We start from the raw sequence: 72,089 nt of genomic DNA, 5'->3' as shown, positions 1-72,089 counted from the left end.
TGTCTTAAAATTACTTACCTGTTCTCCTTGTTTCTCCTCAGAAGTGTGTTCTCCTGTTTTGTTTCCCCATCTCCGTGGCTCTGTGTGTGGGCGTGCGCACATCTCCCTCGCAGTTGTCTCAGTGTGCCCTCCGAACCGACCGTGCCATCCCCGAATCTCCACGTCAACCAGAAAAAAAAGGAGCGATCTTCCAGGCTTCCATGTAAAGTGACTACCGATAATTCCCAGTATTTATCATAGTGCTCAACCTTGAACCTACCGTGTCTGCTGAATAAATAAACATAGCTCTCTTGAAAGACTTACCCTCCTGTGTCAGTCCGATTCTGTTACAATACTACTGTATTTTTCACTGCTTATATATTTTTGCCATAGTTTCATTTGGTTTCACACAATTTCATGTGTTATTTGTGTGTGTGTGTGTGTGTGTGTGTGTGTGCAAGTGCAAGAGAGAGAGAGAGAAAGAGAGTGCGCGTGCGCTTGGGCTTATACTGTGATTTGTTCACAGTTAAAGCCTGGCTTACTACTACTAATAAAATCAGCCAACCCTGTAAACAGATGACACAACAAATTATATACTCTGAAACGTTCATTTAAACATTTAAAAATATACTCAGCAAAAAAAGAAACGTCCCTTTTTCAGGACTGTGTATTTCAACAATAATGTTAAAAAAAATCTAAATAACTTTACAGATCTTAATTGTAAAGGGTTTAAACAATGTTTTTCATGCATGTTTAATTAACCATAATCAATTAATTAACAGGCACCCGTGGAACGGTCATTAAGACCATTGAGGGCAGTGGTGGCTCAGTCAGTTAAGGCTGTGGGTTACTGGGTTACTGATCGGATGGTCGGGGATTCGAGCCCCAGCATTGCCAAGCTGCCACTGTTGAGCCCTTAGGCAAGGCCCTTAACCCTATCTGCTCCAGGGGCGCTGCAAGCTGCTCTGACCCCAGTTTCCTAGTTGGGATATACGAAAATGGGGCGGTGGCGGCTCAGTCGGTTAAGGCTGTGGGTTACTGAGTTACTGATCAGAAGATTGGCGGTTCGATCTCCAGCTCCACTAGGTTGCCACTTTTGGGCCCTTGAGCAAGGTCCTTAACCCTAACTGCTCCAGGAGTGCCGTATCATGGCTGACCCTGCGCTCCGACCCCAATTACACTGGGATATGCGAAGAAGCAATTTCCCTCAGGGATTAATAAAGTTCTAATTAAATTATCATTAAGACCTTAACAGCTTACAGAAAGTTGGCATTTAAGGTCACAGTTCTAAAAACGCAGGACAATAAAGAGACTTGTCTACCGACTGTGAAAAACACTCAAAGAAATATGCCCAGGGTTCCTGCTCATCTGCGTGAACGTGCATCAGGCATGCGGCAGGGAGGCATGAGGACTGCTGATGTGGCTAGGGCAATAAACAACACCTGCACAGGATCGATACATCCGAATATCACACCTGCGTGATAGGTACAGGATGGCCACAACAACTGTCTGCAAGAGGCAGTCCATGAGGAGGAGATGCACTCCAATACTTCAAGCAGCTGGTGGCCACACCAGATACTGACTGGTACTTTTGATTTTGAGCCTCCCTTCATTTAGGGACACTTTGTGAAACATTTTTAGTTTATGTCTTATGGTGTTGACTCTAAGTGTTCATACAAATATTTACACATTAAGTTTACTGAAAGTAAAAACAGTTGAAAGTCAAAGGACGTTTCTTTTTTTCTGGGTATATATACAAAAACATGAATATAAAAAAAATGGACTATTATTGTTAGTCAGTCCGTGGCTGTTCAGGATCAAGTTTACGGGGCTTCGTTGAACGTTGAAGCATAAACGGCTAAAGTGCCACCGGTGTGTGTGTGTTTGTGTGTGCCCCTGCATTTATCAGGTTTGTCTGAGCTGGCTTTAACACAAACACATTTGCGCGGCGGCAGGACAAAATAACCCATCTTAGCACCATCTAACAGTCAGTATAAGGAGAAGTACATTCTCCATTGAGATTCCACTGCTCCTAAGTTTGTCTTTTAATGAAGTTCTAAGAAAACTAAGAAAAAATATTTTGGGTCACTTAAGCACAAAATAGCATGGGCGCAAATTATCAAAACTTTAATTGTCATTTTCGCAAACATGATTTTCTAACTTGGCATATATAAATATTCAGACATACTGAATTTAAGAATGCACCCCTAGTAACCTAAAACACACACACTTAAGATGTGCACATTCACACCTCAGACCGTCTTTTGTCTTGTAAATGAGGTTATCCTAATTCACCTTCCAATCCCCCCCAGCGCACATACTCTTTGTCTGTACTGTACACTGTTGCTATGTTTTTTAGGGCACTTGGTTATACAGAGTACTTTAATGTATAAAACACTTACTTCCTGGTTTGTTTTATTTTAAATGTAGCTTATTACCTTATTTAACAAAATAAACAATGTTATCACTATGTTAATTATTAACCGATTGGTGTCTTTTAATTAAGGACAAAAACAGACCCTGTGCTTGTGTTTAGGACTGCTGAAAAGCTGTGTTCATAGGTTTAATCAACGATTTACAAGACAACAGTTAAAGCATTTGTGGATGGAGAGATACTTGTGTGCGCTTCTGCATTTTTTTATTGGCTTTAATACAAACATTTGCGCAGACAGGTCTAAAGAATACACACAGAGCAATTAGCACCATGTCATAGTTGTCACATCTGTGCCACCACAGTCCGGGGGAGTGAGATCCGGTTCCCCGGATTATTAAGCCGAAGCTTTGTCTCCCCCTAGTGTGTCTACGCTGGTATGTCTTTACTTAATCACAAATCATGTACACCTGTGTCTCTCCCCTGTGTGTCCTTATTTAAACCAGCCGAACCCGTAGTGTCTTGTCCGTTCACTGTTGTTCACATGTTTGTTTTCTACGTGCTGCTCACACCTCACCGCCATCTCCTATTTCCTCCTCAGGAATAAGCCGAGTCTGCAGGATCGGGGTAAGGCCGGTAGTGAACCGGCAGCAAGGCCAAGGTCACGGTTAAGTCGCCAGCCAAGCGCAGCGCAGGACCCGTGTGACGTCCCATTATTTTGACTAGAGATCATGACAATAGTCAGTATTCTCCACTGAGGTTTCTCACCTTCCACTCCTTCTAAGTTTGTCTTTGCTCTTTTGATGGAGTTCCTAAAAACCCCCCAAAAAATTATTTATACTGAGAAAAAATTATGGGACACATAATCACAATATGATCAAGTGTTTAACTGTTGTTTTCATTTGTTTCTATGACCAGTAATAATAATAATTATTATTATTAGCCCAACTCTTTGACTATTTAAAACAAAGTTGTCTCCCATTTTTTGCCATTTAAGTAGTTGTTTTTTAAGTAAATGTTTTTTTTTTTTAATACCCAAACAATCCCCCAAAAATTAAAACACGGACACATGACTTTAGAAATAAAATGCATTCTTCCAAAACTAGTTAAAGTTAAAACAGTAATTTTTATGAAACGTGAATACTTTTATTTTTGCTTAAAGGTCATTAAAATACCAGAATAATACCAGCTGCTTATCAGTCTCTATCTGGTTCTTTTATATTAAAACAATTAATCTTAAAATCAATTTTAAAAACTATTAAGGATGGAACAGTTTAAGTCTTTGTTTCCCCCAAAGTATCAGACGTTTTGCAATTCTATGTTTAGAATATAGACCTGACTAAACATCATTCTACAGCTGTTGCACTGTGATGTCATTCCTACTACAGCTCCTTCAAAAGCTTGTTCAGGCTCCAAAAGGCCAGCCGTCACCCGTCTGGGCCCCATCCTCCACAACGGAACTCTGCTTAAAAAAAACAGGATAATTTAGTGAAGACAAAGATAAATAAACTTTACAGAATATCCAGTTGTAATAAAAATAAAATATATTAAACCTACACCACAGAGTGTGAAAAAATATTGTTTTGGGGAATTCTGGAAGGTAAATAAACTGTGCTAATGTTAACCATTGAACTTTGTTAGCGTTAACCACTGTCTGTCTGTATTATCGTCTGCATTAAATTACCCGAAAATTTACTTAATGCTCTTTTCATTAAGTAAGTAATTAAGTTTTTATCCAACTCGTTAACTAATAGTCCTATCTTACCTATGCGGTTTGACTCATGGTGAGATGCGGAGTTAGGCACCGTGAGACGCCGCAATTGCCCGCTGACGTTCTGCTGGCATTCTGCAAAGTTCTGTAAGGACCGCAAGCTTCCGCGAGGACTGGCAAAAAAAATAAACGTTGAATTTTTCACGCGTAAAGATGGAAACATACTCACAGCACCAAAAACTTGCAGTGAATCATGATAAACCGTACTTATGCGTAGGTGAGATAGGGGTATAAGCGCTCGCGCTACCGTGGAAAGGCAAAATGGGTAAAATATAAACCTGGTTATGAGCGTTTAGCTCGCTAGCTCTTGTACATCTATCCTTAGCTTGTGTTCCTCATGAACTGTGTCACAGAAATAACCTGCAGATTACGTTTTACCTAAAGAATAAATAAATCCCTGCAACAAAAATCCCTTCTCTGGCCAGGCGGGGAATTGCAAGGGATTTTTGTTGCAGTGCTCCCTCACTTTTGCTATGCAACCTTCAAGCTACCCAACTGACCAGGCAAAAATAGCATACATTATCTCCCTTCTTTCTGAACAGGCTTTGCAGTGGGCGAAGTCTATCTGGTCACACAAAAGATCCCTGACTACTTCCTATGACCGTTTTTTTAGACCATTTCCGTGAAGTTTTTGAGTGCACAGACAGCGTAGGGTCGGCCGATGAGCAACTTTACCACCTAAAACAAGGGGATCAAACAGTACAAGATTATGCACTGCATTTTCAAACGTTAGCTGCCTCAAGTGGGTGGAATGAACAGGCCCTTATCACCACTTATCAGCAAGGGTTGGAACCCAACTTATGGCTCATGCTAGCACCCCACGATGATTCTCTGGGACTAGAACAATTCATACAGCTCTCCATTAATTATGCGCCACGTCTCACCTCTTGTCACCCTCGTAGAGCTTCTCTCCAACCACGCACAACCAGCTAGACTCCCCGATTCTGGAGTGAAACCCATGCAGCTGGACAGAGGGCTTATCTTCACAACAGAATGACAGAGACGGCTGAACCAGAATCTATGTTTGTACTGCGGCAACTCGGGGCACCTTAGACGTGAGTGCCAATCAGACCTCCTCGTCCTTTGGTGAGTGCCTTTTCTTCTGCTATCAAAAAATTACAACCCCTCACCACCACTGTGAACCTTACTGCCTCCCATATTACTTTTTCAGTGGCCATTCTCCTCATTCAGCTGGCAACTTTATCTCCGGAAACCTGTGTAGATACCTCCAGCTCAAGACTACCCAGACAGAAAGACTCTATTAGGTACAAGCCATAACAGGAAGACCCTTGTCCAAAAAATCTGCATGCCTGTCTGCCAGACCCGTCACTCTCCAAGTCGGCTTACTACATCAAGAAGAAATCACGTTTCTTGTTTTAGAGGAGTCCACCACCAATGTGGTTTTAGGATGACCCTAATTAGTTAAACATAACCTTATCATTTCTTGGCCCACAGGAAAAATATTTAAGTGGGGATGAGCGTGCTCTGCCCCAAATAAGCCACCCATTTACCACCAGATCGTCGATGGGACTGCGCAATCGACCTACTCTCTGGAGAACCACTACCTCAGGGATGCATCTACCCATTCTCTATCCCGGAAAGTAAGGCCATGAAAGAGTATTTTACGAAGGCGCTACAACAGGGTTACATTCATCCATCCACTTCTTTGGCTGCATCCAGTTTCTTTTTTGTGGCCAAAAAGGATGATGGGCTTCGGCCGTGTATCGATTTCCACATCCTCTACAAAGCCACCGTCAAATTTCGTTACCCATTACCCCTGGTTCCAGCTGCCTTAGGAAGTCTCAGGGAGGCCACTATTTTCACCAAGTTAGATCTCCGCAGCGCATACAATTTGATTACGATCCGAAAGGGGGGACAAATAGAAGACGGCATTCATAACACCCACGGGAAATTACAAATATTTGGTGATGCCCCCCAGCCGTCTTCCAAAATTTTATGCACGAGACCCTCTGAGACTTTTTACATGTCTTTGGCATTGTTTACATTGATGACATTTTGATATTTTCCAGATCCGAGGTAGAACACCGACAACACGTCGTGAGTGTAACTCCAGCGACTACGTAAATCCCAACTCTTCCTCAAAGCAGAGAAATGCTCATTTCACCAGACCTCAGTAAAATTCCTTGGATACGTCATGGGGCCGAATGATGGATGAGGAGAAAGGGTCCACCATTTCCACCTTGCCTACACCAACTACCATCAAGGAGTTGCAGCATTTTCTGGGTTTTGCTAGCTTCTACAGAAGATTTATCACAAATTATAGCAATATTGCTTGCCCACTAACTTCCCTAACTCTGTGGTAAACTCAGATCCTTGAAATGGACCTCAGAAGCCACATCGGCTTTGCAACAACTCAAACAAGCCTTCTGCTTCACCCCAATCCTTGTACATCCAGATCCAGAACTCCCATTTGTGGTAGAAGTAGACGCCTCAACCTCAAGTGTGGGAGCTATCCTCTCCCAATAACAAGGGAATCCAGCAAGACTTAATCCATGTGCCTTTTTCTCACAAAAATGCAGATGATCTAGATGAAGTGACGAGCAGCATGGGTACTATTTTTACCAGTACATTAGACACTGTTGCTGCCATCAGATTAAAAAAAGTCAGAGATAAAACACTTGCTCCTTGGTACAATAGTCATACTCGCGCCCTAAAGAGAGCAACCCGTAACCTCGAGCGAAAATGGAGAAAAACTAAATTAGAAGTTTTTCGAATTGCGTTTAAAGACAGTATGTGCAGGTATAGACAGGCTTTAAAAACTGCTAGGACCAAACATCTTAGCCAACTGACAGCAAGAAACCAAAACAATCCCAAGTTCTTATTTAATACAGTGGCTCGCCTAACAAAACCTAAGATGCCTGCAGAGAGTACTCCACAACATTTTAGTAGTGAAGATTTTTGTGGACTTCTTTAATGAAAAAATCGATAGCATAAGGAAGAAGATAACGGAGGTTTAACCTCTAATAGCATCTCATGATCTAGTTCAGCCTAAAGTTTTACATTTAGTTTTTCAGTGCTTTACAGGTGTAGGACAGGAAGAGCATTATAAACTTATCACCTCAGCTAATTCAACAATGTGCCTGTTAGACCCAATCCCAACCAGATTTTTGAAAGAAGTGATGCATACGGTTGGAGAGCCACTTTTAAACATAATTAATTCTTCATTATATCTAGGTCACGTCCCTAAACCTTTCAAGTTGGCAGTTATTAAGCCGTTTCTTAAAAAATCTAATTTGGACGCAAATGAAATAACAAATTATAGACCGATTTCAAACCTCCCCTTTATATCAAAAATATTAGAAAAAGAAGTATCAGCTCAAATATGCACATACTTGCAGGAAAACAACATCCTTAAAGAATTTTTGTCAGGTTTCAGGCTCCTTCATAGTACAAAAACTGCACTAGTTAAGATTGCAAATGACTTGTTTTTAGCTTCGGACCAAGGCTGCATCTCAATACTAGTCTTGCTTGATCCTAGTGCTGCATTCAACACTATAGATCATAATATTCTCATAGATCGCCTACAAAATCACATAGGTATTCAAGGACAGGCATTAAAATGGTTTAGATCATACCTGTCTGATCGATACCAATTTGTAGATCCAAATGGAGAAGTGTCTAGTGTAATGGCAGTGAAATATGGGGTCCCACAAGGGTCAGTTTTAGGACCTCTGCTGTTCTCAATATACATGCTTCCCTTGGGTAACATCAGTAAAAGACATGGGATTAGTTTCCATTGTTATGCTGATGATACCCAATTATATATATCTTAACAAAACCAGACGAAATACCTAAGTTGTCTAGATTAACCGAGTGTGTCCAGGACATAAAAGATTGGATGACCAATAACTTTCTTTTACTAAACTCAGACAAGACAGAGATATTACTCATCGGACCAAAAACCAGCACACAACAGCTTTTACAATTCAGCCTGCGTTTAGAAGGATGGATTGTTACTACTAGCTCAACAGTAAAAGACCTGGGCGTAATATTAGACAGTAACTTGTCCTTTGAAAATCATATTTCCAATATCACAAAAACAGCCTTTTTCCATCTTAGAAATATCGCCAAACTTAGGAGCATCTTATCCGTATCTGATGCAGAAAAGCTAGTTCATGCATTCATGACCTCAAGACTGGACTATTGTAATGCATTACTAGGTGGTTGTCCTGCATCCTCAATAAACAAGCTTCAGTTAGTCCAAAATGCAGCCGCCAGGGTTTTCACCAGATCCAGAAAATATGATCATATAACCCCAATATTATCATTCCTGCACTGGCTACCTGTTCAGTTTAGAATTAATTACAAAATAGTATTACTTACATACAAGGCTTTAAATAGTTTAGCTCCCACATACCTAATCAGTCTTCTGATACGCTATAATCCACCACGCTCCTTAAGATCACAAAACTCTGGACTTCTTGTAATTCCCAGAATTTCAAAAGGGGGTAGGACTTTTTCATATTTAGCTCCAAAACTTTGAAATAGCCTTCCAGACAGTGTTCGGGGCTCAGACACAGTTTCCCAGTTTAAAAGTAGACTCAAGACGCATCTCTTTAATCTGGCATACGCGTAACTCATTCCATAACTTCATACTTCAGTACATCTATCCTGAATGGCAACTACGCTAATTTTCTTTATCTGTTCTGTACTTTTCTACCCATCCCGAGGCATCTGGAGATTGTACCAGCTTCAGTAGACAAAGGCCAACCCTGCGAGGATCCTGAGGCATCCAGAGAAGGACCAGCTCCAGCTGGATTCTGCCTTATTATGGTTGGAGCTACACATCCTGCTCCTGTGCTCCCAGTGATCCAGATCCCATCTGCCCTCTGCACCTACTGACTCATCCCTACAGTGGTTACTCAATCGGAATGTAGGTTCTACCGTCGCGGCGCTCGGCGGTACCGTTTGGCTTTGTGCGTTTGCTGGCTTTTACCGCTGAGTGGTGCTATACAACTACAGACTGACGCCTCATGCCTTAGTTCATTCTCTGCTGGATTAATGAGAAACGGAGTTTTAGAACTGCACGTAGTAGCAGATAAAATCAAGTAAAACATTGTAGTTAAACAAATTTATAATCACAGAACTAAAATTACAGTACAAATGTAGAATTCAAATTAAATTAAATCTTATTAGGATCAAATATAAACAAAATAAATGTTAATACAGTGAGCCTTTGGATTTTATCACGTGTAATTAGAAAAGACGCGTGTAGGGTTTTGTGTCGTCTTATATCTTGTGTTCTTTAAATTTGTAGTAGAATTATTAACTGAAATAAATGACCATAAAATTATAACATTGTCAGGATGTTCTACTGCGTCAGCTGATGTTGGTCATTCTGCCCTGCTTGTGTTTTTGCGTTATTATAAGAATGAAATGCAGTAGGCTGTTATGATCTGTAACGGATTCAACCCACGTTGCACGGGCGGCACCATAAAGCACGGACACGAGGCGAGGTCTTAAGGGAAAAGGGTAATTTATTTAGGTAAAATGGGGAAGGAAAGTGTTGAAGGAGGAAGAATGGAAAGAATGGGATAAAGGTTGTGCATGTGCAGTTCCAGGGGCTGTGCCACACTGGCATGCGGGCACACAGCTGACGCTAAGTGTTGGTGCGCGGAGTGGCAGAACTGAGCACACGGAGGGAGCGCTTCTCCCGCTGTCGATGGCCGGCGCGAGTCCTCGCTGACGTAAAAACTTATCACAAATGTCCTCGCAGCCTTTTCCTCTTCGGTAGCGGGGCTGCGAGGGCGGGCACGGTGCGGGAGTGAAGATGCCGCGGGAGCTCGTGCAGCTCTTTCTCGCGCTGTCCTCAGCGCGGAGATCAAAGGGCGGAATTCTAGTGTCCTTGTTTAAAGTCCCTGGGGCGCGTCACATCGCCCCACTGACATGCTTCTTTCATATTCTCCATCACATCACATCACGTACTTCCCAGACCTCAGACAAAACTCCGCGCCTTGCTTTTATAATGCGGAGCAAGCCCGAGACCATATTAACGTTAATTATCGCTAGCCGGCACGAATAGGCGGCTCCGTCCCTTTGCTGCCTATTCAGGGAGCCTACGGAGTGAGCGAGTAGCGATAGTAGATTTGGGCGCACGCCTATCACAGACGCAAGCCGTGGCAGATCATCATAATTGTCTTCAACTTGTACTTCATAAGGTTTTCCGAGCGGTGGTACAGCGCAACGGGGGTCATTATTTACTATTAAACATTAAACGAATTTACAAAACTTCATGCGTGCGATTAAGCGCTGATTCTACGTAGGAAAGTAAAGAAGAGGGTCCTGATGCTCAACATTCCGAAGACCAAACCCCATTTAAATTAAATTAACAAATATTGCAAGTAAATAACAATAGCCCACATTTAAAAAAGCATTTTTATTTAGATTATAAAAAATAATCCTGCATCTATTTTAGGTGTTCCAGCTGCCACTGTTCTAGAATTCAAATTAAATCAAATCTTATTAGGATCAAATTTTAGCACAATAAATGTTAACACAGTGAGCCTTTAGATTTTATCACTTGTAATTAGAAAAGAAGCGTGTATGGATTTGTGTCATCTTATTTTTTGTTTTCTTTAAATTTATAGTAGATTTATTAATTGAAATAAATGACCATAAAATTAAAACAGTGTAAGGACGTTCTACTGCGTCAGCAGATGTCGGTCTTTCAGCCCCGCTTGTGTTTTTGCGTTATTATAAGAATGAAATGCAGTAGACTGTTATGATTTGTAACTGGTTCGACCCATGTTACCCAAACGACTCAGTTCAGATGTAAGTAAATGGATAGAAAGTAAATGACTTTGCTGTGTGAGGGAGGTGCTAATGATTTGGTCGGCTCTCTGTGTGTGTGTGTGTGTGTGTGAGAGAGAGAGAGGGGTGTCGCAGTGGTTGATTATTCAGTAAAACAAAGGCTCAGCTGAAAAATGTTAGGCACATCAGTCACTTAACCCCCAATAAAAGGTATTTAGTTGTAATATAACAGATGCGCACTGAATACCAAACCTAAACCAGGCACAAGGATTAATAAAACAAGATAGCCCCCATACCCGTTTTTTTTTTAAATAAAAATACCAAAGAAGATTATTGTGTCTAGACGGATTAAAAACAATGCAATTTACGCTATTATAAGGAAAATAACAAGTTCTTCCATTCCAAGGATTAAAAAGGCAACAATGTTAATTTTAGAATCTAGAATCCAGAAGATTAAAATTACACAAATTTAAATCACTGAAAGTCAGCCTCAGATTCAAAAGGTTTTTAAAGTGGGGAGAAGTGCATTTCAGTTCCTCTGAATGTATAGGTGAGAACAGCCGATTCACACCTGGGGAGGGTGGATAATTTGTATTTGAATGTTGTCTGGCATTGTAAAGCACTATAGTGACACTAAAAGAACAACCCAGGATTAATAGGAATTATTATACTGCATAATTATTATTTAGCACAAAAAAATTCCTCGCGCTCGGAAAAACTATGCGTGCGGTTGAGCTCTGATTAGACTATAGGAAATTAAAGCGGAGGGTTTTTATTTAGACTATAAAAAAATAACCTGCGTCTATTTTTAGGCGTGTCAGCTGCCACTTTTTAGTTAGAAGTTTTCAATACAAATCTTATAATGCCCACATGACATGACAGAATAAAGGCATGGCTTATTATGTTCCCGGGCTTGCACCCCGCGCTATAAAATACTTAGGGTTTGTTGGGTTACAGTGGATTTTACTACGCGGTGTAACTTTTAGCGCTGACTCTGCCTTCCGCGGATGGCCAGAACGGCCCCTCCCACCTCTCGCTCCTTTGAAGTCCCCGGGGTGCGTTTCATTTGCCCCACTTGCATGCCGCACTTCCGCGTTGTTGCACGCGTGTTGCATACACAGAGCGTAGTAAAATCCACTTTAACCCAACAAACCCAGAGTATTTTATAGCGCGGGGTGCAAGCCCGGGACCATTAGCAACGATAGCTCACCAGTCGTGTGTAATTCTGCGGTCCCGCTGCTTCGCATGTCTGAAGGGAAGGACGCCTAACTAGTGAGCAAGGAGCGATATTGATTTGGGCGCACGCCGTGACAGGCTGAAAAAACTGTTGTCAGATTAATGTGCAAAAACTATATAATAAAACTATATAAGACTACATGGCCTTTATAAGACTCAACTTTTATTTAAGCGCACTCACAATAACGAAAAAACTTAATGATTTTGTAAATGTTTGAAAGCAAATAAGGTGCACTGTTCTGTATTGTTTTTGGTGAACTTAAGCGCGTCAGAAAATAAACGCAAACGTTCTTTTAAATGGTCAGTCAGTCCGCTTGCCGTTTTCCCGACGCATCCATAATCAAACTTCATGGAAAACTTCATGAGTGCTGATTTAGACTATGGAGTAAATTAAAGAGGAGAATCACGATGCCGAATCGAAGTCCTGAGCCCAAACCTCATTTAAATTCTATTAAATAAAATTAACAAATATTATAAGTAAAAAAACAATAGCCCATGTTTAGAAACCGTTTATAAATTCTTTTTCGACATGAGTTGGCCCGGTGTTATGCGCAGAGCGCCGGGAGATTTCCTGAAGTTTCGAAATCGCTGGGCATTTTTTCTAAATAGATGCTATCTTTAATAACTGATGGAGGTTTTGAGCTGTATACACACGCATTCCTGCCTAAACAACTCTTAAAACTACACCTGTGACACAATAACAGTTATATTTCGAACATTCTGCAGGCTGATATTTGGAGAAACGAAAGAATAATGAATAAACCAGTTGTTGGGTCAAAATAACCCAACCAGGTGTTCATTTGTAAACTACATCTCATATGAGCCAACATGAGCAACCCAACAATGTGTTTAAAGTACCTAATAATCCAGAACTTAAATAACAATAAACAGATAGAGATACGCTGTATAACAGTCACTATTGTATTTACTGCAACGAGCGAAAATGTCACTTTGCGCCACCTGGCGACCATTTTACGAATGACTTTAAAATGCAACTGATTTATTTTGGCAGCTGACGTTTTTACACGGCGGTGAGCGCGACGGTAATAACCATTCCAATTGATCAACTACTGTATGTTGAACTGGACTTCATGGTAATTAAAAAAAAATTCTGTTATATTGTACTTTCAGCTGAATAACACACATGGTGTTATATCATCTCTATCTGTTATCACCCAAATGAGGATGGGTTCCCTGTTGAGTCTGGTTCCTCTCAAGGTTTCTTCATATTGCCATCTCAGGGAGTTTTTCCTTGCCACTGTCGCCGTCACCCTTGGCTTGCTCATCAGAGAAATTTCATTCATTCATCTTATTATTATCTAGACACATTTTTCTCACACATACACAATTTATTATATATATATATATATATATATATATATATATATATATATAACCCCCCTCCCTACACACACTAGTCTCTTCAGGGTTTTTTTTTTTTTCTAATAAATAATAATCATCATGGTTTTTATGTTGTTTTTGTCCAGCAGTGAATAATTATTTGACCGCGATTGGCTGGAATGTGGTTATAAATTCATGTTTGAAATAAAGCTGCTCACATGGCACACACTTTCACTTTATAAAAGACAATGTGAACAGCTTGATTTCAGTCATAAACTACATCATAAAGAGAACTTTTAATCTACAAAAATAAAATAGTGAGTAACGTTACTGCAACAATGTTTTGGATTTGTGTTATCAAAGCTTTTCCAAGTTTTCAAGATTTTTCTAATTAAGGAAATAATTATTTTTTTCGATCATTTCTGACACCTCATGAATGCAGTATTTAAATTTTACTAGCGATCATGTGTGTTGATGAATCTGATGCTTATTACAACTGCGTCATTCAATCTGCAGTTTAGGCATTTAAGTGGCACCGAAATGAGGCACCGACATTTGCGTTATTTCGATCTGGTACATACTGGTTATATAGGTATAGGTTTTCGGTACCCAACCCTAATAAAGAGTGGCAACATTTGGCACACATAAAATCAATAATATAACAAACCTCCCAAGCTGTGTTAGAGAGGCAGCCTGTTTGGCGTCTTCATTTTCACTAAACTGAAATATATGCTCACTGTATAAACATTGCCTTTTGCACAGTGAAAGTGCATTTGATGTGAGCAGCTTAATTTCAGTCATAATATATTCAGAACACATAGCATACTAAACACATTCAAAACACATACAAAACACATAGCATATTATAATGAGGTTATTATCATATTGTTAACACCCCCTTAATAGTTATCGTCAGTAGCAATATTTAAATTTCCTTAAGGCTCAGTGGAACATTGTTAAATTCCTTAACGGCTGGTTATTAAAATGTTGATATGTCCAAAATATGTTCTCAATTCTCTTATTGCTTATGTTAAAATGTGCTGTTAAGTCATTTTCTTGTCCTTACGAATTTGTTTCCGTAGTTAACTATGCTTGAAAAATTAAATGAAAGAGCCTGCAAGGACTTCATAATTTTAAATCAGGAGATGCCAGGAGAGGTCGGTAGATAATTCAGCTCAGTGGAACGGGAGCCAAAACAAACTAAAATTACCGATTTTGGTGGCTAAATCACCCTTTTTTTATTTGATCATTGTGAGCATCATGAATCTGTAGAATACCCATCACACTCTCCTACCTGTTACGAGCCCTACAGTCTAGGGTTAGAAAGGACCAGCAGCATTTTTAGAGACATGCCGCAGAAGTAAGAGATCCCAACCAATCATCCACAAAAGGCTTGTCAGATACTTAAAGTTAATAGATTAATGTTTAATTTGCTAAAATGTGATTTTACATACAATTAGGAATCATGGCATAATACAAAGACAATCTGGTGCTGGTTTAGCTGGTGAACCAGCATAACTTTGCTAATAAGTTCACTAACAATGTACACTCTAAAAAATGATTCTGTGGCCTCGTAAATTTCACAGTCATAAAAAAGTTATGTCACATTCATGATTGTTTGAGTTAGACAAATAAAAATAAATGCCTAAAAAAACAACTATTAGTTTTGTCTTAAATTTACACTATAATTTAAGTTTACTTCACTAGTAAAAATCAGCATTTGACTAACTGACTTATATTTTTAACATGCACTTAATATTTTTTTATACATTTCAATCAAAATATCTGTTAATGGAGTAATTGTACTGATTAGTTTCAAGAACTACAATTATAAATTATTCCAACTCAATATTCTTTATGTTTAACAACAAAAACTTAAATAATTTAGTAAATTGCCCTGTGCAAGTGCTCATGGGAAATCTGGTGTAACATCAGAGACAAGAAGTCTGTGAGGATGTGAGAATGGACATGAAGCTCCTGGAACATTCTGGAACACTCCTTACAAATCCTGGTGAGTAAACAGCTAACACAAGTTACTGTAATAATGACTCTGTCTGCCTGCACACACAACTTTATAGGGTGTGAGTTACTGTTCTGAATCCTTTCACAGCCGAGCTCCAGAGCTAACGATAGCTACCAACATGCCAGTACTGGTGTTCATTGTAATTTTGCTTGTTTGTTCCAACCACCAAACTGCTCAGCTAAAGCGCGTTTAATACAGACACTTAAAATCTGGTGTAAAAGGAGAGATTTAACACCGAGCAGCGGCGCGTGCATGTCCGGGTTTCCTTCGGGTTTCTCGGTGTAACCGGCTGCGGTTGTGCCGCAATATTTGAATTTCTCCCACCAAATGCGGTGATTTTGCGCAGCCAACCGCCACTGTGGCGAGGATAAAAAAAACTAGCGTGTTCAAATAATTAACGCATTTGTAACGGTCCATCTCACACACTGAATCACGAGTCTGCTCGGTCATTCCGACACTTTAAGGAAGAAACTCAGAACAAATCCGGTTTAAACAGCAGAAATGAGGTGCAGTGTCCGGGTTCTGGTACTGTTTTCTACGTTACTGTATATGAGTATTTTTAACATGTTTAAACACTGAGCACGCAGCGGCAGATGTTATAAATAAATGTGCTAAGTACTGTACTAGTAATTAAAGCTATAAAATATAAAGATTTAGTGAAAATACAACATTTCTCTCATAATTAGAATTGGGAGAAAGTAATATAAAATTAAAATATTGAAGTGAAACATTATGTATGTTCTGATATGTAAGTAAAAGGAACTAAAACTGTTTGATTTAGTGTGTGTGTTTGTGTAAAACATGTTACATATTTTCTATATCTCTTTCACAGCACCAAGAACACTAATGAGGAGAAGTTGAATAGAGATAAAACAGGAGGTAAATGTCAACTTTTTTAATGTTACAGAAGTATTAAATGTGTAACCATTGAATCAAAGATAGAAATTACAACAAGACTATTAGTCCAAAAAGTATGTATTTGAACGGAAGTACTATTTTATCAGTCTGGTAGACTTTATATTAACAGTCACACTTGTACTTACTTGTATACTATTGTTCCTTTTTCAGGTGCCAGCATTATGGGATGGCGGTGTAAGCTCTGCACATTTGCCGCATCATTAAAAGGAATTTCGATCATTATGGAGTGAAGCATGGTACTGTTGGTCATGGATATTTAGTGTCCTGTCTTCATTTAGACTGCCATTGCTTCTTTAAGACCTGAGAAGGTCTGCACACACATTTGTATGGATCCTACAGTTTGCAGGAAACTGAAGTGTGAAGGTATGCAATCTTTCAGATGTAAAATGTGACTCATTAGATTCTAATACAAAAGTCTACTTTCCACATGTTAACTGTATAATACTTGTGGCAGAAGTATTGTTTCTGAAACTGTTTACTAATAACATAAATTCAGCTCTTTGTTTATGATCTTGTTACATGCCATTTATTAAGTAAACCAGGTTGAGTTTAGACTTCATGTCTTGTCAAATTTGGCAAATAAATGTTTAATTAAAATGAAAATGTGTGTATTGTTTCGTTCATTCAGTTAAAATATTTAGTAAATGTAGCACATTTGTTTGTTTAAATAATAGTATAATTTTCATTATCTTCTACCTTCCATTTCAATTATATCTACTCAATTATTTTACTCATTTTCACTTTGCATTAACTTCTGATTTTCATTACATTTACTTAATTTTGTACATCATTGTACCAAATATAGTTATTCAGGTCTACTTATTTTTTTTACTGACTTGTACTCAACTCATGCAGTATATTTTACATGATTTTTCATATTTTTTTATATTTGCTCAATATTTTTAAGTGTAAAAATGTTTCACCAAAAAAATTGAGTACAGCACAGTTTTATTTTTTAAAGTGTATAACTATTTTTACTGGGCCACCAAAAAGGTTTTTCTATTTAAAATTGGTTAAAATTTTCACTCGTTATCTTGTATTTTAATAGCTAGTACTGAAAATTATGTGTGATGTTAATACATGGACCATGTAGTGATATCTTTAAATGCATTTACATACAAGAGACAGTAATGATCTATTTACTAAAAACATGTAAATACAGTATTTTCTATTTATTGAATATCTTATGGGTTGTCTAAAAACACAACATTTTTTTATATATAAATGCACTGGCAATAAATGCATATTTAAAAAAATTAATCAATTAAAAACACTCAAAACAGAAAAATAAAAAAACAGGATAAGCTTGACCAACAATCATACGTTTTGTTTTGGTGCTGGTATGCATGGGACCAGCATCAATAAGGTAATATCACATCATATGTAATAAATATTTTTTTGTGCTGTATCAATCTGTGCTGTTGAAATTTTTCTGCTAAAACCATAGTTGAGCCTGTAAATATCCTTTGTAAATGCTTTACAAAACATAAATAGTCCTCACTTTAGATTAACTGACAACAATAGTTAATTAGCAAATACCAAATGATTTTTAGATACTGTACCTGAATAAATCATGATTTGAAGCAGTGATATGTGTTTATAAAGTACTTGTTAACAGATGTCTAAACAATGAGGTGTATATTTAAATACTTTATTAATCTTTTATTTATACTTTCTAAACAATCTCACCACTCACAACCACTCACAACCTCTCAATAACAGGTTTATATGAAATTTAATGCTAATATCAATTAATCATTAATAAAGCATCTTAAATGCAATTATCAAAGACATTATAGATATGCTTTGTGATCAGTACTAAAGTAGTTATAACAGCATTTAGAAAGTGGTTGCTAATGCCAACTAATGTAGAAGCACTGATTTCTACATGATGAACTAAATATTTACTCATGCTTAACTAATGTTTCGTAGTGTGCAGCTATTATACAATGTTATAAAGTGTTAATAAATAAATGTGGATAAAGTTTACTGGTATTACTCTACTGTGAGATTGTGTAATTCAAAATAAAGTGTGTAGTGTTTTGTGTAAAATCCCTGCACATTTCTCAGTCATCTGTCTCACTAGCACAAAATCCAGCTGCAAAAACACAGATCAATTTAACACAAGTAATAGATAAGAACATATTAAAATTAAATATTAAACATGATCTCTGTAACTGTAGTATTACAAAGTTCTCTCTGTGAGAAATATAAAATAGTTTCCACTGTATATTTCTGCTACTTAATCTGTGAGAAATAATTTCAGTGCTTTGAGTATGATTTTGTAATAAAAATACATTTGTATGATTGACTTTCCTCAAAACTTTATGTCTTTTCCCCATGTCTTTAAGTTTTCTCTAACACTGCTGGGTCGAAATGTATGTTTTATTTAAAAAAAGTTAATTAAATAAATCTATTAATTACTAAGACTAAAATCTCTCCAGATCATGACAATGTAAACTTAAAGAGTTCACAATTACTGAATGCTTTGTGTGTGTTTTATAAGAACAAACAGGCAATAGGGGTTATCAAGTGAACAAGAGATTCAAAATGGGGTTAAAGGCGCCCTCTGGTGGAACAGTGTGAGCTGTTACAGTGTCCATAGACCTATTAATATAATTTTTATTCGTTAACAAGCAGCTTTAAAATATATTCAATTTGATCACTGGAATTACAAAACAGAGGAATAATAGTTAATAATGCTTAATTCATTCATTAGTGTGTCACCAAAAATGAAGCAATTATCATATTGTTAACACCTCCGTAATAGTTCCTTATAGTCAGTAGCATAATTTTAATTCATCTTTATAATGGTACTGTTGTTATTGGTTTCATTATCATTTATTTAGGTCTCAGTAAAAGATTGTTAAATGGCTAGTTATTGAAATGTTATGTCCATAACACGTCCTTATTTCTTATATTGCTCATCAAAATGCGCTATAGAATCATTTTCATGTCCTTACGAATTTGTTTCCATTGGTAATGGCTCGATGGTGGGGTCACTAAACTTGAAAAATCACCCGAACCGATAGAGACAGCAAGGACTTCAAGACTTCAGGAGAGGTTGGTATCTAATTCAGCTCAGTGGAATGAAGGCGTTATTGTCTAAAAACGTAGAGATTCTGGATAAATAATCCTTTTTTCATCAATCTCTGAATTTGTGGAAGACCCATCACACTCTCCTACCTGTTACAAGTCCTACAGCCTGGGGTTAGGAAGGACCAGCAGCATTTTTAGAGCCATGCTGTGGAGGTCAGAGATCCCAACAAATCATCTCCAAAAGGCTTTTCAGATACTTAAAGTTAATTTAGTGATGTTTAATTTATTAAAATGTGATTTTACATACAATTAGGAATCGTGGTATAATACAAAACAGATCAGAAAAATCTGACAGAAAGGCTGGACAAGGATGGTGCTGAAGGAAACAACAAATGAAAACTAAAGTTCGGCTTAACCTACTCTCACAGTTAACATGTAATTTTAAAAGCAAATAAAACATTACAACCCATCTACACTATGCGTGCCAAGTCAATAACCAACGATGCAAAGCATACCACTTCGCACTTTCCCTAGGGTGTCCAGACAAAGGACATATGTGGTACATACATTTTGTACCACGACCTGTAGCTCACGGCTTTACGATTAGAAAATATAATAAACACTAATGTTAAAATACACACAACCACAAAAATAAGAGGGAGGGAGAGAAAGATTTGAGATTTTAACAGACTTTATTAAAGAAAACTTTTTTTTAAGTAAAAAGAATACCCACTAAGCCCCCCACCCCCCTTCCCAACCAATAATTGAGGTTTTTTTTTTAAAGTTTTTTTTTTAAAGTTTTTTTGTCCATCGATTTACCGTTCTGTTCAAAGTTTAGAGTTTTGTTTAGCTGCTGTCCATTTTCTCTTCTTCCTATGTGGCATTTGTTGTTTTATTTGTTACTTATTGCATTATTTTATTTTTTTCCAGTTTCTTTTGTTCAGTCATTAGTGTTTTCATCATGCCTCTTTTTTGCTGTGTGTTTTCTATTTTGTAATGGATTCTGTAGTTAGCGTCTTCTCTCTTTTCCTTCTTGGTTTAGCTATAGTTTTTCTCACGGTGTCGGTGGTGATGGGCAGATCTGAGATTGTTGTACTTCTTCAGTGGATATGTTCGGGGCAGGGTTGGCATTAGGGGCTGTAAGGGCATTGTGTTTTATGCTCACACTGTTTACAGTAGTGCTAGTGTTCAAATCAGGGCCAGGTGTGATGTGTGTCCCTGTGGTGTCAGTGTGCTTAGGACTTAGCTTAATAAACTGTGACTTAGGTGTGTCGCAAGTCTGGGAGTTGCTGAGGCCTGCTGCGGTTTCCTGGCTGAGTCACCCACTGAGCCCTCCTCAGATTTAAAGTTTTTTATTTAGTGTTTCTTCCTTGTCATTTAGAATCATTAAATCTGCTTGCGAAAAGACGGGACATGTTGCGTTTTGGAGCTCTTGAACCCGAGCGAGATAGTTCTCATGAGGCCGACAAACTTCCAGATGGGGGCGAGATCCTTCATAATTTCCTCGTCCTTTAAAGAACGGGGGCACATTAGATATTACTACTCTTGTAGCCGGAACAGACAGAGGGGTAACGTGGACCTCAGTTCCTCTCACACTTATTCCAGCTTTTATGAGTGCACTTACAAAGTTTGTCTTGGTCAAAAAGTTCACCACTGCTTTGTTCATCTGGGAGGCCGAGTAGATGTTCTCGACCCTGACCTGGTCTCCCACCACTAACAGCAACAGCACCTCCTCTAACTGAACATTGTCCACTGGAACACACTTCAAGCCATGCTCAATTACAGAAAAAGAGAGAAAACAACTCTCCTTAAAATTTAAAATCAGACAGAAATAAGACAAGATGCATGTGAAGCAGCAATAAGTCAAAGCACCAACCCAGCAAAACCCAAATAAGGCAAAGCAGCAGTAGGCAAAACAGCAACCTTCATGCAAAGCAGCAGTGAGCAGTGTTTATGCATGAGTCTACAGCACTCACTCTGACCTATAGTTTCTATGGTCAAAATAAAGCTAATTAAAATGTGCATACCAGGACAATAATGTACTAAATAGAATTTACAAGGAATTGCAAGGAGCATACTTACCTGAGGAGAGGGCGGAAGTCAGGTGCACAGCCAAAAGGGGCCATGCACACTACATTAGAGGGAAAACGCTTCCCCTACCTTTATAACATCCCACATGTCAGTGGATTGGCTAGCGTCTGGAATTATGTCCCAGACCCTATCAAGCTAACAGGAAGTCCAAATTGTAGTAAATAAGGCACCCTGCTTCACCCAACTAATAAAGATGACAAACCTGATGAGGCCCCGGCTCATCCTGCTACAAACTAAAAAATATTTAGCCGAGCATTTTTGTGAATAGATATGCCTTAGGTAAAGGAGCAGATCCGGGGGGACTCATGGATGTAGAGTATTATGATGAACTGGTATGTTTAGATGCTGTAATTGGTTGCTTTACATCTCAGGGAGCCCTCATGTCTGTGTTTTCTTTTGGCTCTCCCTTTTAGTTATGCTGTGATAGTTAGTCTTCTCGAAGTCCTACTTGCACTCTGGACTAAATATACATTTACCTTATATGTTGTGTGACTGTCACCAGATCTAACTGTTATCTCTCCTTCTCTTCCCTTCTAACTTCTTGCCCCTCTCTATCTCTCTCTTCCTTCCTCTTCCTGTTTCTCTGTTGAGCTGCTCATGTCGTTCCTGAGATGTTAGTAATCCAGCCCCCCTCTGCCCTGTCTGACTCGTCCTGGTGCCATCTAGTTGGAGATTGCATGGATGCCCCATGTGATTACTGGGGATGGTTCCACTTTACCATAAAGACGGTCCTGGCCTCGGCTGATGCAGATATTTGTTCTTTGAGGACTTGTGACTGCAGTCGCTCAATAGTTTAGGACTGGGATTTCATACAGTCTACCTAAGCCTCTAATAATGAACTTGACTCCATGTTAACTACACTATTCACTCAAAGTTCCTCTTAAGGTTTCTTCCTATTGCCATCTCAGGGAGTTTCTCCTTGCCACCATTGCCCTCAGCTCACTCTTCAGGGACAATCATTTTAATTCATTTATATTTTTCACATTTCATGCAAATTTCCATGATTTTCTTTTGATTGTGTAAAGCTGCTTTATGCCCCAAGTCTGCTGGAATTGCTCCAGGACCCTGTAGACAGGATAAGCAGTATAGAAGAACTAATAAATCAATTAATGAATGGATGGATTTATTGATTAATGAATTTTTTAGCCCTTTCTGCTAGTTATACAGCACATTTTTCAACTTATTTTTAAATGTACAATGGAACCTTGGATTACGAGCATAATTTGTTTCAGAACCAGGCTCGTATCTCAAAACACTCAAATTATTCATTCCACTGTCACAATTGGGTGGTACTGGCTGTTGGTGCTGTGGGCACAAAGGGAAGGCATAGGCGCAGAGGGTTGTTTTAAACAAAAGAGTCTTATAATAATACAATAACATAAAACATGAATAAAAAAAATAAAAAAAACAACAAAAAAACTAAACACATTATGTCCTAAACATGGAGGAAGCTAAACATACAAGGAGCTACACCAACACTAAAGACACACCAAACAATACTTACAAACACTTGAAACAAACAACACTTCACAAGACCCAATAAGCTCCACACACACTGAAACAAAACACACAAAAAAAAAATAGGACACAGCATGCTGTTTCGTCTGCCAAAATGACTGCTCTTTTTTAACACTAGCTTTACTTCCTGCTAGACAGACACACACACACATACTGTAAGCCATCATTTTATTAAGCAGATTTACAAGAAAACAAGAAAACAATTGGACAAGAATGAAAAAACAAGTTTGGGTTCATCCTTGGTTGACCAGATATGTGCAGTAAGGATGTTATGACACCCTCATAAATAAGTTATAAGGAGAATCACAAGGCGATACACCAGAGCAGATGCCCAGTGGCCCAGCTGAGAAACTCCCAGAGGGGATTTGTGTGAAGGGAGATGGTATAGTTAACAGTGGAGTATCCATAACCTTTCTATAGTTGTGCTTCTCTCTCTCTCTCTCTCTCTCTCTCTCTCTTTCACATGCTCACTTGCTCACACACACACACACACACACACACACACACACACACACACACACATAAACACACACATAAACACACCCACAAACACACCCACAAAGAGGACCAGGAACTAACTCCTGATTGTAGAGAAAACAAAACTGATCTCTCTCTCTCTCTCTCTCTCTCTCTCTCTCTCTCTCTCTCTCGCTCTCTCTCAGTGTGTACAGTAAGTTCAGTAAAATGGCTAAAGCCAGTATTTCAGTGGATCAGGATCAATTCATCTGTCCAGTGTGTCTGGATCTCCTGAAGGACCCTTTGACTCTCCCCTGTGGTCACAGTTTCTGTAAGATGTGTATCAATTGCTGCTGGGATCAAGATGATCAGAAGGGCGTCTACAGCTGTCCTCAGTGCAGAGACACTTTCACATCAAGGCCTATTCTGCGAAGAAACAACACGCTGGCTGAAGTGGTGGAGAAACTGAAGAAGGCGACTGAAGTTCAAGATGCTTCTCCTGCTCAATGTTACACTGAACCTGGAGATGTGGAGTGTGATTTCTGCACCGGGAGAAAACACAAAGCTGTCAAGTCCTGTCTAAAGTGTGTGGCTTCTTACTGTGAAACGCATCTAAAATCTCATTTGGAAGTTCCTGCTTTGAAAAAACACACATTAATTGAAGCTTCAGCAAAACTTCAAGAGAAGATCTGCTCTGAACATAACAAGCTGATCGAAATCTACTGCCGTACTGATCAAACCTGCATCTGTTATTTGTGTACAATGAATGATCATAAAGATCACGACATCGTCACAGCCACAACTGAAAGAGCTGAGAAACAGGTCAGATTAAATAATTTTTGAAATTAAAATATGATTATTATAAGTTTTTTTTTTTGTAACAGGTGCTTTAGTCTGTTGCATGATATTATTTTTCATTCTTAAGTTTAAAATTGTAAGCATATGCTACTTTGCACCCAGATGTCCATAGGAAACAACACTATTTACATCTGCGTTTACAGAATAACTGTAACCCTAAGACTCCGTCCACACGAAGCCGGTGCGTTCCCTATCCGATCATTTTTTTTCGTGAACACGGCGTCGTCTCAAGAAATATCTGCGTACACACGAAACCACTGAAAACGGTGGAGTATATATGCCAGACCAGTATGGGGCGCTGTAATTCTGCCATAGAAATACACTATATATGGAGAAGAAGACTTTGAGCATGCGCATAACCTTGCTCGCTGTATACGAACCAAGATGGTGTTGTCCATTATCGCTTGTTGCTCATAACAGTTGCATAGAAGCAATAGATTTTGCTGTAATAAAGCTAGTAGGCTTTGTAGCAACACGAACACAATCATGTAGTCCGCCATTATTGTTGTTGCTGTTACGCGTGATGTGATGACATCATCGTTTCACAAAATATATGGATTGGCTGTACACACGAAGACGCAAGGGTGTCGTTTTCAGATTTATCCACTTTGGTTTCAGTCTCCTAAAACGCCGGATCCGTGTGGACAAAACGCCAATACGATAAAAAATTTATACGTATACAGCGAAACGCGTCTCCGTGTGGACAGGCCCTAAGAATAACCCTAATCAATTTGGACCAGTTTAAATTCCACAAACAGCAAGAAGGCATTGGTTCAAATGAAGATTATGTGTTTTGGTTATTATAATGTTTACTTTACTGTAACTGATTGTCATAATGTGGTTTGACCAGTTAGTGAACATTTTGAGCCAACATCAAGTTATGCCAAGATGAGGTACAGCTGACATGCAGTACACGCAAGCGCAAACACACACTGTCACACACATACACACACATACACACACAAACACACACACAGTTACTCTCTATATAGATACTCTATACAAGACATGATCATGACCATGCATTTGTGATCACACTTGGTGTGACCACCTCAGAGGTTCTCTTTAATGTCTGCTAAGCTATAGGGCTGAGCTATTATGATCAAAAGTGGAGATGGTGCAGTATCTGCCTGAGACAGGGCTGGGTGTGGCTCAGTTGGTGCAGGGCATCAGGCTCAGGCAAATCTGGGCTGACAGGGAGTATTTCAGGTCCTAAGAACTAACTATATTTCCATGCTAACAGGGCTGTCAGAAGCAGGAGAGAAAGCATAAAAAGGCTTTCAGGAAACATAACAAGGCTCTCTGGAAGTGCCAACATGGATCTTGGGAAGCATAACTAGACTCTCAAGAAGCACAACAGGGTTTTCAGTAAGGCTATCAGCACTTTCATGGCTTTCAGGACAGGGCTAAAAAGTGAGGCTAGGAAGCATACCAGCGCTTTTTAGGCTGCTATTAAAATTCTTTGACTTGGTTCAAGATTGCTGACTGGAGGTCTCTTGAGATGATCCAGCTGGGTAGTGAGCATTGCACCTTTTTCTTGGCGCTCATGCATCCACTCCACTGCATGATCTCACATTATTTTTCAACCCAAAGCTCTGCACATATAGCAAAGGTCGTTACCATAGACCCCCCCCCCCCCCCCCCCACCAAAAAAAAAAAAAAAAAAAAAAAAAAAAAACACTAAGTGAGACCCATTCAATATGCAGTGATGTATTTCCATTCTGCAATAAACTAGTGGTTGGGGGCATGGCATAAACACAGCTATTAAGACATTTAATAAAAGGAAAACATACAAAAACAAACAACCATAAACTGGGAAAAAAATAACAAAACCAGGATAAAACCAGAAACAACCATGATAAAACGCACCCTCTCCCCATCTTCTATACCACTCTATCCTGTATTCAGGGTCATGAGAAGCCTAGAGCCTATTCCAGGAGGCTTAGAGAATGAGGCGGGGTACACCCCGAACAGGGTGCCAATCCATTGCAGGGTGTGAGTGAGTGTTTCACTCACTACAGGCAATTTGGGCCAATTAGCCTAATCAGCATGTCTCTGGGCTGTAAGAGGAAATCAGAGTAGCCAGATAAAACTCACTAAGCATGAGGAGGACATGCAAATCCCATGGACACAAAGACAGGAATTGAACCCAGACCCTGGAGATTCAAGGCAACAGTGCTAACCACTACACCACCGTGCTGCCTATCAACAAAGCATACTAATAGTAAATGAAATAGTAAAACAGATGTAGGACAAGAAGAAACTAAATATGGAAGCTTAAATAATTATAATAATCAGGGGCATCTACTGTAACTACAACAAACAAACACACACACACACACAGCAAACAAACTAGTATTCGCAAACTAGTATTCATAGCTATGAGAAACATGATTGTAATTGGAGTTAATATGTAAATAATTTGCTCATACGTATTGACACCCGCATGTCATTCTTTTATCCTCAGAGTGAGTTAAAGGAGGAGCAGATGAAATCCCAGCAGAGAATCCAGGAGAAGCAGAAGAAGGTGCAGGAGCTGAAACAGGCTGTAAACACTATAAAGGTGAGCAGTGAGCAGAGACAGAGCTGCTCCTAGAAACGCACACAACATGGGCAATATGAAGTAAATTAGCATTTGCACATTAGGGCCCGAGAACATTTAAGACCCAAAGTCCAGTTCATTTTTAATGGTTGTAGCACAGCCACATGAAAGGGAAATTTTCTATGGGTGGAGACTAAACTAATAATTGTTTAAATGCACTTGCACCATAAAAATGTACCCTGATATGTTTACCAGTGTCTTGCCTGTGTTTGGTTCTGGGTGGGCTCTCACAAGAGGGCATTACCCGACCGCAAGAGGAAGCTGATCACGTGATGGGGTCACATAATCCCCTGTTAAAATTGACGTGGGGAGAAGTAAAGGGGTGGAGAAAAATATGGTCAGCATGCTGTTTACCAGGACTCCAACTAAAGCTGGCCAGCTATCTAAACTGAGAGACCGGGGGAGTCAGGGAGTCAGGGAGGTGACCAAGAACCCAATGGTCACTCTGTCAGAGCTCCAGAGGTTCTCTGTGGAGAGAGGATAACCTTCCAGAAGATTGGTGGGTTGCTGCAGAGATGGTTGTCCTTCTAGAAAGTTCTCTTCCCTCCACAGTTGGACTCCAATTAAGCCACAAAAACATCTCAAGGATGATCAGGGGAAACAGGATGCGCCTGAGCTCAATTTTGAGCTTCATGGCAAAGGCTGTGAATACTCATGTACATGTGCTTTCTCAATTTTTTTATTAAATACAATTTTTTAATTTATTCTATTTCAGAATAAGGCTGTGACATAACAAAATATGGAAAAAGTGATGCGCTGTGAATACTTTCCGGATGCACTGTATATATAAAGGGGACACCTAACTACAACAGACACATACGTGTCTACTTTATATATAGAGCATTACACAGTGAGAACAAAATTGCCCAACGTTCGCTTGAAGCGGAGGTACACATCGGCTTACATATCTGCTTTGATCCGTGGCCGAGTACGCTGTACGGAAGTAGATCACTGTTTAGACATGACTTCAAGGTCTGTCTCCTCAGAAATCTAGTTAACTTCCGTCATGGATTCTTCTGTGATTGGTGTGCACTCGTATCTTTCATTTTCTCTTCGCTCACTCCAGGGCATGTGGTCTCTCCTTCGGCAGGTTTGTAAAGGGACAAGGCCTCTAAATCTGGCACAGCTGGTGGGATATGATCCCCTAAGGACCTCAGGCTTGTGTGTGTGTGTGTGTGTGTGTGTGTGTGTGTGTGTGTGTGTGTCCTAACAGCTTAGTGCACAGACAGCAGTGGAGGACAGTGAGAGGATCTTTACTGAGCTGATCAGCTCCATGGAGAAAAAGCGCTTGAAGGTGACGGAGCTGATCAGAGCTCAGGAGAAGACTGAACTGAGTCAAGCTGAACAACTCCTGGAGCAACTGGAGCAGGAGATTGCTGATCTTCAGAAAAGACTTACTGAGCTGGAGCAGCTTTCACACACACACGATCACATCCAGTTCCTCCAGGTAACACTCACTGTCTGTCTTATGAAGACAGCTGTCTAATTTCTTATGAGATCATCAGTTCCTCATGGTATTCTGTTTTATTTTTTCTCTAGAGTTTCCAGTCTCTTTGTATTTCTTCTGGATGTAATGACCCCTTCAGTCTTCCTGTCCATCAACATCTCTCATTTGATGGAGTGAGAAATTCTCTCTCAAATCTGAAAAAGAGATTTGAGGAATTCTGTGAGGAGGAATGCAACAAAATATAATAGATTATACACTTTTAAAAATACACACTAACTTTTTTGTCTCTCCACAGCTGCAGTAGATCAGATAATTTCACCATCAGAGCCACAGAGCAGAGAAGATTTTCTGAAATGTACATACACACAAACACAATTATGTATATTAATTTCATTAAATATTGTTTATTCAAAAAGCAGAATAAAATTTTAATACACTAAAATGTGGGAATAGATATAAAGTGTAAATGAATTAAGACCCATTTTTTAATATTTGGAATTCACCTCAATATTTAGGTATTTACTCCCTGGTCACTTTATCTCTATCTAATGTTAAGGCATTTCTCCCTCATACATCAGTGCTCACAGACAGCTGTCTCACTCTTCACATAAATATACAGTATTCTGTGAATTAAACCCAACATGTTCACATTGTTCAGTTTGTTTTTTTCTCTTTTATTTTAGATTTCTGTTATCTGACTCTGGATCCCAACACGGCACATCGTAACCTCATTCTGTCTGAGAAGAACAGAGCAGTAACAGCCAGTAAAAAAGTACAGACATGTGTTGGTCATCCAGAGAGATTTGATTACTGGCCTCAAGTGTTGTGTAAGGAGAGTGTGAATGGACGCTGTTACTGGGAGGTGGAGTGGACCTGCGCTAATTGTGACTCAATTTCAGTCTCATATAAAGACATCTCCAGGAAAGGACATGCTGATGAGTGTGGGTTTGGACACAATGATCAGTCCTGGAGTTTGGTGGGTTCATCATCTTTTCTCTCATTCTACCACAATGACATTAAGACTGATCTTGGCATTCCATCGTCCTCCAGAATGGGAGTGTATGTGGATCACAGTGCAGGAACTCTGTCCTTCTACAGCGTCTCTGACACGATGAAGCTCCTCCACAGAGTCCACACCACATTCACTCAGCCTCTGTACGCTGGGTTCAGACTCTACTGTTTGTTTGGTTCTACATTTGTGAGATTGTGTGATCCAGAATAAAGTGTGCAGTGTTTTTTTTTCCCTGCACATAGGCATCTGTCTCATTAGCACACAGTCCATATGCACAACTAATTAATTTAACACAACAACTATTTAAGAGGAAATAATATCAATTAAAATATAAACATATCAAATATGACATAATGAAAATTTTCCTTAGAGCTCAGCATGGGCTTCACTTTACATTTACATTTTTCTTGATGTTTAAATTTGACCAATTACAGTTAGATCCTTATAATTATTCTGGAAGATCAAATACAGGCCGGGGGCGGGGGGATGGGGGGATTGTTATTCTGATACTTCTTCAGCAGTGCCTTATTATCATTAAATAACTAATAAATCATATGTTCATTCTGGATGATTAGTGGCTGGCTTTTTCCTCCAAATACATTCAGTGCATATTTTGCTATAAGATGCAAACATGATCAGGCTGCAAGTTAAACTTCTGTCTATAGCTGTCCCTCTACTGCCACCAGTAGTAAACTTTCCAAGTCTCACCATTCTCTGCACCTTTAAAATTGCTCTACCAAAAGCTCACTTTGCTTAATGTAAACAGATGTTCCCTTTCCGACTTCTCTTTATTCAAATCATTGAGTAGCACAAAGCACAAAGTATTAACTCCTCTGCCCTAAAGATATTGGAAAACTTAAAGCTTTATCCCTGACTATTACAAACCACTCACCCTGACACTTAAGAATTCTTTAATTCATGTTTAATAAACCTCTGTTTAAGTTAGGAGAACATCAACATATTAGCAATTAAACACGTTTTTATTCTGTTTAAGTGGAACATCCAAAGTCCCTGGAAATGCGCTGTGACTTTAGAAGTGATGACATATCACTTTGAGTGCATTAATACACGGCTAACCCAAAAAAAATAAAAAAATTAAAAAGGGTCAAATTATTCGAAAGGGTCAAATTATTAGACTGCATCAAGCACCAAAAACAATTAAGGTGATTTGAAATTCCTGAAATTGGGTTAAAAACTCCTCAACACATTATTAATACCTGGATGGACTGTGCTGAACTTTCAAATTTATTTGTCAATTGTTGTCAAAAAAATAAACAAAACAAGACAAAACAATGAATGGAGATCACTTAAATGATTCTAATTGTAAAAAAAAAAATACACTTGTTTATGAGACTCATCAGGAAAAAAAACATTTGAATTTGTTAGGAAGTTTTAAGATTGGACTTTAGAGTAATTAACAAAGTTCATGTAGCCTGATGAGTCCATACTGAGCCTATCCCAAAGAGATGGGTGCATCAGGGTAAGAAGGGAAGCACATGAAGCGATGCACCTTCATGCAGTGTCCACGTACAAGCCACTGGAGGCAATGTTATGATCTGGGGTTGCTTCAGTAGCTCAGAGGGGTATTCCAGAAAGCTTGGTTAACTTACCATTTGGTAAATCATAACCTCTGGGTTGATTTACCCCAAACCTGCATACCATGAGTATGTCGGTTTCAAAACACCTGAGAGTTTAATCAACCACCTACTGGTTACCCAGAGAAAGTGCTCATACACGGTGCATGCATAAAGACATTTTCAATGGATTGCCGATTTCACAAGTCAAAATGGAAAGTCAAATTGAAAAAAGAGAGCGCCATACTTTACAGAGGTTTCAATGCACGCATAGGAAGAATTCAAGCCAATAATAATGAAAAAAAAAGCAATACGGATGCACTGGCTAAAGAAATTAGCTTAGCAAAAAATGAGTGTATTAAATTACAAATTTTACATCGCCTCCCTGCTAAATAATTAAACACCCCTTCCCTTTGACTGTTAAATGAAAGCATTTACTTTTCCCGCCATTCGTTTCTTTAGGTTAAAATACCAATCTATATTGACTAGAAATTTATGGTTTCATATTTAATAAAGTGTGATCCTTCTGGAACCAGAAGCCAGGTGAAAATAAAACACAAAAACGTTTTGCAAAAAGGTAAAATTTGATTACACGATCACTATTTATTAAACATGATTTAGTATATTCTTTCTGTCATGTAGCTAATAGAAAGAAGGCTGAAGCCCATCTAACTGGCGGGGGCCCACCACCACCTTCCCTCAACCCATCTGAGGAGCTGGCTCTGTCGCACTGGACGGCCAGTGACACTAACATGGTGATATGTAAGGTTACCACTATGATTTCTTTTCATAATATGACTTAATAAATTATTATATCTGCCACTTAAAGGCTTTTAAACATGCTTAACGTTTTTATGCAGGTATATTTTCACTGAAGAATGGAGATGATGATGAAGAGACCACATTTGCTGTGACAGAAGTGGACAGTGCTGGTAGATCCACTGAGGTATGATGCATACCATTATAATGCTTGCCTCCTTTTTACATTAAAGTAATAAATTGTCATTGTTTTTCCACAGTACATACCTAGGGATTTCTCCACTGATGAAGGCCCTTCAACCTCAATGCACGAGCTAAGCAGTGTAAGAATTTGTGTGCAGTTGTCCATATTTAAATTTTAAGATTGACAGAATCTTATTAATTTAATTATTTTTTAATAAAAAATCCCAGTTTCCTTCCTAGTTGCCAGTAAAGGAGCTGTATAAGGTCAAAAAACAAATAAGAAAAAGTGACATGGAGATGGACCTTATACAGCTTCAAATAGAAGAAAAAAGGCTATCCATTAAAAAAAGCAACACTAGAAATTGAATTACTGGAGCGTCGCCTTTAGGTGAGAACTTGTGCGTATATTAATCTGGTGCATGTTAAAAGTGTTGGGTTTATAAAGCAAAGTAATTTAAAAAAACATTTTATTTCATTTTACTTGTTTTTCAGGAAATAAAGAAATGAACTACACAGAAGACCAGTGCAAACAATTTAATAAAAGTAATTTTGAAAAATCCTGTCTCTCAAAAGTCTTCCATCTCTGTAGAGGTTCCTCTGGGCCATCTTCTTCAATATAAGGAGGGTGGCTCTCTCCTCTCATAGTGGCAATGTTGTGAAGCAACCCTCTCTGGACTGACCCAGAGCCCACGCAGACACTGAAACCTACTGTAGATATGAGGATTCCTTTGGTCATCTCCACCTTGGCCCATGTTCGGCTGTGAGCCAGGTTATAGCATGTCTATGGTCCAGGATCAGCTTCAGGGTAGGGTGTCATTAAATAGGGCAGACAAGGGTATCCTCTGTCCCCCAGCAAGTAACCATTGTACTGTCCTGTAATGATTTAAGTGTACAATACAAATGTAGTAAAAATAAAACATTGGATAAAGCAAAACATACTGTGCTGAAATGTCTGGCATAATGATGACTCGCAGAAAATTCTGGCATCATGCACAGATCCTGGCCATTTTACCTTATTATTAGTAATGATGTAAGTTGACTTACATATTACGTATAGTTAGTGAAAAAAAGTAATAAGTTTAATGATTTTACCAAGGCAAAAAATTAAGGACACAAAATCAAGTTGTTACCTGTACAATGATACTATGAATCGATTTCCTATTAACATAGTGTCCCTCATTTATTTAAGTAGCAATGTTGGTGACATCAATGCACCCAATTTCTTTTGGAAACACTGAAATAGAAAGTCATATATGGAAGGATCAAGTGTGTGTATGCGGGATAAATACATGTATACAGTAGATATAAATAGTATGACTACATTAATATTTAATTATTTAATTATTGCATTAATATTAAATATGCATCATTGATTTTACTACAAAGGACAAACCTGCCACTCTGTGGAATTCCTCTTTAATAATACACGGAGGTTTATGTCCAGGGAACTGTACACATGTGTGTAAGAAGCGTTTAAGTGCCAGACATACAGTACAGTTGCCTTTCCCACATGCTCTGCATCGCCCACATTGTACAAAAAATGCCCTGACGAAAAAAAAACAAAGTGCTATGGACATAATGTTTACTGTTCTAAGCGCAGACCCGCCGTTTGTGACATTTGCAATATGCGGTTTCAAGAGATGTGTTAAGTAAATTAATGATTCCCTTGAAAACTGATAACGCTCTTTCAAATAATCATTAGGGAATAGAAAGACATTAATAAGTGGACTTATACCTGTGTCCCATATAACCGTATAATTTGTGCCTCCACGTCCATAGGATAATCATTAAAAGGGTGCGCCATGCTCAATAACCTTCTGAAACAAACTTACCTTGGAACATAACCTGCTACCGAGCGGGTCATGAAAGTTACCTCCGTTTTTGAAACCGAAATTTGAGGTTTTCCACTAACTTACCCTTAAACGTGCCTAGGTATGTCACATAACCTGCTTTCTGGAATACCTCCCAGAAGTAACTCAACACAATACAAACACATACACACATTTTATTTAAAATATGATTTTTTTTCCTGCTTACTGTGTGACACCCACCAATAGTTTGTAACAATTGTGTGTTTTAAGATTTACTTTACGTTTTTTTTTTTTTTTTGTGTGTGTTTTTTTTTTTTTTGGTATACATGTATTTGACTATGGGTTGAACTGCCAGATTCTATACGGTAGTTGTCAAGGTTCGCCACTAGGGGGGTATGCATCAGAGTAAGCGCTAGTCGCGAATGCAGCCGCCAGGCTTCTGTTTCTCAGACAGAGAACAGCCTGATTGAACGCAAGCCACTAATGTCTCCTGTCTCTACCTTTCCCTGTCTGAAACAGGTTACTAGCATGTTTAATTTAATCACAATGTACCCCATAGGATGTTTAAAACCTGTGATGTAATTCCAGTTAAGTTGTAAAATATACAAATTGAGTTGTGCAGTTTAAACTAAAAAGTTAGTTGCCTTTTAAAGAGAAGTTTTGCTAGATCCCGTGGTTAAACACAAGGTAATGGTTGCTTTATTTATTTATTTATTTATTTTCTGTAGTTATTTTTGATTTAGGGTTTCTGGACATTTAAAAAATATATATATGTTTAATATTTAAAATAGATATTCCTGTTTAGTTAAATCTCATGTATGAATATTGGTAGTGTAACTGATTTTATTTCTTTTTTTTGGGTAGTTTTAAAGGTAATTGACATGTTTATTTATTTGTAAAATTGTTAGAGTGTCAAGTGTGTTATTTTGTATAATATGTTGTTGATATTTACTATGTATTAAACGAAGAAAAGTGATCAAAGGGCCGAAACTAGTCAGTGACAGGATGCTGTCAGGACGCTAATATAATATACAATGTCATACTGTATTTTTCTGTTACACTTGGTAACCTACGTCAATTAAACCCAAGTCATTAAACAGAATTAAACTTTATTTGTTATGTACTGTATATAAATCTGTGAGACTGAAATCACAATTTAATAGAAGAATGTTAAATTAAGTTATAACGAGAAAATTATGTATGCAAAAACAAACTAGAAGGAACAAATAAGAAAATCAGCCTGTTTAATGAAGATAGAGAACAGCCAGATTGAAAGCAAGCCATTAACGTCTCTTGTCTCTACTTTTTCCTGTCTGAAACGAACACCTAATCTGTCAACAGGTCATGGCGGCCTGAGGTCTGTAATATAAGCTGTTAGTGATTTCTAGGCCTACAAGGTGCAGAAACCTCATAGAAATTCTACAACATTGAACTATATGTTGAGTAAATATTGTGATGTAGGAGCTAACAGCTTAATATAAACACACACACACACTCACACTGCACAATAAAACAAAAATTTACAGCTCTGGAAAACATGCCAGTTATTTTTATCTATCATTTGTAAACAGTTAGCTCATACTTCATGAATCCCTCAATGTAACTGTCTCATCCTCAGAGTGAGTTAAAGGAAGAGCATATGAAAAACCAGCAGAGAATCCAGGAGAAGCTGCTACGTGGTGTGGTATGGAAAGCCAGACTATGAGATGTTTAGATGTTTATAAGAGCCCTAACGCAGGGCTTTAGAGGGGGTCAGTGAAATGGAAGTTGTGAGAGTGCCCATAATTTGCACAGGAAGACCTTTCCGTTTGGAGATAGCGTGGGATTATTAATTAATGATTAATTAAAATGAATTGAAACCCAAAATAAACAGAGCCCTGTTGTCTATGGGAGAATGGACCAGGCTCTGAAAACTAAAACTAAAAACTCTAAAAGATTCTCTCCTATACTTACCGAGGATTCATTTGAGAAATAGATTGGGGTTTGTGTCTTTTTTTTTTTTTTTTTAACCTGAGAGCATGCGCTTAATATAGGACAGTGAGCTGCTCTCTCTCTCTCTCTCTCTCTCTCTCTTTCTTTTGCTGACGTCTTAGGGAAGCACAGGCTGGGTCTTTGCCGCTGTCTCTCAACTGTCTGTGCGCTTGTTGCTTGTCTTTTTTTTTCTTTGTCATTGTCTTAGTCTTAATCTTTGGCCCTAATACTTTACCAAGGCTACATAAATGATCGCACAAAGTGCAGAGGTATCAGGACTCTTAATAAACACACAGCCAGGTGTGGAGTATCCAAGCTGATTGCCTTGTGCTTGCATTGCTTGGTAACCGCGTGTATAAATGCTCGCACCTCTGCCTGTTCAGAACTCCGCGGGGTAGCAGAGTTGACCCGTTCTGAACAGTGCAAAGCATTTTCGCGCGGTTCTGCCCCTCGTGAGATCTGCGTCGTTACAGAAGCAGAAGAAGGTGCAGGAGCTGAAACAGGCTTTGAACACTATAAAGGTGAGCAGTGAGCAGAGACAGAGCTGATCCTAGAAACACACACAACATGGACAACATGGAGTCATTAAGAATTAAATTAAAATTAAAATTTAGTTTGTCATGTATGTACACAACCATACAGGCATTCTTTGCTCAGTGGGAGATTTCTCGCCTGCCATGCAGAAGGCTTGGGTTTATTTCCCACAAAAGTACCCTAACCAAAGTCATTAGATGCAATGCTGGTCCCAAGCCTGGATAAAATAAATAAGTTGTGCCAGGAAGAGCAACCAGCGTAAAAATCTGTGCCAAGTTGCTGTGTGGATGGGGTCTACTGTGGCGACCCCTTGACATGATGAAATATGTAAAATATGCTGTGATATGTAAGTAAAAGAAACTAAAAGTTGATTTTTTTTTGTTTGGTGAAACATGTTAGATATTTTCAATATCTCTTTCACAACATACAGCACCAACACCACTAAGGAAGAGAAGTTGAATTGATATAAAACAGAAGGTAAATGTCAACCATTTATTTTAATATTTCAGGAGTAATAAATGTGTAACCATTGAATTAATGATACCAACACAACCAAAAATTGGTTGTTTAATTTTGTTGTTGTTTAATGCTTTCAGTACACTCTAAAAACAACCCAACCTTAACTCAGCTGCTGCGTCACTATTGGACAGAACACACAATGGGTCGGTAAGACCCAAGTGCTGCGTTTTACCATTTAACCCAGAATTCCGGGTTGTTCATTTGACCCAAATTAAACATACCACAATCATTTCTTCTGACAACTGTAAAATATTATTAAATATGCAACCAGTCTTTCTGGACACTTAAGTGAACTTTCTACAACCTTTAGTGAAGATTACTTAGTAATTTATTTAAAATTACATTTAAGATAACATTTAGTAAATTTAGGATTTTATTTATGTGTGCTAACAAAATTCACTTTTCTCATAACATACAGTACAGCCGGCAAGTGGCACAGAATATAAAAACATGAACTTCCCACAGGCCCATATCAAAGTGCTCCCAGCACAACTAATCTCATAAGATCAATTCAGGTCACTGTACTTATGATCTTATTACATATGTCATTTGCAACCTAGTAAACCAGGTTGAGTTTAGACTTATTTGGCAAATAAATGTTTAATTACAACCCCAAATCAAAAAAAGTTCGGACAGTATGAAAAACACAAATAAAAAAAGAAAGTAGTGATTTCTAAACTTACTCTGACATGTATTTTATTGCAGACAACATAACCACACAAAATATTTCATGTTTTGTCTGGTCAACTTCATTTCATTTGTGAACATGCATCTTTTCCTGTCATTCAGACCTGCAACACATTCCAAAAAAGGTTGTGACAGGAGCAATTTAGGGCTAGTAATCAGGCAAATTGGTTAAATAATGATGTAATTTCAAAGGGGTGATGTCAACAGGTAATTTTGAAAAAGTATTTGGTACAAAAGCAGCATCCAAGAAAGGTCTATTCCTTTCAAAGCAAAGATGGGCAGAGGATTGCCAGTTTGCCAACAAATATGTGACAAAATTATCGAAATTTTCAAAAACAATGTCCCTTAAAAAAGATAGGAAAACATTTGGATATTTTATCTTTAACAGTGCATAACATAATTAAAATATTCAAGGAATCTGGAGGAATTTCAGTGTGTAAAGGACAAGGACTCAAGCCTAAGGTGAACAACCATTGTTTTCGATCCCTCAGGCGGCATTTCATGAAGAATCATCATTCATCTTTAAGCAATATCACCATGCTACTTTGGCAAACCTTTGTCAAGTACCACAATACATGGGTACATCCACAAATGCCAGAAGCGTGTCGACTTCTCTCTGGAATAGACCATCACACAGTGGAAATGTGTACTGCGATCAGATGAATCAGTATTTCAGGGTTTTTTTTTTTGGAAGAAATGGACGCTGTGTGCTCCGGACCAAAGAGGAAAAGGATCACCCAGACTGTTACCAGCAAAATGTCCAAAAGCCACGGTCTGTCATGGCATGGGGTTGTGTCAGTGCCCTTGGCAAAGGTAACTTGCACTTCTGTGATGGTACCATTAATGTTAAAAAGTTCATAGAGATTTTGAAGCACAATATGCTGCCTTCAAGAAGACATCTTTTCCAGGGACACCCATGCATATTTCAACAAGACAATGCAAAACCACATTCTGCACACATTAAAAAGTCCTGGCTGCAGAGGAAGAGGATACAGGTACTTGACTTGCCTGCCTGCAGTCCCGAACTGTCTCCAATAGAGAATGCAAAATGCGACAACGAAGACCCCGTACTGTTGCCCATCTTAAGACTTGTTTGCAGGAAGAATGCAATAAAATTACACCTGAAACACTTTATCACTTGGTGTCTTCAGTCCCTAAACATCTTTTACGTGTTGTAAAAAGGAATAGCAACATTACAAAGTGGTAAATGCTTTACTGTTCCACCTTTTTTTTAAATGTGTTGCAAGAACCAAAATTGAAATACATGTTTATTTTAAAAAATAAAAAATTTAATTCATGAGGAACACATTAAATAATGTGCAGTTGTATCGTCTGCAATAAAATACAAGTCAAAGTAAATTTAGAAATCACTATTTTCTTTTTTTTATTTGCGTTTTCCATACTGTCCCAACTCTTTCTGATTTGGGGTGGTCAAATTATAATGTATGTATTATGTATTTGTTTATACTTTGGTGTCATTAGGCATATCAACCTGAATTAAAACGCTCCTTAAATAAAGGGTAAATTTATTTTTGAAAAATTAAGTAAGTTTAACATATCAGTTCTGTAATAGACTAGTATGAATTAAATTTACTTAAAATATTTAGTATGTAAATGTTGCCGAGTGGCGCAATGGTAAAGTGCTCGCCCTATCATCCGGAGATCGCAAGATTCCCGGGTGACGCTGTAACCTCTTTCAGCCGGAGGTCTTGTGAGAGCTGATTGGCCATGGTCTCTCACAGGGAAGGGGTGAGACAGATACTTAGTGCTCCCACATTAATCATGGCTCTACAGCCAATCAGGGGCATCTGTGAGCTCACGCAAACGGAAGGAGCGGAAAGCGCTGTCCTCCGAGTGTGTTACGCCGCACCCGACGAGCAGTTCAAAAAGATGCGGTCGGCTGGTGTCACGTGGTTCGGAGGAAACATGTGAATGTCTTCAGAACTCCCGTGGTACACTGAAAAAAATTATACTTTGAATCAACTTTTTTAAAAATTGCTTCAAATTGTTACAAGTATTTTTTTTTACTTTTTCTCAAATCAAATATTATAATTTTATTTAAGGTTTAATTTTGATTAAATACAGATATATTTTTAAGTTTCCCCAAAGCAAAAAAAAAATTCATCTATCCAAATCAAAAACCAACGTTGTTACAATGCCTTAGGCCAGTAAAACTAATTTTTCGACTTTGTAACAACTTGATTATATCACTTTAGAAAAACCTAAAACGTTTTTACCTTAAAAGAAACAAATTACGTTCAAGTAATAGGAGTAAATTATAGTAGTATTCTTTTTCATTATTCTTAAGTTAAAAGTATGATTATGTACTAACTTATTTTTATAAATCATATGTAAAAATCAATAAAGCCTTTTTCTGAAATAAAGAATATACTTATCTCTAAGCCAAAAAAGTTCATTTATGTAGAAAAGTTTCATTTATAAATGAAGACAATAAACAAACAAGTTCTCCTCCAAGAACATTTATTACCAACCTTGAAACCATACCATGTTGTACTATTAAATTATTTCTCTAATTTAAAGACACATTATATATTACATTATATTGCCAAAAGTATTGGCTCGCCTGCCTTCACATGCATATGTAGCTCAGTGGTTAAGGCATTGGACAACGGTTGGGAAGATCCCAGGTTCAAACCCCACAACCACCAAGTTGCCACTGTTGGGCCCTTGAGCAAGGCCCTTAACCCTCAACTGCTCAGATGTGTAATGAGATAAAAAAAAAAATGTAAGTCGCTCTGGATAAGAGCGTCTGCCAAATGCCTAAATGTAAATGTAAATGTAAATATGCACTTGAGTAACATCTACTTCTTAATCCATAGGGTTTAATATGATGTCGGCCATTTGCAGCTATAACAGCTTCAGCTCTTCTGTGCAGTCTTTCCACAAGGTTAAGGAGCATGTATGTAACTAATGTTAATACATACTATGATTTAAAAAAATAATGGCCCTGTGTAAAAGTTGCGCTGCAGCTGATAATTCCACTGACCTCGTATTTGTCAATATGAAGGGGCAGAGGTAGTTGTGTGGTTTTTGGATGTTGGTATACTGATTGGAAGCTTACAGGTTCAAATCCTAGCCCCAACAAACCTGGAGCTTTTGAGCAAAGCTAATAATAAGAACAAGAACAAATGCTTACCAGTGCTTAATCAGTTGGTCCACATCTTCCACTTAATACAGCATAAGACATTTCAGGGGAAAGTCTGTTCATACATTCACCTCCAGGCTCTAGGCATGTAAAAACAAACATAGTATTGTTTAATTTAGTGCGTCACAGCCAACTTCATTTGGATGCCTTGCTCAGCTCTTGTGGCTTCCATTCACAATATTACATTTGACACCAAGCTAATTTCTGCTTTTTTGAGCAAGTACATACTAGATCAAGAACTTGAAGATGAAGATTATATCCCTGGTCTTCTTTCTGACAATTCCTCCCTTGTTTCTGATGATCTCAATGAGTTTGTAGTGTTGCTTGTCCAAGGAAACCAGCAATCTTGCTTAAAGTGAAGCAGTTGTAATTCTCAGAAACTCATTACTGATCTTAAAAAAAAACAAGTAAAAATAAAAAATTGGACTGGCTCAAGTTCTTAGCAAATCTTAATTACAGTATGTATAGAAAGAATCACCGCCCCCCCCACACACACCTTTAAAATAACTGCATTTTGTTGCTTTGCAAGTGTTCACTACTCATAATATAAAAAAAACCCATGAATATAATTCAGTTTTGCAGGATAATTGAAAATATTTTCTGTTATTATCAGATAATTCAACTACTAACTTTCAGTGCTCCATCATTTTGAGGGAGTTTATTTTAGGTGTCATGATTTATGCCCTGTCTGCCGTGTTTTTCCCACGCTGTCACTCTCTCTCCATGTGCTTATGTTTTCCCTAGCCTGTCTGTGTCTTTTCCCACGCCCCTGTTTTCGTCCTGTCGACACACCTGTCTCGAATCCACCACTGATTACTCCAGGATTTAAGCACGTGCTGCGTAAATCGCTGCCTCAAATCGCTGGATAATTGAGTAATGTTTTAATTAATTCTCTCACATTTTGTTTTCTCGTCTTCACGTTGCCAAGCCTGTTTTGTTTTCTCGTCTTCTCGTCTCTCGCTTCACGTTTTGAATTGTCGCTTCGTTGTTTGATTTTCTGGTTTTAATCTTGCGCTTTCTCATTTTGACTTCGGGTTTGATTAACGTTTTTTGATTGTCATCCCACTGCTTGATTTCACGATCTACGACCTAACGCTTCCTAGTTTGACTACGCCTCCTGGTTTGCGCTTTTTGCTTAGACGCTCCGCTGATTGACCCTCCGGATTTCGACCCATGCGTTCGCCTCCTGACCACAATTCCGTTTAACATTGCTGTTACTCAACTGCACTTGGATTCATCGCGTTTAAACAACGACTCAAGACGCATCTGTTTCTCCAGTACTTGAACTGACCCCCCCCCCAAAAAAAAACCCTCTTCCCAGTTGTGTTGGTCTAATAGCACTTAGTTATTAACCTAGTTAACCCAGTGTAAGTATGTATCCAATGATGTAAACTTTAAAGCACTTTTTGTAAGTCGCTCTGGATAAGAGCGTCTGCCAAATGCCTAAATGTAAATGTAAATGTTTTGCTTCGGCCCATGACAGAATAATCCAGCCATCAATATAGATCTAGCAGATGTTGACAGCATGAGATCAGCGATGAAGAGTCAAGGTGCACTTCTCAGAGTTCAACAGCAGGAGATGCTCAACACCAAGCAAGACCTCGCTGACGTCACGACCCAGCTCCAATGTCCCCAACTCTCTCCAATGTCAAGCATGGACTCCTACATGCAACATGAACCACGTCCTTCTGCCCCTTCTACCTATTAAGGAGATCCAGGCACCTGCAGATCATTCCTCTCCCAGTGCTTATTGATTTTTGAACTACAGAACTCTACTTTCACTTCTAAACGCTCTAAGGTGGCATATGTGATCATGTTTCTTTAGGGGAGAGCCAGAGAGTGGAGCACGGCATTCTGGGAGGCCCATGCCCCCTGTTGCTCAAACTTTGAGCATTTTTCTCAAGAAATAAGGAGGGTATTTGATTGCTCATGTTGCGGCAGAGAAGCAGGAAGTAAGCTATTGAATCTCTGCCAGGGTTCCCACTCAGCCTATGACTATGCCCCAGGAACTCCCCTCCTTGCTCCAGGAGCTTATGGATCTGGCAGGCCGAGTGGATTCACGTCTTTGTCTTCGCAGATCAGTCAGGACACCACCACTCCAGGTCAATCCAAGACCACAAGCCCACAAACAGAGGGAGACCATGCATTTGGGCAGGACCCGCATCTCTCTTGAGGAACGACGACGATGCAGGGCCTGTTTCTACTGTGGAAGGTCCTCTCCCGCGGGGGCTGGGTTCTTCTTCGTAGGCAAAAAAGATGGGTCCCTCCACCCCTGCATTGATTATAGGGTACCCTCTTCCACTAATGACCACTGTCTTCGAACTTCTCCAAGGAGCCAGGCTATTCACAAAGCTGAATCTACGCAATGCATACCACCTTATCCGTATTCGAGAAGGTGATGAATGGAAGACAGCCTTTAACATCCCAACAGGCCACTATGAGTACCTAGTGGTCCCGTTTGGTCTGACTAATGCCCCAGCAGTCCAGGCCCTAATCAATGATGTCCTCAGGGATTTCCTAAACTCGTTTGTGTTTGTCTATCTGGATGATATCTTGATATTTTCCAAAGATTTGGAAGAACATCAATGTCACATGCGACAAGCGCTGCAAAGACTCTTGGAGAACAACTTGTTTGTCAAAGCTGAGAAATGAGATTTCCACACCACATCAACCATGTTTCTTGGGTTTGTCATAGGCCCTTCCGGCATCCAGATGGAGCCCGCCAAGCTCTGAGCAGTTACAGAGTGACCCACGCTCACCTCACGACAGGAACTTCAAAGGTTCCTGGGATTTGCAAACTTTCACCGCCACTTTATCCACGGCAACCCTGACCTCTTCCAGGACACCACTTTGTTGGAATCAGGAGACCGAAAAAAGGCTTCTTGTAGCTCAAGAGACAGTTCATGTCAGCCACTATCCTCATCACACCTGATCCATTACATCAATTTGTCGTCGAGGTTGATGCCTCCAGCACTGGGGTAGGAGGCGTACTCTCCCAGAGGTCCGCTTATGACAATAAGCTGCATCCTTGTTTTTTCTTCTCACACCGCTTAACCCCTGCCAAAGCAAACTATGGCATCGGTGACGGAGAGCTCCTAGCCATTAGGCTGTCCCTGGAGAAATGGAGACATTGGTTAGAGGGATCTGAGGTCGCATGGTTCCTGGTTTGGACCTACCACAAGAACCTTGAGTAACTATGAGGCGCCAAGAGACTTAACTCCCGCCAGGCGCAGTGGTCGCTGTTCTTTGCCAGGTTTAACTTCACCCTCTCCTATTGCCCTGGGTCCAAGAACTTCAAACCTAATGCCCTTTCCAGACAGTTTTCGCCTACCTAAGAGTCCACTGCCTTTAACACTATTCTCCCTTCTCCCTGTTAGCTTGCAGCTGTCGAGATGGACATAGAATCCAAGGTCAAGCAGGCCCTGTCCCATGAACCAGGGCCCAGTAATGCACCCGCAAACTGCCTCTTTGTACCCGCCCCCCACCCCCCCACAGGTCTTCTAAGACCTCTACCGATTCCATCCCACCCATGGTCTGATATTGCACTAGATTTTGTTACAGGACTACCTATCTCCGATGGCCACACCTGTATCATGACTGTAGTTGACCATTTCTCCAAGGCAGCCCACTTCATCCCCCTGTCAAAACTTCTGTCTGCAAAGGAGACAGCAGAACTCCTGATCCTCCATGTTTTCAATGTCTATGGTCTTACCAAAGACATTGTCTCTGATCGTGGCCCACAGTTCACCTCTCAGTTCTGGGAGGCATTCTGTAAGCTCATCGGACCCACCCCTAGTCTGTCATCAGGATTTCACCGACAATCCAATGGGCAGACGGAGAGGAAGAACCAGACCCTCAAGGTCACTCTGAGGTGCATGACCTCCTGGAAGGTCGCCTCGTGGAGCAGAATCCTGCCCTGGTTCGAATATGCCCACAACTCCCTAGTCTCGTCTCCTCCGCGCTGTCTCCCTTCCAGTGCTGCCTGGGTTACCAGCCGTCCTTGTTCTTATTCCAGAAAGAGGAGGTCAGCGTCCTGTCTGTCCAAGCCTTCATCTGCCGTGGCAGGAGGACCTGGTATCTGGCCGTGAAAACGCTGCTACAACAAAGCAGAGCCTACAAGAGACAAGCAGACCGTAGACACTCTCAGGCCCCCAAATACAGGACTCAACAGGGAGCCCATCCTCATTTGGGTGAAAATAAAGCAGGAATTTATCCGAATTCATAGTGTGTTAGGTGGCAGGCAATTCAGCATAACAATTGATGTTAATTTGTGTTAATACAGGATAGGGCAAAGAGTCATACTCTCCACCAAAGACCTTGCTCTAAAGACCCTCTCTCGCAAGCTTTCCCCTCGTTACGTCGGCCCCTTCATCATAACCAAGATTGTCAATCCTTGCGCTGTTAATGTAATTCAATTCAATTCAATTTTATTTGTATAGTGCTTTTAACAATTTACATTGTCACTAAGCAGCTTTACACAATCAAAATAATTAAGTTTGTATGAAATGTGAATGTGAATGAATCAAAATGTTATGATTGTCAAATGTTATGTTAAGCTCTTGCTTCCCTCTACGATGTGACGGATAAATCCCACATTCGACGTATCCCACCTACGTCGCCTCGCCTCATGCCCATTAAGTACTAAATGTAGCTCTTGAGGTCTACTTTATTTTACTTAATTTTAAAATAATGTAAAATCTGCATAACAACATGAAGTGATCCCTATCTGTGCTGCTACTACTTCTGACTGAGCAAAGTCTGCTTCCATCAGTTCCACCAGCAGTCGCTTTATCACAGTCTTAGTTAGATTAAATTCTTGTCAAAGCTAGAATAGTCTTGTTTGTTACATTAAGCTGAGCACCATGGACCAAAGTTGCTTAAGGAGTCAGTGGTCTGTTAAACAATTCAATTCAATTAAATTTTATTTGTATAGCGGTTTTAACAACAGTCATTGTCGCAAAGCAGCTTTACACAATCAAAAGAATTATATAAATTTGTATGGAATGTGAATGTATATTAATTAAAATGGTCAAATAGTCCCTGGTGAGCAAGCTGAGGGTGACAGTGGCAAATAAAAAACCCTCTGAGATGGCAATAGGAAGAAACTTCAGAGGAACCGGACTCCACAGGGAGCCCATCCTCATTTGGGTGAAAATAAAGCAGGAATTTATCTGAATTCATACTGTGTGTTAGGTGGCAGGCAGTTCAGCATAACAGTTGATGTTAATTTGTGTTAATATGAAGTCCAGGTAGTTATTTGAGACTGAAGTAGACTCGTAGGAAATTTCAGTCCTGAACTATCGAGCAACTGCAGCAAAGTCAAGTCCTCAGAGAAACAGTTGTCAACATCAGTCGAGGCCAGAATCGTCTTTATGGTAGAGTGAAACCGTCCCCAGACACTGGACACATTTCAAAGAGTGAGATCTCGTTCCATGTGACGAGATCTCCAACCAGAAGTGGGGCACCAGGATGGGTCAGACAGGTCCAGAAGGCAGAGGGAGTCTGGATCATTGGCAGCTCACGAACGACATGTGTAGCTCAACAGAGAGAGGGAAAGAGAGAGGGGGGGAGAGAGAACAGGAGAGGGGAGAGCAAAAGAGGAGAGATAACAGTTAGGTATGGTCACAGTCACATAATGTATAATGTGATCGTATATTTAGTCTAGAGTGCAAGCAGGGACTCCGGCAGTGCTAACTATAACAGCATAACTAAAAGGGAGAGCTATCTATTCATAAAAATCTTATAAAAATCTATTTATAAAAATGCTTGATTAAATTAAAAGGTTTTTAGCCTAGACTTAAACACTGAGACTGTGTCTTTGTCCCAAATACTATTTGGAAGGCTATTCCATAACATTGGGGCTTTGTAATGTAAAAGCTCTGCCCCCAGCTGTAGTTTTCATAATACGCGATACTGACAAGCAGCCTGCATCCTTTGATCGAAGTAGGCTTGGTGGATTGTAAGACACTAGCAGTTCACTTAGATACTCCGGCGCAAGACCATTTAATAATTTATATGTCAAAAGTAGTATTTTAAAATCACTGCGAAATTTCACAGGGAGCCAATGAAGTGAAGATAAGATAGGTGTGATGTGCTCGTATCTTCTGGTTTTAGTGAGGACTCTTGCTGCTGCATTCTGGACTAGCTGAAGCATGTTTATGCACCTAGTTGAACAACCAGACAGTAAGGCATTACAATAGTCTAACTAGAGGTTATAAAAGCATGAACTAGTTTTTCTGCATCGTTTAGTGACAATATATTCCTTAACATTTCTGAGATGAAAGAATGCTATTCTGGTAATATGATTTACATGAGCTTCAAATGAAAGACTAGAATCTATAATTATGCCGAGGTCTCTTACTGTTGCACTAGATAGAAGTGAAAGGCCATCTAATGTTACAGTGTAATTTAAAATCTTGCTTCTAGCTGCATGCAGTCCTATGACTAGAACTTCTGTCTTATCAGGATTAAGCAGAAGGAAGTTAATTAGCATCCAGTACCTTATATCCTTTACAATTCTCCTTTAACATCTTGACGTAAAAAGCAGGCAATCCAGCAAGGCTTAATTGTTGAATTTGTCTTTTAGAGCTGTAAGGAACATTTGCACAAACTGGAGATGAAGTGGTGCAGTTCTCCTAGATACAGTGGGGGAAATAAGTAATTTATAACATTTGTATCATGTGCTGTTTCTGGATTTTTAGTTGATATTCTGTCTCACTCCTTTACCATAAACCTAAGATAAAATTATAAGCCCTTCATTTCTTTGTAAGTGGGCAAACTTAGAAAATCTGTAGGGGATCAAATACTTATTTTCCCCACTGTAACTAGATAACTCTCCTCCTTGGATAAGACCCCTCTTCCACTGAGCTGAATTTGAAACCGACATCTCCTGATTTTAAATTGGCTCTAAAGTCCTTGCGGTCTCTACTAGTTCGGTTAATTTTTCAAGTTTAGTGACCCCACATTGAGCCGTAATATGATGTAAACAATTGCATAAGTATATAAAAATGGCTCTACAGAATATTTTGACATGAGCAATGTGAGCAATAAGGATGTGTTATTGACATAAAGTCACAATACAGTCCGTTAAGGAATTTAATGATGTTCTACTGAACCCCACATAAATGACAATTAAACTGGTAACTACACTCCCGACATAAGGAGTTATTAAAACGAGACTACAGACTTTTAGTCAAGTCAAATCAAGTAGGCTTTTATTATCTTTTAAAACATATACAATCTAGTACACAGATAATAATATGTATAACAAATAATACATATTATACAAAAGAGCAGTTACAGGTTGGTATGAACAATTGTTAGATGGTTCATCAGTGTGTTTGCAAGTGTGTGTTTATCAGTCTAATCCCTTTTTGTTGTAGAGATGGATGGCTTGTGGAAAGAAGCTGTGACACGGTTTAGATGTGATCCCCCGAATGCTTCGGTACCTTTCTCCAGATGGCAAGAGAATGAAAAGTGAGTAAAGGGTGTGTCTGAACAGCCACAATGCTGGTGGTTTTGGGGATGATTTGCATACAGGTTACAAAGCACTTTCTTAGCATTAGTGCTAGATGAATAAAAAGGTTCCACATCTAAGAGTCACAAATTCCACCAGTGATGAGCAATAGCTAGAAACTAGAACAGAGATCTTATTCCATGTTGACGTAAACACACCATCTGTCACTGTAAGTCTGACCGCAGACTCGCATTTCTGTCTGTGCGAAATGAGGCTAGGCCGTCTAGCTGAATGGCAGCATCTGGAACTTTGTTGCTGAGCCATGTTTTTGTAAAAAACAAAGATGCAGCTGTCTCTAAACTCGTGCTGTGTAGTCTGCTGGAGTTTGGTGTAGTCCAATTTATTGTCCAGGTTGCAGACGTGAGATAAAATGATGGATGGGAGAGCCGGCTGGCTAGGGTTTGTTTTTCTGGGGTACAGTTATACATTTTACATTTTGTCTGCTTTGCCACTCTTTTTGACTAATATTAAGCTGCACATATCGCCTTTTACAAAGTGAAAGTGTATGCAATGCGAGCAGCTTTATTTCAGTCATAAATTCACAACCACATTCCAGCTATTCATGGTCAAAAAAGTAATCAATGCTGGACAGAAACAGCAAAAGGAAAAAAGCATGGGGATTATTATTTGAATAATAAAATAAAACCCGAAGAGACTTATGTGGATTTATGTGATGAGTCATTTTCTCAGGACAAAATTCTTAGATCAATATTAATGATTTTATTTAGTTAATTCATTCAAGCACTTGCATGCACTAACCTCCTGAAAATCAATGCAGCAATTAGCATTTACTTACATCTGAGTAAAGCTGTTGACATAATCTTGGATGTGAATTGAGCACTAAGCAATAGGGTAAACAACTAAATTATTATTAGTAAATATAATATTAGTAATATTAAATAAATAAATTATCATTAAATAATATTATAAAATATGTATTAAACCAGTAATATTGCATGAATAAATATTTATTTAATTTATTAATCAACTGCCCCAAATGTATTCATCAGCAAGGCTTTAAATTTAGGTATTTGTAGGTAGGAATAATTATCTCCACATATTCATAAAGGGAGATGAAACAGTTAACAGAGGAGTATTTATAACCTCCCTCTTTTTATGCTCCTCCTCTCTCTCTCTCTCTCTCTCCCTCTCTCTCTCTCTCTCTCTCTCTCTCTTTTAGTCACACACACACACACACACACACACACAGGAACAGGAAGTTATTGTCAAAGAAACTCAGACTGCCTCTCTCTCAGTGAGTGAGTTCAGGAAAATGGCCGAGGCCAGTGTTTCAGCAGATCAGTTTTCAGTTGATCAGTTCATTTGTCCAGTATGTTTGGATCTCCTGAAGGATCCGGTGGCTATTCCCTGTGGTCACAGTTTCTGTAAGGTGTGTATTAATGGCTGCTGGGATCAGGAGGATCAGAAGGGCGTCTACAGCTGTCCTCAGTGCAGAGACACTTTCACACCAAGGCCTGTTCTACGCAGAAACAACATGCTGGCTGAAGTGGTGGAGATACTGAAGAAGAAGACTGAAGTCCAAGCTGCTTTTCCTGCTCACTGTTATGCTGGACCTGGAGATGTGGAGTGTGATTTCTGCACAGAGAGAAAACACAAAGCCGTCAAATCCTGCCTGACGTGTCTGGCCTCCTTTTGTGAAACTCATCTAAAACCTCACTATCATGTTCCTGCATTTAAGACGCACAAAATAACAGAATCTTCTGTAAAACTACGAGAGAAGATCTGCTCTGAACATGATGAAGTGCTGAAGATCTACTGCCGTACTGATCAAACCTGTATTTGCTCCATGTGCATGTTGGATAAACATAAAGGCCATGACGCTGTAACAGTTGCAGCAGAAAAAGCTGAGAAACTGGTGAGAACTAGAAATCTTTTCAGCATTAAACCCTTAAAACTCAGCAGCACAAATGCAGTACATGCCGACAACACAGCATTGATCACTGATGATTAAAAAATATATTTGCTTTATTGCTGGTGTATACATAGGAACATTTCAGACATCAAACTGTGCTGTTGAGTTTTTGGGTATGTCATATAGACTATCATAAGTAATGATATTTATTTGCAAATTTTACTGCTATAGAAGAATATAGGAATGATGTTGGAAAAAAGTAGAACTCTTAAATTTAGCATATATAACATACTGTATATACTGTATATGTATTTTTTGTTGTTGTTTTTTAGAAAAAAAGGTCATAGAAAGAACTTCTTTGACCATTTGACCTTTTTTCAGTCATGTTTGTATAGTTGATTAAACTTTTGTGGTTGTGCTGAAAAAAACGTCGCTCTGCACTGCACAATTTTGGACCTTATATATGTTTATTAAAAAACCTAAAAAAAAAAAGAAATGGCTAAAATGCCCTAGGTTTTGAGATATTCTCATTTCTTACTCATACAATCTTTCATTGTACCCATTTTAAGTTTCATTAATAGCTAAATTTAGCAAAATATTTGTCATTTGTCTTAGTAAATTTGAATGTGTTTAAATAAGTATGCATTATGTGACTCAGAGTTAATCAAGTTACACTTGGCTAATAAAGCATAAAGAGCTAGCACAGTAAAGTGTACCATACATTGTCACTTACTCAGACAAAGTCATGTCTCTTAACCCCTTAAACTTCTACTTTTAATTCTTTAGAAGTCAGTATTTTGAAAATGAAGAGATGGTCAACACGTTAGTGAGTGCGTGTACAGGCCCAAAGTCCATTTCCTCCTCTTTTCCACGTCCAACTATTTACACTAGTGTTGTATAAAGTGATGTTTGGTAGCGAGAGTAAAGATGGTTACACTCACTGATTCGTATTCAACTGTCAATTCTTATAGGCAAACTAACTGGGAAAACCAAAGGTGTGACACATTAGGGAGGAAAAAGTAATAACAACCCGTGGTGGGTTTAACTGTATTTGAATGGGGAAATCTAATACTGAGTGCGGCTTATGGCACCACATTGGGCCATACACGCACTCACTAATGTGTTGACCATCTCTTCATTTCTCAGAATCGCAGCAACCAAGTTTCTCGCTGACTCACTCATCCTTTCTAAAAATGGCGCTGTGTTTTAATTACGTCATGTTTCAATTAATATATTCCGACTTTTCACTTAATATATATTCAGTTTTTAATCAATATATTAAGAATCCATTTAATATATTCAGAATCCATATACCTATTATTTATTATACATATTACATATATGTACTTATTACATATTATACTCATTATTATTGTAAGGCACCCGCGCGTAACTTTCTCTTCACAATATCCCACAGATTCTCTATGGGGTTCAGGTCAGGAGAGTTGGCAGGCCAATTGAGCACAGTAATACCATGGTTAGTAAACCATTTACCAGTGGTATTGGCACTGTGAGCAGGTGCCAGGTCATGCTAAAAAATTAAATCTTCATTTCCATAAAGCTTTTCAGCAGATGGAAGCATGAAGTGCTCCAAAATCTCCTGATAGCTAGCTGCATTGACCCTGCCCTTGATAAAACACAGTGGACCAACACCAGCAGCTTACATGGCACCCCAGACCATCACTGACAGTGGGTACTTGATACTAGACTTCAGGCATTTTGGCATTTCCCTCTCCCCAGTCTTCCTCCAGACTCTGGCACCTTCATTTCCGAATGACATGCAAAATTTGCTTTCATCCGAAAAAAGTAATAAGTGGACCACTGAGCAACAGTCCAGTGCTGCTTCTCTGTAGCTCAGGTCAGGCGCTTCTGCCGCTGTTTCTGGTTCAAAAGTGGCTTGACCTGGGGAATGCGGCACCTGTAGCCCATTTCCTGCACACGCCTGTACGGTGGCTCTGGATGTTTCTACTCCAGACTCAGTCCACTGCTTCCGCAGGTCACCCAAGGTCTGGAATCGGTCCTTCTCCACAATCTTCCTCAGGGTCCGGTCACCTCTTCTCGTTGTGCAGCGTTTTCTGCCACAGACTTCCCACTGAGGTGCCTTGATACAGCACTCTGGGAGCAGCCTATTCGTTCAGAAATTTCTTTCTGTGTCTTACCCTCTTGCTTGAGGGTGTCAATGATGGCCTTCTGGACAGCAGTCAGGTCGGCAGTCTTACCCATGATTGCGGTTTTGTGTAATGAAACCAGGCTGGGAGTTTTTAAAAGCCTCAGGAGTCTTCTGCAGGTGTTTAGAGTTAATTAATTTATTCACATGATTAGGTTAATAGCACGTTTAGAGAAACTTTTCATGATATGCTAATTTTTTGAGATAGGAATTTTGGGTTTTCATGAGCTGAATGCCAAAATCATCAATATTAAAATAATTAAAAGGCTTGAACTACTTTAGTTGTGTGTAATGAATCTAAAATATATGAAAGCCTAATGTTTATCTGTACATTACAGAAAATAATGAACTTTATCACAATATGCTAGTTTTTGGGAAGGACCTGTATATCACAAAATTTTAATGGTTAGTGATTGGTGCAGACATTCACACTATTTTAGGGAAAAAGGAAGGTCCTAAGCTATAAAAGAAATTGAACAAAATAACTGTAGGCATTTGCAGTTCCTACAGATATAAGTAGCAACAGAAATGGAGGCAAAGACGTTTTATTCCACGAATAATGTTGCCGTTTGTGCGGGAAAAAAAGGCTTGCTAAAAAAGGGTGCTAAAGGTATTAAATGATTCTTATGTTGGCTTTTACAGGCTACTTTACACTGATCAACAGTCAGTGCCCCGCTGTAACCAGCAGATCAAAGGAGCAGTTATCGGCTATGACACATAGCCTTCTGCGTTTGGAAGCCAGGGTTGGTTGGTTGGAAGCATGTTTGAAGGAGAAGATAATGAGACAAAAACCCCCACAAATTCTCCGTCCATACACACTTACAGTATAAGATGCGCTCGCAGACAAACACAAACTCTCAGTGCACACACACACACACACACACAATCTCCCCGTGCAGATACACCATGCAAGGAACAACTGAACAACAGGTCTTTACTTTTTAATACACCTGGCCATAAATAAAAATTAATATTTAGGCCTTAAAAGATGCTTTAGAGTACATCTAAAATTAATTCAGCTGCATGTATACGTGAACCCGCAGCCTTAACAAAAGGCAGCGTTTTGATCAAAAGGATGATAGACACGTGCGATTTATCGATCAAATGACTCCCCCACTCACTTTTCCAACACGCCAGCGCGCTCTGTTGTGAGTCGATTTGTTTAACCCATGAAATAATATAAAATTTTTTTGCTATGTATAAGAATTGCATTTCAATTTATGTTTCATGGTGCACCAGATGGCCAGTTTTCTACTGCTCAAAAGTATAGTATCTACTATATAAGAGTGTAGAATATAAATGAGAAAGCTATTTACACGAGTGCTCAAATGTAAAGCAAACGCAATTATTAATTTATTGTGTACATTTACCTTTATTTAGCCGTTAAAGGTATATAAAAAATAATCTGCCTACCAGGCCACTATTATTTTCTTTTCAAATTTAAAGATGCCTGCGTGTGTGCCTAATAGCCTAATACAATATTGTGTCCATTGCTGAAGCAAACAAGATTTTGTTTTAGTCTATAAGCTGAATACAACGCTCCGAGGTGACACCCACAGAACCCCCAGTTACTGTAATCCCTCTTCTCACCTTTCATCCACGATAGGTGTGAAGTTATCAAACCGGTTTCACTGATGGGGGATTCGAAGAACCTTTTGTCTGCATCACAATGAACTGAAGTTAAGCACGTCTACACGTTCACTACGTCTTCTTGTTTTAATCTGTAATGTTCAAGTGGAATACATTTTGTATATATGCTTAAATATTAATTTTTATTTATGGACAGGTGTATTATGTTTGATCTGCATTATTGCGAGAGGCGATGACTTTCTGGTGGAATATGTCTGCATTTACAAGTTCAAGTGCAAGTTTAAGTAGGCTTTATTGTCATTACAACCATATACAGTTAGTACACAGTGAAACGAAACAACGTTCCTCCAGGACCAAGGTGCTACATGCAACATAAATTTACAACATAAATTAACACAGACACTAAACTAGCTAACCAAGAGGCCTAGTTACCTGGCTAGCAGAGAAAGGACAGAGAGACCTAACATAAATTACAACATAAATTAACAAAATGATGTTTACGATACAACAATAGTGTGTACGATAATTTGGTGGTGTAGGTCAGTGTGTCTGCACTTGTGTTGATTAGTCAGTCCAGTCCCAATATTTTGAGGTAGTTGAGTTAAGCTATGTGATAAGGTTTGTGTGTGTGTGTGTGTGTGCATGTGTGTGTGTGTGTGTATTTATCAGTCCAGTCCCTTTTTGTTGAGGAGATGGATGACTTGTGAAAAAAAAACTGTTGCACAGTCTGGATGTGTGTGCCCGAATGCTTCGGTACCTTTTTCCAGATGGCAGGAGTGTGAAGTGTGTGTGAGAGGGGTGTGTTCGATCAGCCACAATGCTGGTGGCTTTGCGGATGCAGCGTGTGGTGTAGATGTCTTCAATAGAGGGGAGAGAGACCCCAATGATCTTCTCTGCTGTCCTCACTATCCGCTGTAGGGTTTTGCGGTCCGATATGGCACAATTTCCAAACCAGACAGTAATGCAGCCGCTCAGAATGCTCTCGATAGTTCCTCTATAGAAGGTGGTCAGGATCGGTGGTGTAAGCTGGGCCTTCCTCAGTCTTCTCAGAAAGAAGAGACGCTGTTGGGCTTTCTTGTGTAGGAAGCTGGTGTTGACGGACCAGCTGAGGTCCTTCTCTAGGGGGACACCCAGGAATTTGGTGCTTTCGACGATTCCCACAGAGGAGCCGTTGATGCTCAGCGGAGAATGGTCGCCTCGTGTCCTCCTAAAGTCAACAACCATCTCCTTTGTCTTGTTAACATTTAGAGACAGGTTGTTGTCTTTACACCAGTCCGTTAGCCTTTGCACTTCCTCTCTGTAGGCTGACTCGTCGTTCTTGCTAATGAGACCCACCACGGTCGTGTCATCAGCAAACTTAATGATGTGGTTCGAACTGTGTGTTGCTACACAGTCGTGAGTCAGCAGTGTGAACAGCAGGGGACTAAGCACACAGCCTTGTGGGGCCCCAGTGCTCAGTGTGGTGGTGCTGGAGGTGCCGTTTCCGATCCGTACTGACTGAGGCCTACCGGTCAGAAAGTCCAGGATCCAGTTGCAGAGGGAGGTGTTCAGGCCCAACAGGTTCAGCTTCCCAATCAGTTGTTGGGGGATGATAGTGTTGAATGCTGAGCTGAAATCTATGTACAGCATTCGAACATATGTGTCCTTCTTGTCCAAGTGTGTGAGGGCAAGATGTAGTGTAATGGAGATGGCGTTGTCCGTTGAGCGGTTAGGACGGTACGCAAATTGCAGTGGGTCCAGTGAGGAGGGCAGCAGGGTCTTGATGTGTCTCATGACGAGCCGCTTAAAGCACTTCATGATGGTGGGTGTGAGTGCAACGGGACGGTAGTTATTGAGACAGGACACAGTAGACTTCTTGGGCACGGGGACGATGGTGGTGGCCTTGAAGCACGTGGGAATGACGGCGCTGCTCAGAGAGATGTTAAAGATGTCAGTGAGAACATCTGTCAGCTGTTCAGCACATTCTCTGAGCACTCTGCCTGGGACGTTGTCTGGTCCAGCAGCTTTACGTGGGTTGACTCTGCGAAGAGTTTTCCTCACCTCAGCTGTAGTGAGACACAGCACCTGGTCGTTCGGAGAAGGTGTGGTCTTTCTCACCGCCACGTCGTTCTGCCTGTCAAATTGGGTGTAAAAGTTGTTCAGCGCATCTGGGAGGGAGCCGTCACTGTCACAGGCAGGTGATTTCGTCCTGTAGTTTGTGATGGCTTGTAAGCCCTGCCACATGCACCGTGTGTCGCCGCTGTCCCTGAAGTGATTGTGGATTCTCTGGGCGTGTGCGCGCTTTGCCTCTCTGATGGCCCGAGAAAGTTTGGCCCTTGCTGTTCTGAGGGCCACCTTGTCTCCCGCTTTGAAGGCAGAGTCTCGGGTCCTTAGAAGTGCATGCACTTCCGCAGTAATCCACGGTTTCTGGTTGGGTCGTGAGATGATGCTCTTGGAGACAGTGACGTCATCGGTGCACTTTTTCGGCTCTGGCCGATATGCGCCAGGGATGTTTGTGTAAACAAGATCCAGCGTGTTTTTCCTTCTCGTTGCAAAGTCCACATACTGATGGAATCTAGGAAGCACTGACTTGAGATTTGCATGGTTGAAATCTCCAGCAACAATAAACAGTCCATCCGGGTGTGTATTTTGCAGTTCACTGATCTTTGTATACAGTTCCCATAGCGCTTCCTTAGCATTAGCGCTAGGTGGAATGTACACTCCGATAATGAAAACAGTGGTGAATTCCTGTGGTAAATAAAAAGGTCTGCATCTAACAGTCACAAACTCCAGCAGCAATGAGCAATAACTAGAAACTAGCACAAAGTTCTTGCACTATTTCGTGTTGATGTAAACACATAAGCCGCCACTGCGAGTCTTACCGCACAGAGCTGCATTTCTGTCGGCGCGAAACGAGGCTAGCCCGTCTAGCTAAATAGCGGCGTCCGGTACTCTGTCGCTGAGCCATGTCTCCGTGAAAACAAAGACACAGCAGTCTCTAACCTCACGCTGTGTAGCCTGCTGGAGTCGGATGTAGTCCAGTTTATTGTCCAGGGAGCAGACGTTAGATAGAATGATGGACGGGAGAGCCGGCCGGCTAGGGTTTGTTTTTAGCCTAGCACAGACTCCCGCCCGCTTGCCGCGCTTCCGCTTCCTCACGCACCGCCTTCGATGACCCTTCCTCCGGCCTCCGGCATCAGGCAACGCTGAGGCTTTGAGGCCTGGTTCGCGCAGCAAGCCGAGGTCGCGTAGCTTTTCCCGCAGCTCATCGTCGATATCATTAACCGGGTTATTTAGGTTGAAAAGTGTCTGGCTATTGTATGTCTGGCTGAGGATTTATAGGAAGAGAGAGTAGAGTTTGTGCATTGTGCACTTTAACCCGCGCGCGCTAAACTGATCCGTGTCGCTCTCCCTCACTTCCGCGCTCTCTCCCTCTTTCTCGCCGGTGTCTTAGACACACAGATGCCTGTGTCTTCTTCAGCGCGCTTTGTCTTTGGCCCTGACACCTTTTATTGTGCGACCGAATGATCACATGAAGTGTCGCGGTATCACAACCTTTTATATAAACACGCTGCCAGGTGCGGCTCATTCAGGCTGATTGCCTGGCAAATGCATGTATACATGTCTGCGCCTTTGACTGTTTAAAACTCCGCGTGGTATCAGCCTGCGGATCTGCCCATTCTGAACAGTTTATGCGCAGCTCTGCCCCTCCCGCGAGCCGCGTCGTAACATATATGTCCACAAATACTCTTCCTTTGTCCCTTAGAGACTCTGTAGTAGGTTTTCTCAGTTGAAAAAAAATATCACTGATTATCAACGCTGGAATAAATGGCACATTGTCCAAGTACAAGTTGATCTTATAGCTAAACTATTTGCTTTGGGTAAAAGTGGCATCTAGCGATCATTGTGTATCAGCGACAGCTTCCTATTCAAAACAATAGGCGGTCAAATGACCAGTAAATCAAGTTAAAAGTAGAAGAATTAACACTGGCGTGGCGCTTCTAGTGTAAAATAAACTACTTGTGCATTGTAAAGACCTGAATAACTATTTTATCCCCAGACAGACTTAAATTAAGAAATCCTGTCTTTATGTCTTAGTTAGCTAGAAACATGTCGAAATGCATTTAAATATGTGGATATTCTACAAGGCCGTGTTGTTGATTGGTGACATTTTGTAGTTTTATATATATATATATATATATATATATATATATATATATATATATAAACATTAATATTAAATGCAATGATTTATTTTCAGAGTGAGTTAAAGGAGGAGCAGATGAAATCCCAGCAGAGAATCCAGGAGAAGCAGAAGAAGGTGCAGGAGCTGAAACAGGCTTTGAACACTATAAAGGTGAGCAGTGAGCAGAGACAGAGCTGCTCCTAGAAACACACACAACATGGACAACATGGAGTCATTTAGAGTCGCAGTAAGAGAGGGAATGATAGATGAGCTTTAAATACTGTGTGTATGTGTGTGTGCGTGTGTGTGTGTCCTAACAGCTGAGTGCACAGACAGCAGTGGAGGACAGTGAGAGGATCTTTACTGAGCTGATTAGCTCCATGGAGAAAAAGCGCTCGGAGGTGATGGAGCTGATCAGAGCTCAGGAGAAGGCTGAACTGAGTCGAGCTGAACGACTCCTGGAGCAACTGGAGCAGGAGATTGCTGATCTCCAGAGGAGACTCACTGAGCTGGAGCAGCTTTTACACACACACGATCACATCCAGTTCCTCCAGGTAAAACTCACTGTCTGATCTACATAAACAGCTTTTTCCCTTTCAAAAGCTACACTCGATGGGAATATCTCTTTGTTCCCCAGTTGTAAAGCATGTGTGTGTCAAACACGCCAAAGCTTTGGCTTATATAACCTTGGTTAGGTCACGTCATCTGATAAGGTGCACCTGCAGGTTATTAATAGGACTGAACTGGAAACATCCTCAGGTTTTTTTGTCTTTATGGACCGCATTGTGTGTGTGCAGGCACTTTTCAAAACAAAAAGAAAGCGAAAATACAAAGAGTCTTATTACCCACCAAAAAAATGGCAGAGTTAGACAATAAAGCCGTGCCTCTGTGTAAAAGGCTAAGGGCGATCTCCATGCTTTCTGTTTTCAGTGTTTAAGGGAAGAGCACGCTATCCTCGGGCTTGAGGGAGGATGTGAGCATTGTGATCTCATCCCTATTAAAGTCCCTTACGTTCGGCTCCCCTTTTTTGAAATGAAACTGCGAGCCGTGGCGCATTCCTGGTCTTCGCATGCAGATCTGGCGGAAGTGCATGACACGGAATCTTCCCTTTCTCTTACTCTCTCGTCGGATCATGAGCCTTTACCATCCACTTCTCAAGCACACTCCGACGCTTCTTGTGAAGGGGGCGGACAAAACTTCGACTCTCACTTCCACAGAGATGGAAACTATCACTTCAGAGCGCTTCACTAGCGATGAGCCAACGTAACAGGAGTTATTAGAAGTGGTAACACGGGCGGTCAAACTCTTATACCTTGATTTGCCGTAAAAATGTAATAAAATAAAAATACCCCAAACGCTCAAAGTTAGACGACAGGTTTCTGTCAGGTTTCCTAAATGATGGCCCCTTCCCTTCTTTGGCAACCTCTATGACAAGTTAACTCATTCATGGAATAAGCCGTATTCATCCCGTGTTTTTGTGCTATTGACATTGATTTGTTCGAATGTCGTGGATGCAAAAGCGCGGTTTTATATGATGATGCCCCAGATTGAAGAGACACTTGCGGGTGCTTTAAAATTCCTAATAAGTTTCTTATATAGTTTTTGTAATGTCTTAACAGGGACAAAACAATGAAAGACATTGCAATGCCTCGGTTTAAATGGTCTTGAAATTAATTTAATTTCCTAATAGTAGACTATCTGACAGTGTTAACTATGCGAATGTCCTGATTTGTGAATATGCCAACATATCTTATTTAAAACATAAAAAAATGTCGACATCATTAGAAGACATTAATGAACAATATACTGTATATATATATATATATATATATATATATATATAGATAGATAGATAGATAGATACAGTAGATAGATTAAATCCCCATAAACATTCACACTTAAAAACAATACTAACAGAACTAAACAGTTCCAGAGGTTTAGTGCCTGTTATCAGGACAGGAATCACCTACAGGATAACACTGTATTTTTCACTGCTTGTATATTTTCCATAGTTTCATTTGGTTTTACGCGATTTCATGTGTTATTTGTGTGTGTGTGAGAGAGAGAGAGAGAGAGAGAGAGAGAGAGAGAGAAAAAGAGAGTGAGAGAGAGCGCATGTGTGCGAGAGAGGGCTTATATTGTGATTTGTCCATGGTTACTAAAGCCTGGCTTACTACTACTTTAAAAATATGTGTGTATATATATATATATATATATATATAAACATTAATATAAAAACAATCGACTATTATCGTCAGGATCAAGTTTACGGGGCTACTCAGTTTACTACTGACCCGAAACCAATGTGGCTTTTTAAAGATGCACTGTTTTATTGGACATGGCTGTTTTGTAATGTTCTGCAAAATACACACTGTCTACGGCTTGAATATACTGTGAACGTCTCAAAGTCACATCTCTTTAGATCCTTCTGCACTAATGTTATCATGGTGTAAATTAATAACGTATTAATGTATTTCACTTGCGGACAAAATAAACCATGTCTAGTAACAAAAGTAACGAATTTGTCACTACTCTTCTCTTATGCAGCACGGGGAGATGAACTTAGACTTTCCAAAACTTACTATTATTTCTTGAGATTCTCTTCTTTAAGCTCGGATGAAGAGAACTGAAATGAACTCCCCTCTGTGCAATATCTAAGTAGAGTGTAACTTGAGCAGCCATAAAATCCCCCCTGCCCCTGTCTAACTCTGATTAGGAAAAGCTCACAGACGCCAAACCTGCAGCACTTTGGTGTAATTTTTATTATCTTTTTAGCCGTGCTGCATAAAAGAAAAGTAATGACAAATTTGTTACTTTTAATAACGCGATGATTGATTGGATGTTATATAATTTCCATGTTTGATAGTGTCGATTTTAGAGTGCATTATACGTGCAAAGCGAAATGGAAGTAAATAAACATGTAGCAATGCAAGGAGGACAAAGCTGCGAAATATTTAAATTTAAGCAATTTAAATTTAACAAAGTGTGATCATAATTGGTGTTGTTGCTGCTGTTTAGGTAATTGGTTCCATCGTGTTACTGAACGCAACTGTGTTCACAAAACCGAGCGTAGTGAAAAAAAAACACTCGCTAGCGCATTTGAATGAAAGGGGGCGGCGGCTTTTCTTTGAAGATAGCGATTGTGTAATGGGGGGCAATCGTGGCAGGGGGGTGTTTTAGGGCATCCCACCCCTCTGAACGCCTTTTGTCTTGTAAATAATTATCCTTTTATTTAATGTATAAAACACTTACTTACTGGTTTATTGTTAAGGACAAAAACAGACCCTGCGCTTGTGTCTAGGACTGATGCTGAACAGCTGTGTTCTTAGGTTTAATCAACGATTTACAAGACGACAGGTAAAGCATTTGTGGATGGAGAGGTGTGTCTGTGTGCGCTCCTACATTTCTCCGTTGGCTTTAACACAAACACATTTGCACAGACAGGTCTAAAGAACCCCTCCCCCCGCCAAACACACACAATAAAACAATAATGTTTTAGGCTAACATATTACACATTTTTGCAAGCCGAGAACCCCCTCGTAGAGATTGAAGCGGGACTCGTCACGCTTCGCAGTCCACCTTAAGGAGGCCAGACCTAAGGAGCATAATTTCCTTTAAAAAGGAGTCCTGAGGCTTACGTGCCCAGGACAATGGGGGTGTCTCCCCCTGGGGAGAGGCGCGTAAAAAGTCCAATAAGGAATATAAACTCCTTCCTGGCACCCTAGGGAGGCCGTGGTTCAATCTCGTGTTCAGTTTCTTCCTTGTTTCAGGATGCCGAACATCTAACACCCCCCCCCCCAATCTACTCGAAGTGTCAAAACTTGTGCCCCTTTTAGAAAAGCTGGCAGCGGGGAATCTACTGCCAGGTATGTCTCTTTAGGTACAAAGCACTGTAGAGATTACAGACTTTGCTGGAAAAAGGGGAAATAGAACATGTTCCCCTGCCAGACAGAGAATCAGGCATTATTACATTTTTGTGGGCTGAATATTAAAATGTTGACAACTAAAATGATTGTTTCTCAAATCCAACCAGAGGTTTGGTTTGTGACAATCAACCTGAGGGACGCATATTTTTAACGCAGTGGCCCAGACTGCGTCTTATGCATTTGCTTCCATAGCTCTGCTCTCAGAAGTTCTGGTGAAGGTCCGTCAACAAGGCTTGCACCTCGTATTGATAGCGCCCCATTGGCCGACCAGTGTGTGGTGTTCAGATCTAATATCTCTCCTGTGAGGAGGGAACTTCTGTGTCAGGCACAGGGGACGACATTCCATCCCCGGCCTGAGCTCTTCTACCTTCCATCTGGCCCCTGAGGGGGACCAGTGAAGAGAGACTGGTCTTCCAGCCAGTGTAATTGAAACCATACTAAGTGCTAGGGCTCCCTCCAGTCCTTATGAAGAACTTATGCCCTCAAAAGGAGTGTATTGAAATTTTTTGCATAGTAAAACATGTACAGATGTCGCCATTAAAAACGCACGTTTCGAGAAAAGGAATCCCGCGACTTGTGAAAATGCCCTTCATTACCTGTAGGGGGCAGTCGTGTTTCAGTCTGAAGTATTGTGTGTCTACTGAAGCCGAAAATGTGTTCTCTCTCTTAGGCACCAATTGACAGCAAGCGACGGAGCTCATAAACATGTCGAGCTCAAACTGTAAATACTGATGTGTATTTATTCTTCATTTTCTTTTCTCCTTCAATGATGAGACTTCGACTGCGCTTTCTTCAATCAGTATTATAATTATTTTTAGTAGTAGTGTTTCGAATTTGTTATTGTTATTATTCTTATTATTATTGTAACGCACCCGCGCGTGTGTGCAAACAGACTACAGTAATGTATGTTATGTTAGCCTAAAACAATTGTTTTATTGTTTTTATGTGCTTTAAATATACAATCTTGTGCAAAGTAAAAGTGAGTTGCGCGTGCGGCTTTTTGATCAAAAAAAACCCACAAAAATATGTACTACTCTGTGAATACAATGCGACAGCACGCAGAATCCCCGGGCTTTGACTGCACTTCATTCGTTAGTACTGTAGTAGTACACTAAAAGAAATGCTGGGTTTCTGTAAACACATCGTTGGGTTGTTTATGCTGGGTCATAATTCTGTGTTATTTCGGGTACTTTAATCACAATGTTGGGTTGCTTTTGCTATGAATACTAAAAGTGCTGCATGATTAAACTTCTCCGTTTTGTCCCTGGACCTTTGTGTTTATGCAGTGAACCCACGGGTGAACACGATGATTTAAGAATTTAATTTATATATATATATTTATATATATATAAATTAAATATATATTTAATTTATATATATATATATATATATATATATATATATATAGTTCATTTATGTCTTCTGATGAAGGCGACACATTTTTACGTTTTAAATAAGACATGTTGGCATATTCACGAATCAGGACATTCACATAGTTAACACTATCAGATTATAAGGTAACCTAATATCAGGTAATTAAATGAATTTAAGACCTTTTAAACCAAGGCATTGCCGCGTCTTTTAATAATTTGTTCCTGTTAAGACATTACAAAAACTAGCCTATAAAAGAAACTTACTATGAATTTCAAAGCACGAATTTTGGCATCTCATTTCATCCCTATGAAAATAATATGAAGCACATACATTTTTGTATGAGATGCGCGCGCGGACACACACAAACTTTCCACACACACACACACACACACACACACACACACAAACACTTTAAAATATAAAAATAAAAATAACCAGAGCTCCACCGTCTACGCGAGAACGGACGGGATTCTGGAAACAAAAAAAAAAAAAAAACTAAAGATGTTCTCGGGGCTAACTGTATGCCCTTACCGAGGATTTATAGGAAGAGAGAGTTTGTGCTCTGTGCGCTTTAACCCGAGAGCGCGCGCTAAACTGTTTATGCGCGGCACTGCCCCCCGTGTGAGCTGCGTCATTACTGTACATAAATATCCACAAATACTTTAACAACATACACTTATCATGAATTGCATTTAATATAAATGTTACATATGAGACACGCGCACAAACACATACTTATTTAATATATTCACCTACAAACACATACTGTATACACATAAAAACAAAATATAGGCCTAATCAGTAAATTTGTGAATTACACTCAAAGTAATTATGAAGTCTGACTTGATTGGTACTATTAAACATTTTATTTGTTTTGCTGGCGAAATACATTTTAGGCAGTGACGTCTGCTCAGTCTTGTTAAATAGTTTTAAACCCCTCAATTCTGTCAATTCCCCCAGCCAATATTTAACTTTTTAAATAAGATATGTTGGCATATTCACGAATCCAGACATTCGCATAGTTAACACTATAGCCTACTATCAGGAAATTAAATTATAATTTTAATACCATTTAAACCGAGACATTGCAATGTCTTTCATTATTTTGTCCCTGTTAAGACATCACAGAAACTATCTAAAAAACTTTTAAAGCACAAATTTGGGCATCTCATTTCATCATTATGAAAATAACACGAAGCACATATGAACACGTTCATTATGAAATATCTGTTGTAAAACAAAATAAAATTCATGTTTGCTTCAGCATTCATAAAGTCCTTCCATGCGCCATCTGGCGGATGTTAAGTGAAGCACGAAACATTTATTTTAATTTCCTGAATGTTGCTTCCGGCAAGTCGCGGCATGCCACGCGCTAAATTGCGGCATATCGCGGGAAAACACGCACAGTCTTAATGGCGACATCTGTAGACCCAGTCCACTGACAAATTTTTTCAGTGCTGCAGTTTCTACAAGAAAATTTACCTTGGGCTTATGCCCTAGTATTCTCAGAATATAGGTAGCTGCTATTTCGGCTTGTCATGTCCTGAATGTTGGGGTTTCTATGGAAAGCACCCTTTAGTTGCCCGCTTATTCGTGGAACTAAACGATTGAGGCCCCCCACTAGAGCGACAGTCCCCTCTTGGGATCTAGCTATTGTGCCAAAAGGGTTGGATGACAACACGTTTGAACCACTAGAGTCAGCGCCTGTGAGGCTTCTGACCCTTAAGATGGTTTTTCTCATGACCGTTACTTGTCTGAAGAGAATTGGAGACTTGCAGGCATTGTCAGCCTCCGCATCTTTCTTAGACTTTGCCCCTGGGCTGGTCAAAACTATTCTGCATCCTCACCACAACTGTCTCCCGAGGGTTCCACTCTCGACTATGCACCCAGTTGTTCTCAAAGCCTCTGTCTTCTGCTAAATCAAAGCAAGTTTTTTATATGTTATGGGGGCTGCAGCCGAAGGGCGGCCGCCACTAGAAAAATGCTTTCACACAGGGTGAGAGATGCTATTGCCCTAGCCTATAAGGTGCGTGGCAGACTTTGCCTCTAGTAATTAGGGCCTATTCGACTAGGGGGCTTGCCTCATCAATTGCTTTGGCAAGACGCTTTCCTTAGCAGCAAGTGTGTGATGCGGCAGGTTGGTCCTCTCCGCACACATTTGTCAGATTTTATAGTTAGATGTCCATGCAACTCCAGCATCCCACAATTATGTCTGAGACCCCTTTGGGGGACTGTGCGCACACTGCACAACCCTGCGGGTTCCGACACCTGCAGTGCAGCGGCGTTGGTATTTTCATTCCCACAGCGTTTTCACGGAGCATCAAGTGTAGCTTTTGAAAGGGAACATCTCGGGTTACTTTGCTGTAACCCTGTTCCCTGAAAAAGCGGGAACAAAATGCTGCGCTCCAATGCCGCACTGCGGGCATGACTGGGTGTCCTTTCAGACAAAAATTGACCTAAAGATGTTTCCTGTTCAGTCCTATTTATAACCTGCAGGTGCACCTTATCAGATGACGTCACCTGACAGAGGTTATATAAGCCAAAGTTTTGGCGTGTTTGACATACATGTGCTTCACAACCGGGGAACAAAGAGACGTTCCCATAGCGTTTCCACGCAGCATCTCATTCCTGTTTTTTCAGGGAACAGGGTTACAGCAAAGTAACCCGAGACGTTCCTCATACACTCTTGTTAAAGGACAGTGAATGTCCATTTGACATCACAAGTACTGTATGTTTTACTTTTAATCTGATTTTTGTAGGCTTTAGCTTTTGGACGTCAGTCTTCTCCAATGGACAAACCATCATTTCAGTCATCCATCATCAGTGTCCATCAACATCTCTCATTTGATGGAGTGAGGAATTCTCTCTCAGATCTGAAGAAGAGACTCGAAGAACTCTGTGAGGAGGAATTTAACAAAATCCCTCCACATGGTAAGAGGAGCTGTTCTTGCTAGAGAAACACAATGATAAACGTCTTTACTCGCTCTGTGAAGTCTTATTTCTTAGCAATGCTCCTGCTGACCTTCCTGCAGACAGTTTTAACTAAAATGCTGATTTTAAATGAAAAAAACTGACTGTATCAGTTTAAACTCTTTCCATCTTTTAGACGATGATTTAAATTGAATGCATTTGAAGCTCTCTATAGTAACATAAAGTCAGCTCAGTCGATTCCGCTAATCATCATTTACAGTTTAGAGTTTCTCTGTGAATTTTCAGATTTTCTCTCAAACCTTGTCGTTTCTGTAGACAAAGCGTTAATTGCTGGAGATTTTAATATTCATTTTGGGAATCCAGAAGACTCTGAGAACAGCATTTATGTCCATACTGAACTCAGTAGGAGTAAATCAGTGTGTAATAGGACCCACTCATAAAGCAGGTCACACTTTGGATTTAATATTATCCTTCGGATTAAGTATAAGAGACACAATTACAATTCCACAGTCTAAAGTTATCTCAGATCATTGTCTTGTCTTGATTAAAGTGTGTCATAGTAATTATGTACGCACAGCACTGCGCTATCGCTTTAAATGTACGTTCACATCAAATACCACTCAGACCTTTATCAATAATCTCTATATCTTTATCAGTTATCAACTTTGATTGGATCGCCATCTGACTCCACAGAACTCGATCAGGCGACCGAATATTTGGAGTCAACACTCTTATACACTATTACGTTATAGCTTAGATAATGTAGCTCCAGTTAAAAGAAAAATTATAAGAGATGAGAAACTCGCTCCTTGGTATAACGACCACACACGCACTCTAAAACCAACCGCTTGAAAATTAAAACGCAAATGGCGTCAAACAAAATTGTTAGTATTGCAAATAGCATGGAAGGAGAGCATTCTAAACTAGAAAAGCTCTCAGTGCTGCTAGATTAATGTATCTCTCCACTTTTATAGAAAATAACTAAAATAATCCTAGATTTTTATTTAACAATATAGCTAAATTAACTAAAAACAAGACCACTGCAGAAATCTCCACAACAACAACATACAGTAGTGAGGATTTCATGAACTTTTTCAATAACAAAACCATAAATATTTGGCATTAAAAATTTAGGCTTTGAAACCAGACAATTTAAATGATACAGATGATAAATTAATCACATCAGATCAGGACCTAGAAAACTTTACTTCCCTTGAAGCGAGAGATGGAGCAGTTATTAAACCACCAATCAAAAATCCTGACCTTGACCCCTGTCAGCTTTCCAACTACAGGCCAATATCAAATGTCCTCGGCTTGCTCATCAGGGACAATCTTATCATTTTGATTCATACACGTTCACATTTCATACAAACTTAATTCTTTTAATTGTGTAAAGCTGCCTTCCGACAATGTCAATTGTTAAAAGCGCTATACAAATAAAATTGAATTGAATTGAATTGAATAGACAACCTGATGATATTTGTCTTTATTTTTATTTTTTTCTCTACAGCTGCAGCTGTTCAGATGTTTTTAGCACCAGAGCCACAAAGCAGAGAAGAGTTTTTGAAATGTATGCGCTTCTCTCTCTCTCTCTCTCTCCCTCTCTCTCTCAATATACAGAACACTGAGGTTCACTCATACGAATTCCATTTATATTCAAATGAAAATTAAACAAGTATATTATTCTATACATCTATAAGTCTATAGTAAAGGTTACTTTAGGTAACACATTTAGTAATTAATTAAAAAACTAACTCCCGGGTCACCTCCTCTCTATCCAATGTTGTAAATTTTTGCCTCAGATATCAGTGCACACAGACAGCTGTCTCACTCTTCACATGAATATACAGTATTCTGTGAATTAAAGCCAACATGTTCACCTTGTTCAGTTTGTTTTTCTCTTTTATTTTAGATTTCTATTATCTGACTCTGGATCCCAACACGGCACATCGTAACCTCATTCTGTCTGAGAAGAACAGAGTGGTGAGATACAGTGAGAGAGAGCAGCAGTACTCTGATCATCCAGAGAGATTTGATTCCATGTGGCAGGTGTTGTGTAAGGAGAGTGTGTGTGGACGCTGTTACTGGGAGGTGGAGTGGAGCGGTGTTGTGTACATATCAGTCTCATATAAAAACATCATTAGGAAAGGATGGGGTGATGAGTGTGTGTTTGGACTCAACAATCAATCTTGGAATCTCTTGTATTCTTTTCCCTCTCTCTCTTTCTGTCACAACAACATTAAGACTGATCTCAGAGCTCTATCATCCTCCAGAATAGGAGTGTATGTGGATCACAGTGCAGGAACTCTGTCCTTCTACAGCGTCTCTGACAAGATGAAGCTCCTCCACAGAGTCCGCACCACATTCACCCAGCCTCTGTACGCTGGGTTTAGACCCTATTGTAATGTGAGATTGTGTGACCCAGAATAAAGTTTGTAATGTTTTGTGTAAAATTCCTTCACAATGTCACATTTTTGGTTAGTCTTCAGTTTCACTAGCACACAATTCTGCTGCACAAACACAGCTCAGTAAATTAACTTAGCAACAATTAAAGAGCATTATTAACATTAAATATCAAGCATGAAAGTAGGAAAAACACACAATAAGGAAATATTTATTTATATATTTATAACTCTAGATTTATAGTGTTATATCTGGGTAAAGAGCAAGTATGAGATTTGACACATCAGAGTTTGAACACTGTAGCTTGCAAAACCCTAAAGTGCTGAAATTTTACTTTTGAGCTTACCAAGGTTTAGGGTCACTTCACATTTACATTATTAAAACCTTCAAACAATTAGAAAGTGATTTATTAAATTTGATCTAACACACAGTGTGTTCTAACACACTCTTTACCACTTTTCCACACTCTCCGTTGCTCTAGACCATTGAATTTAAAGAATTTAAAGTCAATTTTTCAGAGCGTACCTCCACCTCTCTAGATTTTCCTCTACCTGTTCCCTGCTCTCACTATAAAGCACAATGTCATCTGCAAACATCATTGTCCATGGAGACCTTATCTAACTTCATCTGTCATCCTGTCCATACCATTGCAAACAGGAAGGGGCTCAGAGCCAATCCTTGATGCAGAACCACCTTCTACATTCCTGCCTTAAAGACCAAACTTGTCCATCACATTCTCATCACCTCTGTTCTAATTCTCTTGCATGATGATTATAATTTGGGTAATAACAAAAAAAAACAAACAAAAAAAAAACTGACGAGATTCGTGTGGATTTATGGGATGAACCATTTTCTCCGGGGAAGATCCCCACATCGATATTGAAAATGTTATTTTGTTAATTTATTCAAGCACTTTTGGTTCTGTTGAGCAGAAGGAGGGCATGCACTAACACGTCACCCCCTAAAAAATTACATACATTAAAATGTACTTTAAAATGTTCTTTGAAATATTCCTTTTCAACCAGCAACTACATTTGAACCACATTTGGCTCAACTCGGTTTAACAAAAGTTCCAGTGTTACACCACACACAAAACTTCAGCTTGTGTTCTTTAGCTTGGCTGCAGAATTTAATCAGCAGCACCTGACTTCTGTGGGGTTGTAGGTTCCTCCCAACGATATGTACCATCTAGTGACCAGTTTGACAGTGTTCACAGTTGAACACATAGCACAATTAATTTAACATTTTAGAAAGCATAAGAAAAGTATTGTAAAAAAACGGGGTGTGTGATTTTAACTTGAACCTATGAACTGTACCACAATGAACATTATAACTATTGTTTTAAGCTGTCTTAACTGCATATTATTTATTTTATGCACATAATGTTTTAACCTTTAACACCTACATCTATTGCATTAGGCCATAAATAACAACAGAGAAAACTAAAATGAATCAAAGCACAATATCACAATTGTTTAGCTGACGTCATAGAAAATCCATTTAAATACAGTGGGGCAACAAAGTATTTAGTCAGTTACTAATTGTGCAAGTTCTCAAACTTAAAAAGATAAAAAAGACCTGTAATTTTCATCATACAGTGGGGGAAATAAGTATTTGATCCCCTACAGATTTTAGCCCACTTACAAAGAAATGAAGGGTCTATAATTGTTATTATATATTTATGGTAAAAGTATTGAAACAGAATATCAACCAAAAATCAAAAAAAAAAAAAAAGCACATGATACAAATGTTATAAATTAAGTTGCATTTCAATGAGGAAAATAAGTATTTGATCCCCAAGCAAAACATGACTTAGTACATGGTAGAGAAACCCTTGCTGGAAAGCACAGTGGGAAGACATTTCTTGTAGTTGTTTACCAGATTTGCACACATCTTTGGATGCATTTTGATCCACTATTCTTTACAGATTTTTTCTAAATGTTTAAGGTTTCTTGCCTGTTGCTTGGCAACTCGAAGTCGAGTTGATGCTCAATTTTGGTCTCATCTGACCACAGCAGTTTATGCCAATCTTTCTCTGTTTATCGGCAAACCTCAGACAGGGCTGTACATGTGTCTTCTTGAGGAGGGGAAGCTTTGCTGTACTGAAGGATTTCAATCGTTCGTATTGTCAATTCGTATTGCGTATTGTGTTACCAATGGTTTTTTTGGTGACTGTGCTCAAACTGCCTTGATATCATTCACAAGCTCATACTGTGTAGTCCTGAGCTGGTCCCTCATTTTTCTTATGATTATTCTTACTCTATGAGGTGAAATCTTGCATATAGGGCCATTATTAGTTACTTTGTATTTCTTTCATTTGTAAATAATCGCTACAGCAGTTGTCTCCTTCTCATCAAGCTTATAGCTAATGGTCTTGTAGCCCATTTTAGCCTTGTGCAGGTCTAAAATCTTGTTCCTAACTTGCTTTGACAGCTCTTTAGTCTTGCAGATGGTAGTGAGGTTTGAATGGAAGATAGAGATTTTGTGGACAGGTGGCTTTTATACACATACCACATTGTTGTTAGGAGCACCTTCTTAAATAAATATGTGTATCACAAGAGCACATAACCAGTCTGTGAGTGGCAGAATTATTGTTCAAATACTTATTTTAAATACTTATTTCCCTCATTGAAATGCAACTCAATTCATAACATTTGTATCATGTGCTTTTTCTGGATTTTTGGTTGATATTCTGTCTCAATCCTTTACTATAAGCCTATGATAAAAATTATAGACCCTTCATTTCTTTGTAAGTGGGCAAACTTTGAAAATCTGTAGGGAATCAAATACTTATTTCTCCCACTATAAGTATAACTCATCTATGAGAGACAAAATAAGAGGGAAAAAAATCCAGAAAATTCCAGAAAATCACATTGTAGGATTTTTAAAGAATTTATTTGCAAATTATGGTGGAAAATAAGTATTTGGTGACCTACAAACAAGCAGGATTTCTGGCTCTCACAGACCTGTAACTTCTTTTTTAAGAGGCTCCTTTGTCCTTCACTCGTTACCATCTGTTATCAGTATAAAAGACACCTGTCCACAACCTCAAACAGTCACACTCCAAAGTTCACTATGGCCAAGACCAAAAAGCTGTCAAAGGACATTAGAAACAGAATTGTAGACCTGCATCAGGCTGGGAAGACTAAATTTGCAGTAAGCAGATTGGTGTGAAGAAATCAACTGTGGGAGTAATTATTAGAAAATGGAAGACATAATGATAATAAATGACAAATGATAAAGACCACTGATAATCTCCCTCGATTTGGGGCTCAACGCAAAGTCTCACCAAAATCTCATCTGGGGTCAAAATAATCACAAGAACTGTGAGCAAAAATCCCAGAACCACACGGTGGCACTCAATGAATGACCAAATCTGGGACCAAAGTAACAAAGGCCACCATCAGTAACACACTGCGCCGCCAGGGACTCAAATCCTGCAGTGCCAGACGTGTCCCACTGCTTAAGTCAGTACATGTCCAGGCCTGTCTGAAGTTTGCTAGAAAG

The 72,089-nt window shown here is 39.5% G+C and overlaps 2 protein-coding genes across 2 annotated transcripts; both read left to right on the top strand.

Moving 5' to 3' along the window:
- Window positions 1-23,722: 23,722 nt before the first annotated feature.
- Window positions 23,723-29,911, top strand: LOC128506326 (E3 ubiquitin-protein ligase TRIM16-like). The gene is made up of 6 exons (XM_053476747.1): window positions 23,723-24,336; window positions 26,840-26,935; window positions 28,188-28,421; window positions 28,514-28,640; window positions 28,717-28,776; window positions 29,105-29,911. The coding sequence occupies exons 1-6, from the start codon at window positions 23,743-23,745 to the stop codon at window positions 29,641-29,643; spliced, it is 1,650 nt and encodes a 549-aa protein (XP_053332722.1). The 5' UTR covers window positions 23,723-23,742; the 3' UTR covers window positions 29,644-29,911.
- A 19,467-nt stretch (window positions 29,912-49,378) lies between these two features.
- On the top strand, window positions 49,379-69,387 carry LOC128506278 (E3 ubiquitin-protein ligase TRIM16-like). Its single transcript, XM_053476653.1, has 6 exons — window positions 49,379-50,029; window positions 58,024-58,119; window positions 58,269-58,502; window positions 66,008-66,179; window positions 67,690-67,749; window positions 68,092-69,387. The coding sequence occupies exons 1-6, from the start codon at window positions 49,427-49,429 to the stop codon at window positions 68,607-68,609; spliced, it is 1,683 nt and encodes a 560-aa protein (XP_053332628.1). The 5' UTR covers window positions 49,379-49,426; the 3' UTR covers window positions 68,610-69,387.
- The last annotated feature ends 2,702 nt before the right edge of the window (window positions 69,388-72,089 follow it).

Source organism: Clarias gariepinus, chromosome 2 (assembly GCF_024256425.1).
Source record: "Clarias gariepinus isolate MV-2021 ecotype Netherlands chromosome 2, CGAR_prim_01v2, whole genome shotgun sequence".
Taxonomy (NCBI): domain Eukaryota; kingdom Metazoa; phylum Chordata; class Actinopteri; order Siluriformes; family Clariidae; genus Clarias; species Clarias gariepinus.
The sequence above is the reverse complement of the archived record's forward strand: the minus strand, read 5'-3'. Positions and strand labels throughout refer to the sequence as shown.

Coding starts and splice junctions, on each gene's coding strand:
- LOC128506278 (XM_053476653.1), top strand. CDS start 49,427: ATGGCCGAGGCCAGTGTTTCAGCAGATCAGTTTTCAGTTGATCAGTTC. Junction 58,120..58,268: donor AGGCTTTGAACACTATAAAG/GTGAGCAGTGAG, acceptor GTGTCCTAACAG/CTGAGTGCACAGACAGCAGT. Junction 67,750..68,091: donor CAGAGAAGAGTTTTTGAAAT/GTATGCGCTTCT, acceptor CTTTTATTTTAG/ATTTCTATTATCTGACTCTG.
- LOC128506326 (XM_053476747.1), top strand. CDS start 23,743: ATGGCTAAAGCCAGTATTTCAGTGGATCAGGATCAATTCATCTGTCCA. Junction 28,641..28,716: donor AAAGAGATTTGAGGAATTCT/GTGAGGAGGAAT, acceptor GTCTCTCCACAG/CTGCAGTAGATCAGATAATT. Junction 28,777..29,104: donor CAGAGAAGATTTTCTGAAAT/GTACATACACAC, acceptor CTTTTATTTTAG/ATTTCTGTTATCTGACTCTG.